General features: G+C 40.8%; 2 protein-coding genes and 2 non-coding genes across 10 annotated transcripts; 1 reads left to right on the top strand and 3 right to left on the bottom strand.

Annotated features, from left to right (window-relative positions):
• Positions 1-12,683: 12,683 nt before the first annotated feature.
• On the bottom strand, positions 12,684-12,755 carry trnaa-cgc (transfer RNA alanine (anticodon CGC)). The gene has a single exon. It is a non-coding gene; the product is annotated as a tRNA-Ala (tRNA).
• Positions 12,756-14,581: 1,826 nt separating this feature from the next.
• LOC134867486 (frizzled-7-A-like) lies at positions 14,582-19,233 on the bottom strand. Its single transcript, XM_063888088.1, is given in 2 exon segments — positions 14,582-17,998; positions 18,001-19,233. Coding segments are annotated over 2 exon segments (1,698 nt in total). The 5' UTR covers positions 18,743-19,233; the 3' UTR covers positions 14,582-17,042.
• Positions 19,234-32,992: 13,759 nt separating this feature from the next.
• LOC134867261 (alsin-like) lies at positions 32,993-59,271 on the top strand. 7 transcript variants are annotated; one of them, XM_063887691.1, is made up of 41 exons: positions 32,993-33,147; positions 33,834-33,943; positions 34,417-34,577; positions 34,829-35,053; positions 35,217-35,407; positions 35,536-35,568; positions 35,667-35,861; positions 37,709-37,833; positions 37,952-38,160; positions 38,468-38,555; positions 38,898-39,082; positions 40,672-40,840; positions 41,275-41,371; positions 41,619-41,696; positions 42,270-42,497; positions 42,852-43,023; positions 43,306-43,501; positions 43,954-44,019; positions 44,215-44,371; positions 44,855-44,986; positions 45,300-45,428; positions 46,100-46,123; positions 47,046-47,116; positions 47,379-47,445; positions 47,860-48,038; positions 49,364-49,429; positions 49,718-49,816; positions 50,241-50,405; positions 50,577-50,688; positions 51,188-51,265; positions 51,506-51,642; positions 51,993-52,148; positions 52,317-52,431; positions 52,769-52,926; positions 53,772-53,870; positions 54,041-54,223; positions 54,331-54,376; positions 54,519-54,580; positions 55,089-55,238; positions 55,450-55,546; positions 56,370-59,271. In XM_063887691.1, the coding sequence occupies exons 2-41, from the start codon at positions 33,924-33,926 to the stop codon at positions 56,406-56,408; spliced, it is 4,959 nt and encodes a 1,652-aa protein (XP_063743761.1). In that variant the 5' UTR covers positions 32,993-33,147; positions 33,834-33,923; the 3' UTR covers positions 56,409-59,271. The 7 variants fall into 7 exon arrangements, with proteins under 7 accessions (XP_063743761.1, XP_063743764.1, XP_063743767.1 ...); XM_063887694.1 differs by having other exon boundaries at positions 33,815-33,943; positions 35,223-35,407; XM_063887697.1 differs by having other exon boundaries at positions 33,815-33,943; positions 38,898-39,073; positions 54,044-54,223.
• Positions 59,272-59,935: 664 nt separating this feature from the next.
• trnaa-ugc (transfer RNA alanine (anticodon UGC)) lies at positions 59,936-60,007 on the bottom strand. Its single transcript has one exon. It is a non-coding gene; the product is annotated as a tRNA-Ala (tRNA).
• Positions 60,008-72,089: the final 12,082 nt, after the last annotated feature.

The raw sequence follows: 72,089 nt of genomic DNA, 5'->3' as shown, positions 1-72,089 counted from the left end.
ATGCAGTCACATTTAACAGGGTTGGATCGACGGTCAGGGGAGTGACCGGGAAGGACAATGTGTTTTTTTCCTCTCTGAACTCACAGAATCGTTTCCCAAACGATGCTTGCATTGTGGTGATTGCAGACTGCAAATACTCAGAATTTATCACCTTGTGAGCTTGTCTGAACTCTCTTAAAGAGGGGAAGTGAAGCAGTGTGCCTCTCTGTAAATCTCTGGCAAACACTGTCAGCTTGCGCTCAAACGCCAACACCTCTTCCAGCATGTGTAGCGCTGTGCCTCCTCTCCCCTGAAGAGTTGTATTTAGCTTGTTCAGGTTAGCTGTCATGTCCACCATGAAGTGCAGCTTTTCCAGCCACTCTGGCTGTTCCAGTTCAGGAAAGGTGAGCCCTTTGCTGCTCATGAAAGTTTTCACCTCTCCCAGACATGCAGCAAATCGTTTTAGCACCTCTCCTCTGGACAGCCATCGGACACTATTATGCAGCAGGAGATCAGAGTACGTGCTTTCCACCTCATCCAGTAATGATCGGAATTGACGGTGATTTAAACCTTTTGCCATTATTTTATTGACAATCTGAATGACAACATTCATGACCTCTGTGCATTCTGGAGGAAAGGTTTGGGCACACAATGCCTCTTGGTGCAGGATGCAGTGAAATGTCAGCAGCTTTCTGTCCAGTGACTTCTGCAGTAAGGCCACAAAGCCCCTGTGTGCTCCGGTCATACTCGGCGCACCATCAGTAGCCGCTGACACCAGGTGGGTTGTTTTTATTTCTTTGGCTCTTAAACAGTCAAGCACAGCCTCACAGATGTCCTCCCCCCGTGTCTGGCCTTTTAGTGGTATCAACTCAACCATTTCTTCCTGTGGTCCATCGGTGTTCATATATCGACAGAACAGCGCTATTTGTTCAATGTCACTTTTGTCTTTGGACGCATCACAGGCGATTGAGTACGCTGCAGCTGAATTGATGTCTTTAATTTGCTGTTTTGTGATATTTTCTGCCATTTTTATGGTCCTGTCTTTGACAGTCTTCGCAGAGAGAGGCATCTCTCTGATTTTCTGCATAATTTGACTCTTGTTTCCAAAGTCCGCAAATAGGTGATCTGAAATCTTAATGAAAGACTCTTTCATATATTCGCCATCTGTGAATGGCTTCCCACGCCTGACTATTTCCTGAGCGGCCACAAAACTTGCATAGGTAGTTGAATTTGTAGACTTCATCCATTTCTTGAATTGATTTTTCCTCAGATCAGCTTTCCGCTTCAGTTCCAAAACAGCTTGTTTTCTCTCTTCTCCCTCTGGATATTTTTCAGCAAAGGCACTGTGTTTAATTTGGAAATGTCTTGCGACATTTGATCTTTTATTGTTGGCAAGTTTCTCACCACAAATTAGGCATACTGGTAAGCCACTCTCGTCTGAGGTAAATGCAAATGAATCTGCCCAGGCATCATTAAATATTCTATTTTCTTCAGATATTTTTCCCTTCTTAGATTTCTCCATAGCCTACCTGGGGTTGAAAGTCTCGATAGATGCACAGCGTTTGGGCGGGCTAATAGGCTTCCGACTTCCGTGCGTGACGCATATTTTGAGCGACGAAAACTAAAAATAATAATAATAGTGTAGTGAATGTAATATACATAATTCACCTCCTTCTTAAGTGTGGTTCTACACACTGTTGTTTCATGCCTGTAAGTATGACCGTTGGTTTATGCTTGAAAGTACAACTGTAAAAAGGGATCGTGGTCCCTTTAATTAATCTGTGTTTACGATGACGTGGAGCCCCATGCTTGTTGGTTTACAGGACAGCGCCATCTTGTTTTTGTTCATTTTTACTGTGGGATTAAACGAGACACGCATTCGTGTGCTCAACTGTAATGAACGTCTCCTGCGTTTCAATACGATCTCCACAATAACATATTAATACAATAAAATCATTTTATTTTAATATTTCACGATCACAATAATGTTCAAATTTAGAACTACAATAAAAACGGACTAACAAAAATAAAATGCACTTCAAGCCGCACAGAGCCGCAGCATAAGGATGAAAGAGCCGCATGCGGCTCGGGAGCCGCGGGTTGCCGACCCCTGCCCTAGAGGATGTGAAGTCCACCCCACTCAAACTTCAAAACCTAACTATGCCCCTGGAGCACACAGAAAGGGTGAGAGCCAAAGAGAAAGGGCAAGAGAGAAGTGGGGGGACATACATCCACGATGTGTGTATGATGTGGCTCTTTGCAGTAACACAGTCAGATCATTTTCTTTTCGTCTCTGACTGGTTGGCCTCCCCTGGTATAGAGCAATATATCTGTGAATTCATGATGCCATCAATGAAACCCAGCTCCCCGACACCAGCAGCACTCATGCAACCCCACATAAGGACGGACACTGGAGCAAAAAGTGGGTATGCACTATATGCGATACATAGGGGCGCCACACCAGGGGGGGGCGCCAAAGCGATGGTAAAAAAATATATATAGATATAATAAAATAAAATTGCTATTTTCTTTATGTTTCTTCTTAATGTTTGTAACTGTTTGTTTAAAATAAACCCTTATTATTTAAAGCCCATACATGATGATGTCCGGCAGATTTATTTATTTATTATTACTATTCTTTTTTTGGGGGGCGGGGGGCTGCATGCTGCAAATTGTTGCTGCTTAACCCCTTGACACTGGGTAGCTGCGCCCCTGCTGCCACCACCATGTTTCACTGTAGGCACCATGCATTTTTCTTTGTATTCTTCACCTTTGCGACACCATACAATCTTGAAGCCATCAGTTCCAAAAACCTTTATCTTGGCCTCGTCACGGCCCGGGGCCAAATGCGGCCTGCAGGCCATCTTGAATCAGCCCTCAGCAAGTTCTAAAAGTATAATGGAATATGGTCCACAAATTAAACTCTTGCTTGTCTTATATTGTACTTCTCAAATATATATGTTAACGTATATTAATGAGCCCAATTTTCAAATAAATTCAGTCATTTAAAATTTAAAACATTTTCTCACAAATCTTAGTTGATAAAAGAAAGCCCAATAACTTATTTCTATAACAAGCTTGAAATGTAACCTTCATATTTCCTGTTATTATCAGCAATCTGAGGCTTCTGTTTTAAGGAATGAGCTGCCAACAAAATTAATGAAACCCTAAAGAGAGATGTGATGTAGGCTGTTTTTTCCATTTGAAAGTATCGCACATTATTCACCTACATAGCTTATAACTTAACTTATGAGGCAATATTCACCTCTATAAAAGGCCCAGATCTCCGTATATGTTTCTGTATGTGGCCCCTCTGAAAAAAGTTTGGACACCCCTGCTCCAGAGTATAGAGTCCCAGTAATCTTCATCTTTGTCAGCATGGGCCCTGGTAAACTCTAGGCGGGCTTTTTTGTCCCTGGGCTTTAGGAGAGGCTTCCTTCGTGGATCGCACCCATGCATGCCATTCCTCTGCAGTGTACGCAGTATTGTGTCACGGGAAATAGTCACCCCAGTTTTGCTTTCTACTTACTTAGATAACTGCAGTGGACTTGCATGCCGATTTTCTTCCACCCTTCTCATCAGAAGACGCTCCTGTCGAGGTGTTAACTTCCGTGGACGACCTGCACGTCTCTGTGAGATGGTTGCAGTTCCATCTTTTTAAAGTTTTTGTACCACTTTTGCTACGGTATTCTGACTGATAAGTAAAGCTTTGCTGATCTTCTTGTAGCCTTCACCTTTGCGGTGTAAAGGAATTATTTTCTTTCTCTTCCATGTTGTGCCATTGCTAACAACATGAAATGGGAAGGGGTTTTCTTTAAGTAACACCCTTTTATAGTCAACTTTCTGCTGGACACCTGTGTAATGAATAACTAGACTCACCTGTGGTTGATTATTGTTAAATTGGACATTTGTAGTCTAAAATTTAGCTTTGCTCCAGGGACTTTCAGTGGGGTGTACTCATTTTGCATCGCCCTTGTTTGAGTAAAACTGAAAAATGTGTAATCTAAGTTATATCATTGACCTTACGTTCATGTTAAACAGATGTTATATAAAACTTAGTCCTGTCAACATTTTGGAAAATGTTTTTGTGTTCATTGAGATATTGTTTACAATGTTACTTTTCAAAGGGGGTGTACTCATTTACGCCGAGCACTGTAGTTTGTTTCTATTCATTCTTAGGATTCTTGCCGTTGATCACATTTTTGTCAGATATTTTGCAATTTCATGATTCTTCTAAATTGACAGAGCACAGTTTTTTTTTCTGGGCCTTCTATCAGTGTATAGGGAGTTCGCACACAGTTGCATGTTTATTATGCATGGAGACTAATGATCCCAGTGCATGACATGAACAATAAATTGATGTCCTGAGGGTACAGAGATGTATTGGACTAATGACCCTGAGGCTTAATCATCATGTTTACTCTGTGTCCTTGTGAGGTTGCATCAAAACAGATGGGAGTTACATCAGAAGATCTTTATTGTGTTATCGATAACATGGTAATCTCATGTGAGTCGACTGAACGCATCAAGTTGTCTGAAATATTTTTGGCTGATGTCCTCAGGGCCTCCGGCTTCTGTTTAGCCATGGTTAACTTCCATTAAAAGTGTTTGTGTGTCATATTAACACTTAAAGAAAAGAAGTTAAGAAAAAACATGAATTTTTTCATAAGATTCATTTCCAGAATTCCAAATTCTGACATTGTGATCGGACATCGTTAAAGAAAAAAAAGAAGTGGAAAAACGCAAAATATATTCATGCCTAATGGGGAAAAAAACTAAAATCCTGGTGTGTCCTACTCGTGCAGTTTAGCATTATAATCCTGCTATGATTTGGAGTGACTTGATCGGAAAAAACAAGACTATTCTGGATTGCCAATAAAATTGAACACTCAAACTAAAATTACAAAGGGATGTGTCCTACTCATTCAGTGTTGTGATTCAGTGCTATATTTTATTTAGGGTCACTATTGAAATGTTTAACTTTTTATTAGAAAAAAATGCAGAGTTTTCAATCAAATATTTGTATTTGATAAAAATAACTTTTAAATCGGAATGATTGAATGTTATAAATTTAAAATCTGCTTTATCTTACACATTACATGTTACATTAAAAGGTTTCTCGAGTTTCTTCTGATTGAGATACTGGGGATTGATCCCAGGAACTTGTAGGATAACAGATCAGCTAATGAACTTGTTGATGAAACTTGGATGAAGAGCACTACTTGATGGTTTGAGATAAAGAAGAAGCTATCAGTCTCAAAAGTGATGGAGATGCTGGGGATTGAACACAGGACCATGTACATGCAAAGCACACACTCTACAACTGAGCTACATCCACTTTCCTTTGTTACTATTTTCTAGCAGCATGTTTCACCTACTTAGAACTGACCTATCAGTGTTTCAATTGCAATGCTTTATCCTTTTAATCACCCAAAACATTTCTACAAACACAGCAAATTAATATATGTATTTACTTGTAAAGATAAAAAAATAGCATAGGACAAAGCATCGATTAAAAAGGCCCACTGAGGCAAACTTGGAATTTGGAATATAGTGCTTTATAAATAAAATGGTCTTGACTTGAAAAGTGTGGAGGATTTGGGTTTTATGAAGTGCATATTAAACTGAATAATATAAAGTCCATATGCTCTGGGTTACCAGCAGATACACAGACTATTCTATGCATTTTTTCTTTCGTTAGTCTGGGCTTTCCTTTGTGCTCTTTGTCGCGTCGTCATCGTTGTTTGTCGTTTGTCTGTTCCCTGAACCCTTTTGGATCTCCCTTTTTCTTTTACACTAGTTTGTCCGTGTTTTAATTTGATACTTTTCCTTCGTTGTCCTTTTTGTCTGCCTTGCTACTGTTAACAGCTTTTTTTTTATAAATAAAAGCTCACCCTTTGTTACGTTGGAACCCCGGCCTCCTCTATTGCTTCTGCACCTGGGTCCTTTCCCCAATCCTAACAGTACAACGCGACCGAAAAATGGACCCAGCAGAATAATTCGAGGATGCCTTTCCAAGACAAGAGGTCATGATATCCCACCAGGCAACCTCAACCCAGATACATGCGCTGGCTGACTCAACGTCCTGATGCAGCGGCTGGACACCATGGTACAACAGCTGGTCCCCATAGACGCTATTGTACCTCCGCCTGCAGCTCTGGCACCTGTTCCAGCTCCTGGCCTGACTGGAGACGCTCCGGAGGCTTGTGTGGGAACGGTGGAACGCTACGCTGCCCTTGCCCCGGCCTCCCTGACGTTTCCAGGCCTTCCCCTGGCCCACAATACCTTTCTAGGCCCATGCCTGGCCGCCAGCTTCCGGCTGCAGTCCGGCCCACTCCCGCTACTCCTGTCCTGTACTCGGCCTGGCCCACTCCATCCCCTCCTGCCCTGTAGGCGGCCCTGTCGACTCCGGCCTGGCCTGTCCTGTCAACTCTGGCCTGGCCTGTCCTGTCGACTCCGGCCTGGCCTGTCCTGTCGACTCCTGCGTCACCTGTCCAGTCGACTCCGGCCTCGCCTGTCCTGTCGACTCCGGCTTGTACTGTTGACTCCAGCCTCTCCGGTCCAGTCGACTCCAGCCTCGCCTGCCCTGTCGGCGGCCCTGTCGACTCCGGCCTTGCCTCCGGTCTCGCCTGTCCAGTCGCCTCAAGTCTCGCCTGTTCCTGCTCCGTTGAGGGTCCCGCCTTCACCTGTTCCGATGGGAATCCCGCCAACACCTGTTCCTGATCCGTTGGGGGTCCTGCCAACACCTGCTCGCGTCCCCTTTGAGGTCCCGTGGAGACCTGTTCTGCCGGGGGTCCAGCCAACATCATCTCCTGCTCCGTTGGGGGTCCTGCCGTCACCAATTCCGATGGGGGTCCCGCCAACACCTACTACTGCTCCGTTGGGGGTCCTGCCGTCACCTGTTCCTGCTCCGTTGGGGGTCCTGCTGTCATCTGTTCCGATGGGGGTCCCGCCAAAACCTGCTCATGTTCCCTTAGGGGTCCCTCCGTCACCCGTTCTGATGGGGGTCCCATCAACACCTGCTCCGTTCGGGGTCCTGCCAAAACCTGTTCCGATGGGGGTCCCGCCAACACCCGCACCTGCTCTGTTGGGGGTCCCGCCGTCCCCTTTTCTGATGGGGGTCCCGCCAACACCTGCTCTTGTTCCGTTGGGGGTCCCGCCAAAACCGTTCCGATGGGGGTCCCGCCAAAACCTGCTCCGTTTGAGGTCCAGCCGTCACATGTTCTGTCGGGGGTCCCGCCAACAGCTGCTTCTGTTCCGATGGGGGTCCCACCATCCCCAGTTCCGCCGGGGTCCCGCTAGCACCTGTTCCCTCTCTGTTGGGGGCTCCACCGTCACCTGCTCTCTCAGGGTCCCGCCGACGCCAGTACATGTCCCGCCGACTCAAGCTCATGTCCCGCCGACTCTAATTCATGTCCCGTCGGTGGTGCTGCCGGCCCATGCACCTGCCTCTTCGGGGGTCCCGCCGACGCCAGTACCACCTGGGTTCTTGCCGAAGCCATCTCCTGTCTCTTCGGGGTCCTGAAGACGCCAGTACCAACTAGTGTCCCGCCGACAACAGCTCATGTCCCGTCGGGGGTCCTGCCGACTGGTGCTCCTGTCTCCTCGGTGGCCTAGTCTAGGTCCTCCAGAGCGGTCCCGCAGCCCTCCAGGCCGCCCTCCAGAGGGGTCTTTTCCTTCGTTATACTTTTTGTATGCATTTTGGTTAACAGTTTTTTTTTTATAAATAAAAGCTCGCCCTTTGTTATTTTGGAACCCCTGCCTCCTCTATTGCTTCTGCACCTGGGTCCTTTCCCCAACCCTGACACAAAGTGATGTCAAAACCTTGCTTCTGCCACCAGTAGCCTACATGTTTGCATGAATGGGTTAACGCTGACTTCAGTTGAAAAGTGTTTTGAATGGTTGTAAATACAATAAAGCCATTTACCATCTTTTCATACTGTTTTCTTTTCGGATATTTTTGATCATGCTCCGAATAAGAATGAGAAGCGATCGGTTCCTTCTGCATCTGTTCATTCAATGGAACTATGCAGAGGTAGCGAATGATTGTGTCTATGGACAATTTGAAGTTGCTTGTAAGAAAACACATCAAGTTTATAAATAAGAATCAGATTAGTCCCACAAAGCTTTTCTGTCGTGTGTCAGGGTGGGTATTATTATTGCCATGATCGGAGTAAAAATCATATATTGTTGTAAATCATTTTGTGTATCAATAATGTGGGAAAATTGATTGAAAGTGGAGAAAACAATGTGATATAAAGTTAAGGTAACAGGATAATTGATGTATAGTTTATATTGACCTACCGTAGCTTTTAGCTTTGGCCACCAGAGGTCAGTATCAGACCAGAGTGTGAGAACTGTCCAGGGCAGAGGTGTCCAAACTTTTTTCACCGAGGGTCGCATATAGAAAAATATACGGAGATCTGGGCCACTTATAGAGGTGAATATTGCCTCATAAGTTAAGTGATAGTTAGCAAAACAAATCAAATGTAGGTGAATAATGTGTGATACTTTCAAATGGTTTAAGGAAAAAACAGCCTACATCCCATCTCTCTTTAGGGTTTCATTAATTGTGTTGGTTATGAATTATGAAGGTTAAATTTCAAGCTTATTATAGAAATAAACTATCAACTAAGATTTGTGAGAAAATGTTTTCTAAATTCTAAATGAATGAATTTATTTGAACATTGGGCTCATTAATATATGTTAACATATAATGGAATATGGTCCACAAATTAAACTCTTGCTTATCTTATATTGTACTTCTCAAATATTATTTGAGAAGTACAATATAAGACAAGCAAGAGTTTAATTTGTGGACCATATTCCATTATACTTTTAGAACTGGCTGAGGGCCGATTCAAAATTAAGATGTGTTATCTCATTATTACAACTTACTTTTTATTATTCTAGTGGTGTTATCAGTTCTAAATACAGGAAATGTCGGCGTAAAAGGTAGGGAGACCGGGGCTTGTTGTCACACGGGTAAGTTGTCACACTGCAATTATCTTCTTCACCAAAGGGGGGAGCTAAAAAGTGGAATACTAGTTTTCCTCCTCTATGGTCAGGTCTCATGTCCTGTGTGAGAAGACACCAACACATTGTAAATTGAGATGAGTGCCAATTAACCATTTTCCACAACCCGAAGTAAAAAATATTATCTTTATATATTTAAAATTAAGCTTCTTTCAGATAAAAACTCTAGCAGTGATACATGTGGACTTGTTAGAGAAGAGATTAAGGTAAGCCTGTCATACCTCAGTCATTGCTCTGTGTTAAGCTAACTTTGAGCTAGAGCTAGCATCAGCAAACATGGTAGTTTGGGGCCACTTGTCTCAGTCATCTGGGGGTTAGTTGTCACATGTGACAACTAACCCCAGACTACTAACAACTTTCAAAAATGATTTGAATAAACAAAGATAGTCTGCTTATCAGCAGTTGTCATAATGACATTTTTACAGAAAAAAAAGTGAATTAAAGGTGAGGAGAAAGTGAGAAGACATCGTCAGGAATTACAAAAGAAAAACAGAACATGGCAGTGCAGCGCCTGACGTGCAGTCAGACAGGTGACCCTAGCTAAAAAGTCAATCAGGAGTACAGCAAAGTATTTTAATGTCCACTACCGTACCTTGGCTCGGTACTGCAAGACGTTCACCCCAGCTGAAATACATAGTCAGACAGCTGTCCCAACTACAGTGGTTGGGTACAAATCACCACGGCAGGTTTTTTTAGTACAGAGATGGAACTACAGCTTGAGAAATATATTAAAAGATCATCTGACATCTATTTTGGTTTGTCCCCATCTGAGGTGAGAAAGCTGGCATATGAATTTGCAGTGGCACAGGGCCTGAAATTTCCTCAAGCTTGGTCTGACAAAGAAAAAGACAGCGCTGAATGGTTTAAAGCGGCACCCTTCACTCTCACTCAGAAAACCAGAAGCAACTAGCCTTGCCAGAGCAAGTGCCTTTAACAAGGAGAATGTTAAGTCTTTTTTGACAATCTGGGGAAAGTGTTAACCAGAGATTCCCTGGGACCAGGAGATATCTGGAACATGGATGAAACTGGCGTGACAACGGTACAGAAACCAGACCGATTGGTAGCCAGGCGTGGGTTCAAGCACACTTCATCAACAATGGGCCACCTGGCAGCAAAGGTAGAGCAAATCCGACAGGGTGGATGAAAGAGCAACACTTTGTCGATTTCCTCTATCATTTTGTGGAGCATGCCAAGTGTTCAAAGGAGAGGCCCTGCTTGCTCCTCCTCGACAACCACTGCTCACACCTCTCCATTGATGGGCTGAATTTTGCCAAAGAAAATGGCATAATCATGTTGTCCTTCCCACCCCACTGCTCGCACAGGCTGCAGCCTTTGGACAGAAGTGTTTATGGGCCGCTTAAAAAGCATGTGAACTCTGTTTCAGATTCCTGGATGAGGAACAACCCAGGTAAAACACTCAGCATCTATGACATCCCTGGGATTATAGCCACTGCTTATCCTCTGGCTGCAACCCCTCTTAATATCCAGGCTGGCTTTCGGGCGACAGGGATTCAGCCTTACAACAGAGATGTGTTCTTGGAGACAGAATTTGTTCCTTCCTATGTCTCAGATCGCCCTCTACCAAGCCCAAGCACTAACCCAGCCATTCCAGTCTCCGAAACTGAGCCATCTTTTCCAGGCCCCAGCACTAACCCATCCAGCACCAGACCAACCATTTCAGGACCCAGCACTGACCCAGCTGCTCCAGGCCCAAGCAAGCCAGCCACCTCCACCAACACATTAACTCCAGAGGATATTAGGCCTTACCCAAAAGCTGGTCCAAGAAAACAAGTTAACCAGCAGAGAAAAAAGAGAAAAACTGCTATTCTCACCGACACACCCGTGAAGGAGGCACTTGAAGCTGAAAGGCAGGTAAAAGGGAAAAAAAGACTAATCAAAAATAAAGGCAAGGCAACCAAATCCAAAATACCAAAGAAGCAAAGCAAAGGGAAGAAGCAGAGGGCAGGTAAAAAAAGAAAAACTCCAGATGACTCCTCATCGGAAAAAGATGAGAACCTGTGTCTGGTCTGTGTAGAGCCATTTGGAAACTGCTGCCCAGGAGAAACTTGGGTGCAGTGCATAATATGCAAAGGATGGGCCCATGAAGAATGCACCCCTGGCCAATCTGTGTACATATGTCACAACTTACCCGTTGGCGGGGCAACTTGTCACATGTTCACAATCTCTATTTGATTGCTTATAACTCTGCACTGACACAAGATATGAACATGATATGAATACAAAAATATATACCTGAGACTTTTGTCTTTCATCTGGTACACATTTGTTTTATATATGATGTATTGATTCCAAGAAATATATAAGAGAGACAACAAGCCCCGGTCTCCCCTATATGTTCAGCCACAGATTGATCCCTTCTCGGCACAGCACTAAGCGCCTCAGACAATCCTTTGTGTCTGTAGCCATCAGGCTGCACAATAACCCTATAAACCGTTAATAGTAACCAGGACTGTACATACATAAAACCTGCACTGTTTGTACAAGCCTTTGACCTGCAGTCACATCTGCATACTTGTGAAAATATATTTAAAATCCAAATATGTATATATGTTCAATTAAAAGATCAACGTTGTACCGTGATATCTTTTTTTACCAGTTACTATATCGTTTTATTTTGAATGTTTGTATTATTATTTTTTATTATTTACCTTTTGTGAATCTGTACTTTCCTATTTTTCACTCTGATCCAGTTGCTGCTTTAAACTCCGGAATTTTCCCACGGGGATAAACATAAAGTTCCATCTTATCTTATCTTATATGTAAGTGTGTCAGTGTCATCCATAACATCCCAATTAATTGAATGTGGAGCCTGCCCGACATTGTACTGCATGACATCACAGATTTGAGTTTAAGCGCTCTAGAGATTTAATTTAGTAGAGAGTTTTTATTATTGGAAGGTCTTAGAAGAATTACTTTTAAAAATGTCTGCAGTCTTCCTTTAAAGGGGCACTTACACATAAAAGTCTGTTTGAAGGTCTGAGGTGGTACAACTACATACAGTAAGTGAAGAAGTTGCATTGAGTTTCTTGTCGCTCTAGAGGAGCATTAAGTCATGAAGTCTGATAAATGTGTCAGCTCGGCCTGTGAACTACCAGTTTGATAAGGAAAAACATGTTTCAATGTTAGAAAGAAATTTAGTCTACCAACCAGACCTCAGTAGAATATTCTGTGCCGGGAGCTGCATTGTGGGTAATGTAGTCTGCATGTTTTGACAATGTTTGGAATGTGAAAGAAGGCGATACATCTGGTTCTGGTGCATCAATTGTTATGCTTTTCAACTGTCCATTATGAGTTTATGCTAGGCATTCAATGTTCAGTTTTCTGACAGTACTCAATAACATCACCATGTGGTGCTGTTGCAGTTTGTCTGAACAAAACTGGATCATTCATATATATGTAGTGGAGCAGAGCAACAGCATGAGCAATTAATGTTTTATTTATAAGTCATGTAAAAATCACATGATCACCAATTTGAAGAGTCTTGGTTTGGCGTGTGTTCAACATCATTTCTACACTTTAAATTCTATACATACTTTTGATAATGTCAGTTCTCCTTTGAATGGTAAATATGTACAATCTGCTTTATCTTACATATTGCACACAGGGCGAGTGAACACTCTTTGGACTACAGGTGTTTTCAGTTCTGTTGGAGATGCTGGGGATTGAACCCAGGACCTTGCACATGCGAAGCACACGCTCTACCACTGAGCTACATCCCCTTATTACTGAATTTTCTAATCATACGTTTTCAATTGCACACCGGTTTTAAACTACTTACCAGATCAGGTCTATTGCAATGCTTTGACACTTTTAATGCCCCTACAAAAATGCCTACGACCATAGACCTGTCAAATTAATATTTTAAATTGTATTTCATTATCACTCTCCATCAGCTGTCTCCAGAGCCCAGCTCATTTTCTACATTTAGTAAGTCAATTGAAGCTCAGTGCAGTACTCAATAACATCACCGTGCGGTGCTGTTGCATTTTGATTGTAGAAACCTGGATCATTCACATCTGATAAGTAGTGGATCAGAGCATTAGCAAGTCATGTAAAAATCACAGCTCCTATAGAAAGAATGGTAATGAAACTGTATGTATTGTGTATACTTTGTTTTAATCAGGCTCTGTTCCCTCATTAAATCCTTAACATCTCATCAACATTGAGAAAAATGTAAAAAAAACGCCATCAAGAAATAACCATTTATGTGCTTTATTTGTCAGTCTGTGGAGGATGCTGCAGTATCACAAACTTAAACAATATGATCAAAAATGTAATAAGGGAAATCCAAATAAAAAATGTATGGCAGAATAAAAGTGGAAAACAACTCCTATTTCAATGCAGATTTATTTATTTGTCCATGTATAACCTGTTGGTTAGGGCGTAGAAAGTGACACAGTGATCACAAATGAAATTGAATTGAATACTACTCAACAGTTGAACCTCTTTACATCCTGTTGATTATGTCAGTTCTTGACAAACAATAAATGAAGCATACAGTGCAGTTACACAGCCAACAGAATCACTGAGAACCCTTTACTCGGATTCTGAAAAAGGTTTTTAAGTTTTACTGGAGAAGCTGGGCATTGAACCCAGGACCATGTACATGCAAAGCACACACTCTACCAATGAGTTAGACCCCCTTACATTATCGACAACTTCAAGCCATATCTTTTACATTGCACACCTGTTTAACACTTACTTACCAGAATATGTCTATTGCAATGCTTTGTCAAATGTAATGCACCTACAAAAAGCCTATGACCAGATAACTGTCAAATATATATATATATATATATATATTTGACACAGTACCCTTTTTAATTGTATTTCATTGTCACTGTCCATCAGCGGTCTCCAGAGCCCAGCTAACTTTTTTACATTTCTACCTAAGTACATTTAAACTCAGTGCAGTACTCAATTACATCATCATGTGGTGCTCTTGCATTTCTAATTTTAAAAGATGGACCATTCATATTTGATATGTAGTGGAGCAGAGCATCAGTATTAGCGATGAATGTTATTCACTTCATTTATAATGAAGTTGTGGTTAGATAAATGATTATACACTACTGGGGTACACGCTAAAGGTTGACACCTACATGCAGAAGAACATTACCCTTTGTTAATGTTCGAGCAGCCCTTACATTTTTAATGTGGCAAAATAAAGATCCTTCTGAAAAAGAGCAAACAATGGTGAGCATAAAAATATTCTCAATAACTTTTAGGATGTAGGACTTGGGTCACTTATTGGCTGAATATCCTGCTAAGCAGGATCACAATGTTGCCTGTGTGTCATTGACATTGACACTGGCCTGCCATAAAGTTAAGGTGGTTGGTAAGAGCAAAAAGGGCAGAACTTGGACTGGATGATTTATTATTTAACAATAAGTACCATGCATAAATTGACAAAACAATCTGAAGTCAAGGTCTACATATCTGAGATTGAATTCGTTTTGTCAACAGCTTTTTCCAAGGTCAATAATTTACAGTGAAGCCCAACTTGCACGCCGGTTCACCTCAGAACACAAAACACAGGGACCGATCAATTACAAACTGTTTCGATTTTATTCAAACTGTACACGTACAACAGGCTTATCTCATTAAAAAAAAGTAAAAAAAGACAAAAATGAGTATCCCGATAAATACAATATGCGTTTACAAAACAGAGACTGTGTTTACTTGGTAGGTTGCATATGATCCATAAAACCCCCCCCCCACACACACACACACACACACACAGACTCATATTCCTTCTGAAAACTCAGTACATGACAAACACTGCGTGGACAGATTGCAATGTCTGAAGGCAACAACAGATTACTTTTGCCTTGTTAGGTTAAAACATGGACAAGAGAATAACTTGTTTAGAGTTGGGACCTGTTTACTAAATACATACTAACTTTAGCCAGGATTAGAAGTATGTAGAACATTCATACTTCTGTATACAGTTTACTTTTTTATTTAGTGTATATGTTATAGTACAAGTGTTGATTCAGCATACAGCTTTAGGGATAAAAAAATAACTAGAATACCAGGTAAACACTTTCATTATGTTGTAGGTTTACCCTCATTGCTGCAAGGTGTTGCCATTCAACATGTGCATGTGAAGTATGTAAAGACACTCTGCTGTATGACAGGAAACAAGCCTTCAAGCAAACATGCTGCATTGCAGCTAACTCAGTCACATGACTTTCTGCTCAGGTTTTCCCACAAAATCTCATGCTGAGTTTGTGATTATATCAAAGAAATACAATGGGGTTTCCTGAATCAGTTGAAATATTACCAATGGGACTAAATCGGTTTCCCTTTACCTTAATGCTATTGATACCACAAATGTATTTAGCACTTTTAGGTGAGGAAATTCTTAGAGTAAATGTAGTGTTTTTTCTCAGTTGAATTAAGAGTTGATTCACCACTGAAATTTCAAAAAACTACTAAGAGCTTCAGAAAATAAAGAACAGCGCTGATAACATTTTTAGGCTGTGTTGTTTTTGTCAAAGAGGCATTTAGTATAAGAATATTATCATAAACAGGTCACTAGGCAATGTTGGTGTCGAACTTAGTTGTAATAATTTCCCGTCCCAGATAAAACGCTCCACCTTGGCTGAAAAGTACTCAATCTCTGACTTCTCTCTCTTTAAAAAACACATATTCCCACAAGATTATGGCCTTTGACCTCCTTCCTGGTGTTTATATCCATGATTCAGAACATTAAAAAAGATTTCAAATGCAGTATTTGCTGTGTGTTGATGCCTAGAAACTAGTAATCATTTTTTTTAAACTCAAAACGTTTCAGTCTGCTTGTGAAAACAACGCAAGACTTCCAAGTGAAATTATGAGGGATAACTAGGTAGAATTCAGGCGTGAGTGTGTACGGTCATCTTTATCCAGGATAAAACAACATCAAAAATCCTGAGCAACCATTTCCACTTGGATTAAATCTGGATTCTTGAAACGGTGCTTTGGATGTCTTAAAAGCTTAAATGGTCTTTTAGATGGGGGGGATCGGCAGTGTTGAGAGACCACACACAGAGACAAACAATGAGCTGTTGTGTCTTCATCGCAGAGTTGAGGCTGTGTGTGTGTGTGTGTGTGTGTGTGTGTGTGTGTGTGTGTGTGTGTGTGTGTGTGTGTGGTCTCTTTAACTGTTTGATTCAAGTCATCCTGTGTCATTTTAAACATTTTTAACCCTCAGGATAGCTGTGCAAACCAATACATAACTTCATCCACCGTCGGAGTGAACATTCAATATAGTAGCAAATACTCAACAGTATGGAAACATTTGAAAAATAAAGACAAAAATGAAATAAAAGTCTTTGATTTCTGGGCAGCCACATAATGGCTTGGTCAAGTCAAAAGTCGATTGACATATTCTCAGATTTGAACAGGCTAGATTGTACTCTGCAATATCTAACACAAGTACCAATGCATTTCAGTCTTTAGCTAAAAGCAGAGTAACTTAAAACGTACATGTATAATTAATCCAGGCATACCGTATCAATGAATTCACAGTCAGAGGGTGTAGAGATCAAACCTTTGACCTTTCCACTGCAGCACGGACAGGAGGCCACACTGCTCGAGGCCATCAGTCTTTGCTGTTATGGTGTTTTCCACTGAGAGGCCTTCACCATGGTAGACAGGACATACATTCAAATTGTAATATTAAGGATATAATCAATAATATGTATGGAGTTTCATATGAAAAGTAACCTCACTGGTCTGGCATTACAGTCCCAGGACCAGTATGGCCATTCACACCAGTTCATAATCCAAAAATGCAAAAGACAGAAGTGTGGGTGGTCTGATAATGAGAAAAAATAAGAGAATAAGAAAAATGTAGAAAGTTCATCAAACTTCTATCGAATGTAGATTAAAGTTTCATTGTGTGTCCAAAAGCCTGAAAACACATTTTTAAAATAGTCCAAAAAGTATTAAAAATGAAAGCTATTTGACCTCATTTACATGGTTGTTATATCCCCGGTGCTTTGTGCCTGCTCGGAACTTCACACCGTTGTCTCGCCATGGTTACCGTTGCTAAGGCGCTTGTAGAACCTCCTCCATGATTGGAGCGTCTTCCCAGACCAGACCCAGAAACCCGAAGTGATCCCGACTATCATGGTCATCAGGTACTTGATCATGAACACGGTGAAATCTGGGGTCATGGGGGCGAAGTTGTGAATCGGGCACTGCACGGCGAACCGCTTGCAGGTCTGCATGTGCCAGGTCCGCTGCCAGTGCTCCCTGAAGGCCTGCTCGTAGAAGTAACAGGCGATCACTATGGTGGCTGGTACCGTGTAGAGCACGCTGAACACACCGATACGAACCATCAGCTTCTCCAGCTTCTCCGTCTTGGTGCCGTCGTGCTTCATGATAGTGCGGATCCGAAAGAGGGACACGAAGCCGGCCAGGAGGAAGGACGTGCCGATGAACAGGTAGACAAACAGCGGAGCCAGGACGAAGCCGCGGAGGGCGTCCACGTTGAAGATCCCAACGAAACACACCCCTGTCAGCACGTCGCCATCCACCTGGCCCATGGCGAGGATGGTGATGGTTTTAATGGCAGGGACAGCCCAGGCAGCCAGGTGGAAGTATTGCGAGTTGGCTTCAATTGCCTCATGGCCCCATTTCATCCCGGCAGAGAGGAACCAAGTCAGGGACAAAATCACCCACCAGATGGAGCTGGCCATACCAAAAAAGTACAAGACCATGAAGAGGATGGTGCAGCCCTCCTTTTTGGTCCCTTGAGCCACTGTCCTGAAGCCGTCATCCTTGAATTTATCCACACAAACAACTTTATCCTCCAGGAAGAACCCAGCAGCGTAGGCTACTGCCACCATGAAATAACAGCCAGATAAGAAGATGATGGGCCTCTCTGGGTATCTGAACCGCCTCATGTCCACTAAATATGTGAGCACAGTGAATAAGGTACTCACACAGCACAGGATAGACCAGATTCCACCCACAGTCGGCCGAACTTCACTTCATCCTCACGGAAATACATGATGCCGGTTGGTTTAGTGGGCTCACACGGCGCCCCACAGTCGTTGACCCCCATAAATTTGTAGCCCAGGTAAGTTGGCACCTGCAGCTGCAGAGGACAGGAGAATTGGTACTGGTTGTGCTGGGGCGGGCGTACATTTGTACGCCCCTTGTTTGGGGGAAGGGTCACCAGCTCGCGTTCGAAGGGGGGAGACAAGGCCGGACTGCTGGGTTCGGATGTGTTCTGTCCCACGCAGATTTCACCCGCTCCGTGGACCGGGAAAGCCTCGCAGCGTAACCGCTCCGGCCACTGGAAACCGAATTTATTCATGAGGGCTTCACATCCCTGCCGTGCACGCTCACACAGGGACCGACAAGGGGGGATGGCCTGCTCCAGCACCGTGCAAACTGGTGCATACATGGAGCAAAGGAAGAACTTCAGGTCTGCAGAACACTGGACCTTCACCAGGGGGTAGAACTGGTGAACTTCTAGGCCGGCGTCCTCCTGGTTCGTGTGGCCCAGCAGGTTTGGCATGATGGTCTGGTTGTAGGCGATGTCGGTACAAAGCGGGATGGAGATGGGCTGGCAAAACCCGTGTTCTGGGATAGATATCCCGCTCTCACTGTTGTAATGTTGGGCAGAAGTGGGTGAGAAGCACAGTCCGCACAGCAGCCACATGATCCGCAGCAACACGGAGCCAGTGGTGGACCTGGCCGCCGCCATAGTTGAGGAGGAGGGGGGAGGGAAGGAAAAAAAACTTTGATCCAAGTAGGGCGACTTGAAAACGGTTGAAAAGCGTAGAAAAACTACATTAATTGGAGCAGCACTTATCTTTTAGTCCGTGTACTTCGAGTTGAAGTGTCCGTAATCGTCTTTTCCTCGTGTTTTATGAAGATAAATCCAAGTGAAACGTTCGTCGTGTCATGACTTCTTGATGGTCTTTGTAAGTGACTCCAAGCAGCCCACTCTCACTCCAGTCCCGGGGAAAATAACACTTAAAGTCCCATCTTCTCCAAGAATTGCAACCTCAAGTAATTCCAGCGCGTCTACACAAAAGCGTCGCTAATATACCGCGAAAAAGATACGGTTAAAACACAAAAAAGCTCATATTTCCATAGTTTTTTTACTTGACTTCACACGGAACGGCGTTTCACATGCTGAGCAGTTGGAAGTCCAGAGGCTCGCTCTCCTCACTCCGTACAGATTCCACCGGTTTCCAGGCGCCCCCTCCATTCACAAGACCCCACGACAGAACGCGGGTGCCTTGAAACCGATGCGGCGTCTCAGCCAATCCTAGCATTTGTTTTCCTACAGGACTCGTTCTTGATTGGCCTTCACTCGCTGTACAAGAAGTGTTTAACAAATTGAGTTACAGTAGTTACATTACACCAGAATTTAACATAAAATAAACACATTTTTCGGTTAGTGATTCTTAAATCGTATGGATCATTTATAAAAAGTAATAAACCGCTTTTGTTGTGTTATGTTATTCCCAAACAGCAGTTTAAGGTCACCATATCTTTTGTAATATTCCATACTTTTACTGAATGCTATATGCTGATGCAATTCTCAAAAACTACCTAATATGGAATGAATATTCTCAAAGAGAAAAGTACTTATGTTACTTTTGTTGAGATGACAGAAATCCGATAGATTCTTGAAACACTGAACATTGTGCTTAAACACAGTACCTCTGATTTGCTGCCCTTATATTTGTTCAAAATAAATTATGTAATGGGTTATAACAATGGCAGATAAGTCTGATTATTAAACTGACAAGCAATTCAGTTCTTTGCAGAACAACTATTCAGTTTGTAATGCCTGTACAAAAGCTGCATGTTGTATTGGAGCAGCAGGATACAGCACTTTATTCGATAACTTGATTTTTCTTTCCTATTCATCATGCTTTATCTCCTACATAAGCAATCCCACCCTGTAGCACATGAGCAATTCTCTATTCATTACAGAACGTTTACATCTGTTTAAGTTTAAACCTTTTTTCCCATCTACACTGTTAGTGTGCAGCTGTGAAGTTGAGCTCTCTACATTTCTTAACACACACAGTCACTCACTGTGTGCAGGACATGTAAACACATTGCAGCGCAGTGAGCAAACGAAAAGTATTCCAGCATCTTAACCACCCTACCACAGCAAGCACCGCAAGTACCTGTTGCTGTTTACTGCTAAAGGGTTTCATTGCAAACAATCAGATGCGACTCGTGAGCTGATCTGTATCTTTGGAGGAATTAACAACAGTCCTGGAAGCGGTAAATTGGATTGACAGCATGATTGATCTGCCCACAGGCAACCAAGTGTTGGAGGTGGTATGAGTTTCCTGGTGGCCTTTCTACATTTGGTGTGTTTCTACCCTGAGTGGGATAAAAGAGGGTGGGGGTAGGTTGGAGTGGGGGAAGGGACAGGAAGAAGAGAGAAGGTCGAAGAGGGCAGGGGGAGAAAGAGAAGGAGAGAGCAGGAAGACAAGCTGAACCAAAAGGAAACTTCAGTAGAGTTCCCCACTGTAAACTGGTCTATGAAAAAAAGACATGTTGGATTGAAATAGGCTGGATGCCAATTTCTTGAGCCACTGCAGAGTGATATTTATTTAAAATCTGATTCAGGTGAAAAATAAATTCTTAATCCTAAAGAATAGTTGTGCTGCATATTGATCATAATGCAACTAAAAGATTGGAAACATGCATGGACATTCCAAGATGGTCCTCCGAACAGAGACTACTTTGTCTCATTCCGCAACTACAGTTTCATGAAGATCTTGTTCCCAGGCAGGACAGCCAAACAATGTGCCTAAACTTACAATAAAGCAAGTAAAGCAGAGTGGAACTGCGTTTTCATATGATAAATCTCTGTTGGCAGCTGCAGGTGACCTCTTTCTATGTACACATTGTTTTCACATGTTCATTTAATCCACTGGTTTTATACATACATTTAGCCTCTTTAATTGACTTTAAAACCTTAATCAAACATTTATGTTCTTCAGTGCATTTCACTGAATATCATTTACTAACCATTACATAACATTGTGCATACATTAATTCAATTATTTCCTCAACTCTTTTCTACTTTAAACATTCTTATATTCTTTTACATGAGCATTGTAAAGGAAATGTGTTGTTGAAAGGTATTCTATGATACAGGATAAAGTAACCTAAAGTAGTTAAAAATAGCTGACAGTTACAGGATTTTTTTTCCTGGGTGGTTTTGTAGATCCGTCATAATGTTTTTTGGCAACTGTGTCAGTCTAAACAAACTGCGTTTCTGCTATGAACACTGACCTCAATCTCATCAGAACCAGCAATAACTTCATTACTGAAAAAGCTGTTCGTATTGATTAGCTAGGAAGCTGGTCAACCAGAAAACATCATCCATGTGCTGTCTGGATGCTGTCTCATTTTGGGTTAAATCTGAGACCACTGTTAAAGTATGCTAAGGAACATATTGTGATACATGCATATCTGAATGACAGAGATTATAGCTGTTAGCCTCGTAGCTCAATTATGAATCTGAGAGACATGTTGTATTTACTGGCAACTGCTTCTGATAAGAGGATTGCTTTCACTGGTTGTGCTAAGCGTCAGTATACAGAGCTGATGTGTCGCTATGTGGTAATTAAAGACCTCAGCTATTAAAGCTATTGATTAATAATGTTGTTAGCACACTGATTTCCCAGGAGGGTATTGGATAAATCACCATCTGAATGTTACAGCCCTCAGAAACAGTGTTGTTAGACACTCAGATGAATGGAAGAAAGGCTTAACGTATGGGTGGAATGATCGTTTTTTGGTGGCTGCCAGGGCTTCGATATATGAGGAGCCTAGTGAACATAGTAAAGAGTCGGAAAATATGTAGGGCTTATACCATTGTTTGAAAATGTTCCCCAACATTTTGCAATTTTATGTATGGCATACGAGATATGATTCAAAGCATCTAATTGCATGTTTTTATACATGCTGAACCTGATTCCAAAACCTAATCATGGCTTGGTTCTTGTGTAGTCATGATGAATCAGGTACATTCCTACAACATAACTATCCTTCCTAATGACAAAGAGGATGGTTTCTAATAAATAATACTGCAGTGTTATATTATGATACTCATGGTGTCAAAGTAGGTCTAACTCATGTGGAAACACCATAAACCTGCAAACTATACTTCATTAATAAGGATTTTTTCCTAAAATCTCGATATATATCACAACAAGGTCAATGTGTGATTGATATTATTTATGTTGTAGATTGGAACAACATATTCATGAAAAAATCCAAAACGTTTAGCTGTGATTAAGGAATTTGAAGACTGCTGGCCACAAATTGGTGGACAATAATTTGTTTGATAATTGATGATATTATATGAGAATGCAATTCATTTCTACAGTATACACCGAGACACACACATGTAAACACATACACTTTCTTTAAATGTGATGTTATTAATGTAGGCAAGTCATGGTGTTTTAAATGGGCTTGATTGAGAGATTACTTTGATATGTCTGACACACACACACACACACACACACACACACACACACACACACACACACACACACACACACACACACACACACACACACACACACACACACACACACACACATACCCACACTCTCACACTTGTTTCTCCACATGCTGTAAAGCTGGGTAGTTAGCAGCCACACTAGGTCAAATGGACGCACTTCATCGTGTTTAACTGTAGCCGTTTGTTTGTGTGTGTGTTTTTGTAGATGTCTGCAGTGGTCAAGCAGATGTGGGCAGTCCAGCAGCTTTTCAGACAGTCAGTCCCTGTTTGGACTGTGGTCTGATGCAGCTGGACATCTGCTGGAAGTGTTACACAAACAAAAACTAGATTTACTGTAGACCAAGGTGAAATAAACAAAACAAAAAGGATTTTTGATGGTTTGGGCTGCGCTTGCTCAGTTTATGCTTAGCCAGAAGCGTGACCACCATGCAAAGTATGTGAGCTACCGTGTGAAACCCAATCCTGAACAACTATTTAGATGTGGAGTCAGGGTGGAAAAACACAAGCCTTTCTGTTTGGCCTGACGAGGTTTTCAATTTGAGCACGGCTTACGGGACATGTTGGTTGACCATGTTGGTCTAACCAGCATTAAGTGTTTTTGAGTTGTGAGAAAAAAATTATGCACTGTATATGTTCATATTTCAATCCATATATGAGATATTATGAGTGACGTTGATGTCAATTATCTGAAAATGTTATCCTAGTTGTTTGACTTTTTTGCAGTTCAATTTGAAAAATGTAGAGAGATGTTAGGCTGAGTGTCCTCATGCTACTATAAAACCACTGCTCCTCATACAGTTAAATGTTTTATTCTAATATGTATACAGCTGCATACTGTTCTACCAAGTACAAGGGTTTGGGGATGGACATTTTAAGTGCATACTTTGACCTCTTCTGCTTTAAGTCTGGTTCTGTGAGATTAAAGTAGCTATGATAGATATTTTGATATCAGCAGTAAATCTACAGCTAAAATGTTTCTCCCATTACAGCTTCTCTCTTATTGATGTTTCTGTTCAATGACTTTTGGCTAATAGTTTAGCCCCAAGCCCACAACTTGTCTTATTGGTTCACTCCAAACACTCTCTAGTCTTTGTTTTCAGCTGCAGCCAGCAACTATTTTCAGTCATAAAGGTGTATTATTGTATGCTTAGTGTCCTGCACCAAACAGCAGACAGACAGATTTAGAAACTATCCGGTGAACATAGTAGATCATTTAGCGCTAAAATCAGAGTGAATTACTCGGTTTTGAATTCATGTCTTGACACAAACACAACTGCAGATGAATGTTGGTCCATATCTGCTGGATCTTTAACTCCCCAAAACTCAAAAGTAATATTAACTGTACTATTAAGGTGAGCCTATCACCCATAGAGCTGGTAGTCATGGCAACAACAATGGAGGAAGCAGAAATAGACCAAACAACTGAAGCTAACATGCTGAAACATAGCGGAGAAGGCCTCTGATTGGCTGAGGAGGATTCTGTTTTGTCAGTGTTCAGACTCAAGCGATGTCAAGATGAGTAACGGGTGTCGAATACGGCAGTTTTAAGGCCAGACGTAAAAGGTTTAACATGCAAAAAAGACAAATTCTGCTCTATAACTAAGTGTTTCATCATTAGGCATGCCTCCTGCCTGGTTTACTTGTCTGTGTGTATATGTCTGAGTTATGGGTTGGTGTATATATATATATATATATAGCATTATAGAAGTATGTGTGGGACACTCGTCTGAGTGGGGGGAGGGGATATCGACCTTAAGAAGTCAGCAGAGAGAGAGAGAGGAATGCAGGCAGCTGGTTTGTGTCTGTCAGTGCAACACAGAGAGCCTACAGTACTGGACTACTCATACACACACACTGTGATGAAAGAACGATTTATTTGGACCAACAGAGTGTGTGTTCGGTCCAGTGGCAGGCAGCAGGAAGCTCACTGGCTGACATCTCAACTACTTGGACAAAAACTCTATATGAGAGTGTGTGGCCAGAAAAGTCCAAGCAGTAAATTACACACAAAAATGTTGGTTGCAATAATAAAGTATAATCATATCAAATACAGTCAAAGTATGCACGCTCTGTAGGTGTAGGTCAGAATTGTATTTATGCTCCTGGCACAGATCAATGGGCGGCTCAGCACTCGGATCACCTTACTAAAGCTGCAGACGATTGGCTGGGAACTAACATTTACAGTGCAGTCAAAAAGTAAAAAACCATGACAGTGTTTTCACATTGTTTGGCTTTGTACCAAAGAATGTTACACTGTAACTGTAAAATTGACTTTAAAGTTTGATTTTCAGCTTCAAAGTAAGTTTTATGAGATCAACATCTGTTGCAGTTTTTGTTCGGTAATTTCATGTAACTTATCAGCAAAGATGAACAACAATATTATCCGTGATACACCAACACTTGTGCAATAAAGGAAACAGTACAGAAGGAATTATCTCAAAATAAAATGTCTGAGTGTCTACATCCATGCTAGCACCACTGTAAGGCCTGGCTTTGTCCTAAATGCTAATGTCAGACTGCTAACATACTCACAATGACAATTCTAACATGCTGATGCTAAGCAGACAGAGCCATTACGAAACAATAGATACAAATTTACATGATAAAATGTATAAAAATACAGGAAAGCAATAGGTATAGGAATTTAATAGTCAAATGACTGATGACAGATCTGTGGTTGCCATCAATAAAACATGTTATACTAACTTTCATCCAAATGGTTGTTGACATAATGGCACATGGTGAATGAGTAGCATGGCATGAAAGCACTCAATTATCAGAATAGTCCTGAGTGAGCTGTAGGTCTTCATGTTATAGAGCCTTTAGACCTGAGGGTCTTCCAGCACGCAGGTCCGTGCTCTGATACTGATACTGTCTGCCAGATGGCAGCAGGGTAAACAGTTTGTGCACTGGGGTGGCAAGAGACCAAGATTATCATTTGGCCGTCCACACAGACAACGTGTGTGGTAAGTGTCCTGAATGGCAGGAAGCTCACTACCAGTGGTCTGCTCCACTGTTCTTTCTAATCTCTGGAGAGCCTTGTGGTTGTGAAACTGCTGACCCTCTCACCAGGGATGTGGTCTCTTCCAGCAGCTTCCTGTGGTCCAGTATCTTTTTTTAAGTATTGCTGTTGTTTTGAAATGAAGAACAATTCATGCTTTACACATGGACGTCCACTGCAGCCCTCGAAAAGTGAGCAATTAGACTTCATGCTTGTATTCTAACTTCTAGCTGTCATCGATGAGGCCTCTGATGATTGTCACGTACATACATTTTCTTTAGAAGCATTAGCAGTGTGTGTACATGTAGTTGTGCATAAACAGGTCAGACAGTAGAGGGCTGAGGATGCAGCCCTGGTGGATAATAGTGCTTAGTGAGGAGTAAGGTTGGCAGTTCTTCCCACCAAGGACATCAAGGACTCAGCTGCAGAGTGAGGTGTCAAGTCCCAGCTCCATGTGACCATAACTATAAGCAGTGGGTCACATGGACATTAAAACAGACTTTAAATGTTATACATGTTTAATGCATGTTGACGTTTTTTTGTTTGGGGATGATCTGTACATTTATTCTGGTAGAGTACTCATGCACTTTGTGATAAATATCTATGACAGAGTAACTGTTGCATACTAATGTTGCCATCAGAGGAGTCAGTCTGTAGTCTCAAACTGTCATAGGGAGTGACAACTGTGTGGTCACTCAACACTGGACAGTTAGTGAGAACAGGTTTGTCCTGTTTCAGTCTTTTCTTGTCTGTTGGAGCCAGAGAATGGAGATATGATCTGCTTTCCCAAAGGCAGGGCGGGGGGAAGTTTATACAGCAGTGCTCCATGTGCATTAACCTCTGGTAGGTATGTTAACATGCTTGTAATATTTTAAGATGAAACGTTTTCATGTTGGCGCTGTAGAAACTGAATGCTGCCTCTGCATGGGCATTCTCCAAAGCAATGATAATATCGTTCAGTTCATCCATGGCGTCAGCTTTTTCCGCTTGTTGTGGAATGTAAACTATAGTTAGAGTAATTGAGCTGACCTCTCGGGGGAGGGTGAAGAGTCTTACATCTCAAGTTATGAACTACATAAGTGATACTTGTGTAAGTATGTATGGTGGGCTATACAGTAGCTTCATTAAAGCCCCCTCTACAGAGTTGTTTCACAGTGGAACACACATAATCAGATTCTTAAAGAGTTTGTTGTTATATAGGGAATACGCATTAGCTAGAAGTATACATTGAAATGGGGTTTAAATGACCTATTCTTTGTTTTGCAAAGGACTAACACAACACATTTAGGGTTGGTACTGGTTGGTAGTCTGTTGTGAAATTTTTCTTTAGGGTCGGTTACTTAACGCTTGGCAAGTGACAGACTTTTTATACAAAAACTGTTAGGATGTACTCTAGGATGTACAAGGTGATCATTAGCAGGACTACCATTTCTAAATACACTTGAAGATAAAGAACACATTACAACCTTTCAAAACAAAAGTTACACACAGTTGGCTCTAATGTTAGAGAAAATGCTTTGACTGGGTGGTAATATCCTTGATTTGTGTAGGTAAGGCAGACAAAGGAACCACATCTAAGTATAATGCAAGTTCTCAAAAAGCGGGATGGTTTGCATACTTTCCAGTTCATCAAGATTATTCTCTCTGCAGAGAGGCATCCCGGGACGAAGAGATAGTTTGTAGGATATGAGCCAACTGCATTTCATTTCTGGGCCAGTCCAACTAAATAAAGGACACATTTGTAGGCAGGTTAATTTCATTTCATTTGTATGGGTAGTGCTGTTGCAGTTAAAGTCCGCAAACACTAATGTGCCAAATTATTCAAATCTTTGATAATGACAGCATTTTCACAGCTGGAAGGTAGAACTTGCTTTGAGTTATATGCAACATAATAGCGACATTTTAACATGTTTTCCCTTGTCTTGTCTTATTTGCATATTTGGTGTTGACCTCATTTAAAAGTAAAGTTACCTGTATTTAATATTGTTGCTTGGATTAAGTTATCATCAGCAATTGTTTTGGAATATTTTAAAGCATCAAAACCCTGCATGTGTAAAATACATAAGAGCAAAACAAAAAACTAATAGTTTCAAAAAGTTTATTCAGAGCATTCAGTTTAGGATGCAAAGAAAGCAGAGGATCAAATGGTCACGTAAACGTCAGGGGAACCTAGACTGTTATTAACTGTAGCAACAAACTGAAGCTGCATATGACCTCTCATAGACTGGCTTTAACAGACTGAGTGAGGCAACTTAGTAATTTTCTTGACTTAACGCAATAGTCTCTACTTCCCCTCCCCCACAGCACACACACACACACACACACACACACACACACACACACACACACACACACACACACACACACACACACACACACACACACACACACACACACACACACACACACACACACACACACACACACACACAGCAGTCTTTGAGGTGATGTGCTAATTGATGCAAAGTAATGGAGGAGGTGAAGCCACAATGGCTACCCTGCTAAGCTATACACAGACCTTTTTTTGCTTGCATGGCTTGTATTCAGTAAACCTTAAAGTTTCTGAGGGTGTGTTTTTGATTGAGAATCAATAAAGAAAATGGAATGAAGACAGCTGAGAAGCAGAGGAAGAGGAAGATAAAGAATAGGAGCAACGGGAGGAAAAAAGAAACATGAAGAAGGAAGAGGATTAGGAAGGGGGGAGGCCTCCTGCAGTTTTGAGGTCAAACACACAGCTGTGGTCATCACCTTTCACTGCAGGGGACTCACACACACACACACACACACACACACACACACACACACACACACACACACACACACACACACACACACACCACTGTGATCATCACCCTCTGCGGGAGGTTGACCTAGGCCAGATGGTCACCGCTCTCTCTTTTTATGACTCCCTTTTTTCTGTCATGTCCACACTAAACCAATGTTTTTCACACCTAAATAACAGAACTTTTCGAATACGCTGGGGTACGTTTCAAAACACCAGTCTAGCATTATAGTGTGAATCAGACAAACAATGCCAAATCAATGATGTATCAATAACATGCTTTCACAGGGAGTTGTATACTGAGAACACAAATTTCTCTCGCCTCAAACTCACTGGCACATTTGGAAAGCCAATGGAGATCACAGACAACTACACAAACATTAAAAAAATTAGATTTTTTTTTGTTGCTAAAACAAGTAGGGCATCAAACAACTTCTCTTTTGTTCTGTTTGATCTTTTACCAGCCTTTTAAAATCATTTTTACAAAAACAATTTTACAAGTATTTTAAAAGAATGTTAAAACGTTTAGTCCAGATCCTCCTTCATCAGGCTATGTTGAGGCTTGTTTATCAGGATGATGCAGAGGTGGTTGATGTTGTCTCCATTATCCCCTGTCCAGATAAACTGCGCTATGCAATCTTTATCTTGCTCTTGATCCAAATTCCAAAACTCTGCAGTGCACCATTTGACTTAAGCCTTACCTTTGGACTGTAATTTGCAAACAATTGCATTATTTTAATGAAAGTATGTGAAACAAAAAAAACAGCTATTAAACTCTTTCCAGTTAATGTTACAATGTGTTTTATACATCCAAAATACATGAACAAATGTAATTTATTTTAACGTTAGAGTTATCTTCCAATGCTGCCCCTATCTAACCTGTCTAAGTTTAAGTTGTGTGCATACTCACACCATGCATCCTATGCAGGACATAGTGGTGGTTCTATGTTCATAATGGAAACTGCTTGTTATTATGGAAACATTTTTAAAACAAATTAAAATAAATGAACCTGGTTTAAGTTATCTAACTGTTGTTTTTCAAGAAGGTGAAACTTCCTCTATCCAAAGAAGCATACTTGTGCATGTGTGTGTGTGTGTGTTTGTGTGTGTGTGTGTGTGTGTGTGTGTGTGTGTGTGTGTGTGTGTGTGTGTGTGTGTGTGTGTGTGTGTGTGTGTGTGTGTGTGTGTGTGTGTGTGTGTGTGAGAGAGAAGATCATGCCAAATTACCCTGTGCCTAAAATGTTTTTATCAGGCTCCAGACATGTGTTTCCAATGTTCTTTAAATACGTTGCCTACACACACGCACAGTACTTTCATTGCCAGATAGTTAAAATCAAACCCCTCCCTTGTTGTCTGAGACCAAGTTAATTTTTTTCTTCTTTTGGGATCAGACTACAAACTGATAAAGACAGAAATGTAGAGCTCACAGTGGGCGTGTATATGTACGTGGGAACATTAAATTGGATCTTACACATGCTGCTAGACACAAGTTACTTTGGAAGATTCACCTGTTGAGAACACACCAGTTACAACTGGTGAATTTAAAATAAGAGAAGAGCCAACATTTGTTCTAGGCTTGTGTTTGTATCTGTAGGTAACCACTTATAAGGTAATTTAAAAAACAAAGTAAATCACATGATCTCAAAAATCATAATCAATGCAGGATGTTTAGTAATAGGCTTTTAAAGACAAAAAACAAGTGAATGAGTGACAGATAGTGCGTGTGTGTGTGTGTGTGTGTGTGTGTGTGTGTGTGTGTGTGTGTGTGTGTGTGTGTGTGTGTGTGTGTTTGTTTGTTACCTACTCTGCTCCTACTCACGACATTGTGGTCAATCAAACCACTTTCTCAGACTTGCTGTGTCTCCGTGGCCTGGCTGCAACCCTGTATGGTTTTACAGACACACACACACACACACACACACACACACACACACACACACACACACACACACACACACACACACACACACACACACACACACACACACACACACACACACACACACACATTGCAGTCTTGTGAATCCAGGCTGTGTTGTTTCCAGCAGCAGTAGACGTTTATGAGGATTTGGACGGGGGAATACAGGCTGTTCAGGTCACGACATGGGTTTACTCCGAATGTGTGTGTGTATTTTTGTGTGTGCATGCATAGAGGTTAAAAAGGGGTACGGGAAGATTGGGGGCTCTTGGCCCCCTTTGTTCTGACCAAGCTCATGTTCGTACTCAAGCTTTCTACAGACAGACAGACAGACAGACAGACAGACAGACAGACAGACAGACAGACAGACAGACAGACAGACAGACAGACAGACAGACAGACAGACAGACAGACAGAATCAGTTATATCAGGGTTGTTGTAGCTGGTTGGTATAAATGTACATGATTTTGCATAAACTATAAACTGCAACAAACATGATGATTGCAAGTACAACTTGTAGTTTGTTGCATGATAATGCAGCCCCAATCTTAATAAAATAACTAAACCAAGGTTGTTCAATTAACTACAAATTCTAAATAAGGACTTCAAGCAACAAAAAGTTTGATTGTTGCCAAATTTATTGTTGCATAGACATACAACAGAAAACACAATCAAGTCAACTGAGGTGGTGAGTTCAAGTTATGGTGAGATTTTTAACGGGGAGTGGTGAATTTACAGTAATCCAATATGATGCTGATGGTTTGAAAATAGAACGAGAACAACAGTGACGTGTCTCTTAGGGGGATAGAGCTGAAGTTCTCAACACTGGGATGTGTGTGTGGTGAAAACTGAATATTAGATTAGGAAGAAAAAGGAGCACATGCCACATTTAGGAGCCCAAAAGCTACTGCCAGCAGCTCTATTCTTTAATGTGTTGTATTCAGCTCCAAAAAGCTAAAATATTAAACCACTCTTTCTCTGGATTTCCTGGCCTTTTTCCCTTTTTAGTGTACTTTTTTTCATTTTCCCCCCTTGTTTTACAACAGGCAGTTAAATTCAGAGCCAAAACCTGCTGGACACTTTTAAATAGAAAGCACTAAAACGGCAAACAAGAGCTGATCACGAACATGGGTGACAGGGAGGGAAAGGAAATGAAAGGGGAAAGAATAATCTAGCATTATATACATACACACCCGTTTCGTTAATGTATATTATTATTAGAGAGGAGACGGGTAGTAAATTGTATAAAACAAGCCTAAAAAACTGTTGGTCTTCTTCTGAGTCAAACAAAAGTTGTTGATGCCCAAAGGGTAAGGAACCACAAGATGATTTAATAGGATGAGGACTGTGTTCGGACATTTGTGAGAATCTGGTCCTTCAAACGGGCCTCTTGCAACAGAGATCAGCAACTCATATTTGAGGTTAATACATTTTATAATTGGTAATATATCAAAGCCTTTCTTAGTCAAACATACCCATGGTCCGTTTTATTTCTTTTTTGCATCAGTGGTGTGTGAGTCAGGAGCAATAAAATAACACTAAAATGTTGAGGAGCAAATGAGCAGATGTTGCATTTAGCTTTAGGTATTTCTCCAGAGGCTGACTCACTGAACTTCCAGACACCAGATCCATGGAAAAACTGCGTAGGGCTTCTATGTCATGGACTACAAACCCTTTCTACACAATAGAGGGATGATTCAAATATAAACAGAGAATATAATACTGCCAGAGGGACTTGGTAAAGCCACTAAACATTATGACAGATATGACTGGTGTAAAACATGATCCTATGTCATCTTGTGTTGTATCCAAGAACTCAAAGTTTTATTTTGTATCTACTTTTCAAAAAATTGTAAATGTAAATGTTTCAGTGGTTTATGAGTACTGGTACTGCTGCTCAACATCTGGGCGGCAATCAGAGCCATAAAAGGGAAGGTGTGGTGTAGCCATTGCTGCTTGTGAAGCTCAGAGGAGGGAGACCTCTGCTGTTACAACACACAGTTGAGGAACCCATCGGCATCCTAGGTCCTTAATAATATACTTACAGCAGCAAAAGTAAAGGTACTTATTATGGTGACTGACTTCAAAATAATTTACATGACAGGATATTATTGGATTATAATTATTGATTCTCTAATGTGTTCACCACTTTTGTCTAATGTTGGAGACAGCATTACATGATTATTTGTTTGTTAATTATATTTTGTATAATGAATTTGTGGAGTCGATCTAAATGTATCAAATACCTTTAGTGGAAAACACTAGTAAGTGAATATGCTGTGTTACAATCCATCACTGCAATTACAGTTACTGCTTACATTGATAATTTTCCATATTTGACAATTGATTGAGGAAGTAAACCTGATATGTTACACATTTTGATTTTATATGTCTATATTTACAGTAAATATAGTTTTGTTTTTTATGGGCTATTATAGCGAGAAAAAAAACTGCCAATAATAACCTGCATTTACTTTAAAACTGCATAAGCATGTGGGGGAATCACTCATTTATTCGCATATGCGGTCCCGATTGGCCTAAGCAAAGAAGGTTAGAACAACTGTTATCTGGTAAAGGTCGTACTGGCAGCCAGACCCCAGCACTGGAAATGCCTACAGAGTGGCCACTCCTAATTTATCTAGCCCATCTTTGACAGACTGCAGCAGCCACATGTGTGGCACGGCCTGCAATGTTTGTCCCTGCCCGGCTACCATCAGAGAGGTTGTTCTATACACACAACTGTCAGATACAACTCTGCTTTCACTGCGCTGCACTGATTTGAATAAAAAGTACATTTAGTAGCTCGGTGTTTCTGCCGTTACAGCAGCACACAGCTATCCGGATGATCAAAGCTGCAGTCTCACAAAGTCGCAGCGACGACTTCAAACCGAGAGTTGGTAAGTTTAGTTAGCTTTAGCTGCGGTAGCATTAAGCTAACCAGCTTCAGTCTATTAGCTTTACCCACACTTATTACACACATCAAGGGGGTAATGGGAGAGTTAATATCGCTGTATGCTGAACAGTTCACACAAGTAATGCTGGCAAGATAGCAACAACGGTCTCTATTTTCACTCGGTGACAGAACATGTCTGCTATTTTTAAGCTAATCTCTGTGTAATTTACTAACAGGCTTTAACGGTAGACCTACCACAAACTGATCAACAATGACAAAGCTCTCACATAGTTTTACTGAGTGTTGAGCTGTGGGGACATGTCAGCATTATCCAGTAAAGATTAAATAAACCACTCCTACTCCTCCCGGGGACTGACATTACAATCTCAAACCTCCATTCCTGAAGTTAAATTCTTAGTTTCTCACTATAATCGTACTTTTGAGGTTTTTCAAACTGATGAGAACTGTAAGTGTATTCATAATAAGGTCTCTAAATGTTCTGGGTCAATTCAGATTTCATTTTTTATTTTAAAAGTTAAATTCAAGCTTATTGTTATGGGACCGTTGCATATCAACAGAACATTAAAAAGTGCATTCCTATTTGAAAACATGATAAAGAAAATAATTCTCGTCTGTCTTCATATTGATGTTTGCTTTCCTGTTATCAACAGTTGTTCTACAAATATTAAGAGCTTGAAGCCAGGCAAGAAAACACAAGAGCTTTGGAAACATGTTTACAAAGAGGCCTTCACTGTCCTCTGGAATGGATAGTTTGAAGTAATGGAGAACAGAGAGGAGAGGTAAATGCATGAACACACACACACACACACACACACACACACACACACACACACACACACACACACACACACACACACCCTGTCCTGATTATATCTCCTTAGCAACCTCAACTGGAAAAATGTAAATACCAAAACAAGATGCCAAATCTTGTTTCCCTTATGTGTGAATAGACGTGTGAATGGACCACTTATCTCTGCATGTCATGGCCTGCAGGTGCTGAATTACCAAATTGAGGTTTACGGATAAATGTGTTAGAATTTAATCCAACTTTGAGAGAACTTATGTGAATGTCAATAAACCACATTACATTCAAAATGAGATATTACAGGTGGTTTGATGACCTGGATAGTGGTTGACAGGTTCATTTTGTACTTCACATGTGTTTAGGCTGAACCATAGTCTGGTTATGTCTATTTGAGGCTGGTTTCAGGCTTATTTTTTGTGATGCATTTGCATGTACATAATATTGCAGCCCTGCCGATGAACAGGCCCCTACACCTCCAGAGCGAGGACTGCTCCACACATGGCAGTCAGCGGGCCCCCCTGCGCAGCTCTGTCCGGGGAGAGTGCCCTTGTCCAGGCCTGTCCTGCAGGTGGCCCTTGGAGAACACCATGGACTCCTGCTAACTCAGGGTGGGTGTGTCAATATTACATGATATTATAATGATAAGAAAACATTTGTATTGTTAAGGGAGACTTTTCTTTTATCTACAGTATATCTGTAGGCGGGATTGTATTAAAGTTACTGCTGTATGAACGCAGCTGTGGTTGCTTTACATCTTTAACAATATAATTCTCCTATACTTTAAAATCAACTAAATATTTCTACCCTAAGATAGACCTTTAAAATAAATACATCTATTTCCACTGTTGCTGTCTTCTAGGTGGACAGGTGTATTCTTTTGGAGAGTTGTCGTGGAGGGATCTGAGCATCCCGGTGTCTGCTCCCGTGCTGGAGGCCTCTCTGATTGGGAGGATGGTGATCCGTGTGGCTGCAGGTGGCTTTCACTGCGGAGCATTGAGCGAGCAGGGCAATGTCTTCATGTGGGGGGAGAACACTGCAGGACAGTGTGGGCTGACTGAGAGGGGCCCAGTCACAAACATCACAGGTTGGTCAACGTTCTTCCTTTCTTCTTTTCTTCCCACTTTGACCTATCTGTCCTATCTGTCGATCTGTCCATTATACCTCTGCTTGAAAAGTGCACTATCATTTTTTTTGTTTTTATCAATTACTACAGTTTGGGAGAAACTATGTGGAACATTCTGTGTAAGTTTCAGAGCCTTGCCCAGTCACAGTAGTGGACAGTGAGGCCGTTCCTCCAGCAGGGGTTCGGGTTGTGGATCTGGCTCTTGGACGGGAACACAGCCTGGCTTTGTCAGCCCAGAACGAGCTGTGGGCGTGGGGCAGCGGCTGCCAATTGGGCCTGGTCACCAGTACCTTCCCTGTATGGAGACCTAAGAAGGTAATTTGTGCAACGCTAAATGAATTTCAGCATTCAAAATTCCACCACTGGTAGATCAATAGTGCTTTTGAATGTTTGTACATGTGAGACATTTCAAAACTCTGTTTATTTTATGTATACTCGTACAGGTGGAGCATCTGGCAGGCAGACATGTTATTCAGGTAGTTTCTCTTCCTGATATCTTCTTTGCCAGGTTTAGATTACAAAAAAATACTCTTAGTCTGTTTCCAGGAATATCCTCTTTATTTATTTTCAACAGGTGGCTTGTGGTGCCTACCACAGCCTGGCTATGGTTCGCAGTTTACCTCCACAGAAGACCCAGAATCCTTCTGAAAAGAGGGAGCGGGGGCAGTCACCTCATTATTCAGTGACTGAAAGGGAGGAGCAGTTTGCAGTTGATGCCGGTCAATACTGTCCGCTGGGTGTGGAGCTGACTGAAGTCATGACAGGCGAGGTAACTATACACCATGAAGAAGAAACTAAAGAAATATACAGTGGGGCAAAAAAGTATTTAGTCAGCCACCAATTGTGCAAGTTCTCCCATTTAAAAAGATGAGAGAGGCCTGTAATTGTTATCATAGGTACACTTCAACTATGAGAGACAAAATGAGAAAAAAAATCCAGAAAATCACATTGTAGGATTTTTAAAGAATTTATTTTCAAATTATTGTGGAAAATAAGTATTTGGTCAATAACAAAAGTTCATCTCAATACTTTGTTATATACCCTTTGTTGGCAATGACAGAGGTCAAACGTTTTCTGTAAGTCTTCACAAGGTTTTCACACACTGTTGCTGGTATTTTGGCCCATTCCTCCATGCAGATCTCCTCTAAAGCAGTGATGTTTTTGGGGCTGTCGCTGGGCAACACAGACTTTCAACTCCCTCCAAAGATTTTCTATGGGGTTGAGATCTGAGACTGGCTAGGCCACTCCCAGGACCTTGAAATGCTTCTTACGAAGCCACTCCTTCGTTGCCCTGGCGGTGTGTTGGGATCATGGTCATGCTGAAAGACCCAGCCACGCTTCATCTTCAGTGCCCTTGCTGATGGAAGGAGGTTTTCACTCAAAATTCTCACGATACATGACCCCATTCATTCTTTCCTTTACACGGATCAGTCGTCCTGGTCCCTTTGCAGAAAAACAGCCCCAAAGCATGATGTTTCCACCCCCATGCTTCACAGTAGGTATGGTGTCTTGGATGCAACTCTGCATTCTTTCTCCTAAAACACAGATTTAGGAGTTTTTTTTATAACCAAAAAGTTTTTATGCTTGGTTGTTACATCTGTAACCATATAATTCTCCTACTTTAATCAACTCTTGATCTACCAAAGTAGCCTCTAAAATTACATTTTTCCCTGGCATGTATTTTAGGTGGACAGGTGATTCTTTGGAAGTGCGAGGGATTGAGTCCCTGTCTGCTGCGTGTGGGGGTTTGATTGGAGATGGTGACTCGTGTTAGTTTGGTCCTGCACTGACGACAGGGCATGTCCAGTGGGGAGGCCCAGCAGTGTGGGTACTGGGGATTTTTGTCAACCGTTCTCTTTGTTCTTTTCTTCCCACTGTTGACTATCTGCTGTCGTCGATCTGATGAATACATGCTTGAAGTGCCTATCCATTTTTATTTTTGTTCACATTATTCTTTGGAACACTAAGTGGCTTACTTGAATTCAGTTTTGCCCAGTCACAGTGTGGACAGTGAGGCGTCCAAGGTTGGTTGTGGATCTGGTCTCCTTTGACAGGGCTCATGCTGGCTTTGTAGCAGAGGTTTGGGTGGAGTGGCTGAATTGGGCTGTCCCCGGGTATTCCTTATAGATAAGAGTTTTCAAAAAGATTTCACATTAAATCACAGGTAGATCATGTGGAGGTACAGTGAGATTAAACCTTTAATGAAGAAGGTACAGTCTGGGAGCCAGACAGTTTCGGTTGTTTGTGTCCTAATACTTTTTACCAGGAGATTTAAATAAATCTTAGTCTGTTTAGGAAATCCTTTAATGTATTTCACGTGGTTGTGGTGTTCCCACTGCTATGTTCTTTCTCCAAGTTGACGGGAACCTATCTGAAAAATTAGGCCTCTCTCATTATTTTAATGGGAGGAGCAGTTTGCACTTGATGCGGGATCAAATACTTTTTGGACTGTATGTAGTTCATACAGGGAGGAACTATAACATGAGTTACAAATAAAGCAAATTATTGTTAGGATGTAATATGACAATGAAAATGCTCTTTGTTAATATCTATGCTAATTTAAAAAGTTTAGATTTTCAGCCTTCGTTGATTCCCCTCTATGATTTGCCTCCCCAGTGCTCTCCCAGAAGAAGAGGCCCCAGACGAAGGGTGCATCCTGGGGGAAGGTCAGCTGGCAGCAGCCCTGGCTCTGCAACCGGTTTATGTCCATATTTTGAAGATGACAAATCTTACACTAAACAGTACGGTATTTTATAATCATGAGGTTGTTTTATCCCTACATTTTAACATATATGCATATAGTCTTTTTTTGTTTTTCAAACCTTCTCTTTTTTTCTTTCCTCCATTGCAAAACTTCAGGACTAATCTTGCAGTTGGGCACCCTCTCAGTGAGACAGACAGCAGCCCCAAGTCTCACCCACCGTCAGGCTGGAGAGCCAATAAGAACTCTGCGTTCTCTGATGAAACGCAGATTAGTAACCTCCTCCAGAAACTCTCCAGTCAGCCCTTGGAGATGCACCAGAGCACCGGACCAGGAGACACTGACTCACTGAGCAGTTACACTTCAGGTTGGTGAATCAGTTTTCTTTCTCCTGTCTTTATTTATAAGTTTGTTTATTTGTTCTTTTGTATTTAACCTCATTTATATCTTCATCCCTGTGTTTTTTTTTTTCAATATTTTCTTTATCTGTGTTCAACTCATTAATTGGGTTATTCATTGCTTTGCTTGACCCGTTGTGTGTTCGCTTTTGAGTCTTCCTTTTTACGTTCCTCTGTTTCTAACCATTGTTTGTTGCTTTGTCCTTTAGCATTTAATCTATTTTATGTCCTCTAAAATGTTTATATTCACTTCCTCCTTGCCATTGATCTTCCCAGATGACAGCTGTGTTTCCTCGACTCCTTCCACGGACCTGTTGACCTCCAGTTACAAAGAAGACTCACCAACTAAGAGTCAAACCAACAAGTAAGGCCAATTTTAATGAAGTACAGGCAGTGAATTACATTTTCAAATAATATTGTGTTGAGACGTTGACAGTAAAATAGCAGAAACATTTTTTGAATTGCAATTTTCGTAGATCTGTAAATTATTTAACACTTTACCTATGTTTCATTTATGTAAAAATAAGGCAAACCTGACTCAAGAATATTATATCATTTTAATACAGGGATTTTGTAATGCAGGTAACCACCATAAACGCAGTTATTGTGCAGTATCCACCTACCAGGATGGTTCTCAGCATATATACACATGTATGATACAGTGTACTTGCTGCCTAATATTTGATCTGCTTTCCTACTGTAACAGTGGAGGGGCCGTGCCGTATTCCTCCTCCCCAGTGTGTTTGGAAGAAGTTCGGCTTTGTCTGGAGGCGGAGAAACATGCACTAAAGGGGCAGAAAAGCACCAGTCTCACAAATATAAACCAGAAGGGGAACGCAGCAGCCAACAGGAGACGCTCCCTGCCTGGAACACCCACCCGTGGTAGGAATGGTAGGGTGTGGACTGCATTTGGGAAATATTTACTTTGTTGCAACGAGTCAGATAGGAAGATTTATACCTGACCCATAAGCATGAAACAAGGAGGCTATTAGCTTAGCTTAGCGTAAAGACTGAAGAAGATGTCCACAAAGAAACATTAAGCCATGTGCTAATTAACATTATATTCCTGGTAGGGTACGTTTTGAACTTTGATTTTGACAGAGCATGGATTGCTTTTTTCAATCTCTCAAATTTGAAACATCTTTGTTAATCCCCCAAGGGGCTATTAGTCAAATGCAGAAACAGTTACAGCACATACATAAACAAACACACCAAGGAGCTAAAATGTGGGATAAAATCTATAAATAAATACGGGTGAAGGATACACCTACAGCATTTGAAAGTGGGATTGCAGTGGCCATGAAATATTTTAAGTGGCAAGTAGCGTCACAAATAGGTAAAACATAACAACGCCCTGACTGCAACACTTGCATGAAAATGACTGGGAAACATTCTTCTCATAGAAGTTGCAGCCTGGCTAACAAGGAAGAGAGATACAAATGTTATTGCCGTGTTTGCCTTTCACTTTGACGCACTGGACGATAATAGGTCTCCTGAAAAAGCCACGGTCACAGCATACACTTGCTCACTTGTTACAATTAAAAACGATATCTTAAGATAACATTATTTGCTTCTTTTGAGATATGATTAACTACTTCTCTGGAGAAAATCAAAACTTGCACATGACAAATCAGAAAACGTATTGGTGACATTAAAGGGTCTACTCATAACGTGAATTATTACGCAAATTAAGGTATGAATATCTATAGTATAATAAATGTCTGTTCAAAATCCAGTAATGTTTTTATGGTTAGACTAAAAATTCTGATTAGCAGACGCAGCAGACTATCTTCTTGTTTTCCAGTTTGACCAGAGTTTACAAAGTGTCAAAGTGATATCCCTCATTAGTAACGCACATCATAAAACAATCCAGTATATAGACCTTTTTCAATGTACTGTAAGTACTCGCTAACATCTTTATGTATTAATTACATATTGAATAGCAGTAAATAATGTATAACCTGTGTTAACCGGTGTGGCTGATCATAAGTTTAGTACTTTAGGATGTTCCACACAGCACTTCCCATGATATTTATTTATTTCCTTTCTATTCCTGTGATTTCCTAATATTATGTAATATAAAAAAATGCACACAGTTCATTGCTGGCCACTTTAACGACAAAAGGTTTTAAAAGTGTGTGCAAGAGGATCTCACAAACCCATTAGGGTGTGTGCATTCCAAACCAGTTTAGTGCTGTTTGCCCTGGTTTTACCATTCATCCAGGCTGGTAAAAAAAACAGTTTGTTAACTGTGGGGCAGTTTATTTGTGGAAGAAAGGCAACATAGACATGCTACAGAGTCATGTTACACTTTTTATATGTTAACCTATGTGTGGAAATGTGACTCTGGTCATGTTTCCTTTACCCTGCAGTATAAAACAAATCATCCACCTCCTCTGTTTGAAGTGGCTGTTGTTACATACTAAAGACGAACTGCATTTGCTGCGTTGACAGATGCTCATATGTATATTTTCCTCCAGGGTCTCCACGGCGAGGGAGGCCTTGTGTCTGCAGGCCGTCCTCTGCCGGTCGGACCACTGCCGCAGCCCTGGAGGAGGCTGGAGCCGGGCTGCCGTCTCTGGAGACAGAAGTGTGGAGCTGGGGCCGTGGGTCGGAGGGGCAACTGGGCCACGGAGATCAGCTCGCCAGGTGTGGACACACAGACACTCGCATGCAATCTCAGTAATAATAAAAAATCATAATTTCACATTAAGCCATCTCTGTCAGTTTTTCCTCCAGCAGATTTGGATATTCAATGTTTAGTTGCTGCATGTGAAGACATCATGCAGTTCGTCATGTAAACAATTCCTTATAATAGACAGTCCAACTAATAAGTTTGATTTCGTACATTTCACATTTGATTTACTAATGGTAAATGTACTTTGGCTATACTGTGTGTGTGTGTGTGTGTGTGTGTGTGTGTGTGTGTGTGTGTGTGTGTGTGTGTGTGTGTGTGTGTGTGTGTGTGTGTGTGTGTGTGTGTGTGTGTGTGTGTGTGTGTGTGTGTGTGTGTGTGTGTGTGTGTGTGTGTGTGTGTGTGTGTGTGTGTGTGTGTGTGTGTGTGTGTGTGTGTGTGTTTCCAGACTCCAACCTCTGTGTATCAAGTCTTTGACCGGCGAGGAGGTGATCAAAGTTGCTGCAGGGTCACACCATTCACTCGCCCTCACCGCCCACTGCCAGGTAAAAGACACACAGCAGACACACACACCTTCTATTGTATGAGTAGTGTATTTGACACAACTGACACTATTCGTTAGTCATCACAACTGCTGGCCATAACTTAACCAGAATGTAACTTTAGGCTAAAAAGTAAGCATAATACAAGGCTTTAAAGAAGTGACGACCAAAGTAAAATGGTTTCCCACTAACATAGATGCACAGTTGTACAAAAACATGGACACCGACTCACTGATCTCCTGTTTTTCAGGTGTACTCCTGGGGCAGTAACATGTGTGGACAGCTCGGACACGTCAACAGTCCTGTCACTGTACCTCAACAAACAAAGGTACATCAATCTGTCTGACTGACAGTCATGTCTGTTCTACCATTCATCCGGGACTCAACTATTTACAGTTTTTTTTTTAATCATATATTGATATATTTCTTGAAATGCTTAGACTTTACAGTTTATAAATCAAATAATTCCTCCCGACACAGAAATGTACGAGTACATATGAATACAAATGAGCAGAAATAACAAAGAGAGAAACAGGAAAAGAGATACTGTATGTCAATGTGCCGTAATTCTTCTGCATGGTATGGAAACTCCCATGACATCATCTTCTGCACTCACTGAATCCTTTCATTGACGATGAAACAAGTCCACAGATTTCAATTGTACATTGTGTAAAGTGTAGTCCTTGGGGCTGCCGGATTAAAAATTGGGGGATAAGTGACAGTTGCTACTTACAGCAGAGTGACTCTTTAAAAATATGCGAGATTTCCAGGCTGTGCCAAATCAGGCAGTGTAGGTGCTGCATAACAAGTAATCTGGGTTTTGTTATGCTAACAAATCTACAACAAAGCAGGAAATAACCCTAATAGAAGTTTGTGTTTTGTCCCTCGCTGGCCACTGTAGCTGTCTGATGGTCTTCGGGTTTGGGACGTGTCAGCGGGTCAGAGCCACTCCCTCCTCCTGGCTGATGGAGACTGTGTGCAGCCGGTCCTGTTGTACTGCGGCCAGCAGCAAGAACACACGTCAGCACAGAGTCAGAAGTCACAGCAGAGTCAAAGGTCATGCCAGACGTCACCCAACAGAGCAGAGAGTTACACAGTCAGACCCAACCTGCTGCCCTTCTGCATGGAGGTTTGTATTTCCAAAACACAACTGCTGTGGTTCCTCTTAACAGCGCTAACAACAAGAAAGATAATCGAGGAGCACTTTCCAACTGTAACACTGGAGTGTATTTATTTTAACATATTTCTCATACTATCCTTCAGAACGGGTTAAAGGACAAAAGGTTACGCATATATAGTGATATTTGCAGAAAACTGCCATTCACAGCTGCAATTTAGAAATCTGGTAAAAATACATCACACAAAGTCAAGAGATGCTGCGAAACAATATTAAAAGCAACGAAGAGGAGGCCCTTGAATCAAAGAAAACAAAACAATCATGCTGTGAATGTATGGCTAAGATTTATTTCCCCTCTGTGTGTAGATGGGTTACATCAGCAGTGTGTGCAGCGGAGGCCAGCGCTGTGCGGTGCTGGCCGACCAGAATGTCATGGGTTTCATCTCGGCCATCCATGAGCTAGCCTCCAGAGAGAGACACTTCTACTGCTGGCTGAGCAGCGCCACGAAGCTCCTCCTCACACCGCTGCGTAACAAAGGTGAGAGGGACTCTCTACTGGCTCCATCTTTGATGAGAAGCGCCTAATGCTATGCTGTATCACTCTGTATTTGCACCACTCAACCCTTACTATTGGGGCTTTTTAAATATGAGAAATGTAATGTTCCTCTTAAATGTCAATTCAAGCAAATAAAATTGTGGCACATGGAAAAAGAACATTGTAAAATACACCAAATCATCTGTGAAATTGTAGATGCTTGATTTGAGAATCTACTCTTAGGAAATGGTGTCTACATCAACCTTATATGTGTGTATTCCACAGAGAGTGTGTGTCCGTCATTAGGTGAGCCATGCACGCACCTGTTCTTCTCTCTGTGTGAGAGTTTTGTTCGTCTCAGCGTTCTGATTGGTCGACACTCCACGTCACTCAGCTACTTCCTGCATGACGTGCAGAGCTCGGACGTCACAGCCCTTCCCCTGTTGACCCACACCGAGCATTTTAAGGACATTTATAAAGAGTAAGGATCTCCTTTTCGTCTCAGCACCCAAAGTCTCTCTTTCATGTTTGTTTCCTTGCAAATATATATATATATATATATATATATATATATTTAATTGTTTTTGTCCAGACTGTGGCCAATCTGTAAGCGTATTTACCTAATATTTAGTATAATGTTCTTTGGTGTTTGCACGAATGTGGAATATCAGGTACATGGGTTTAACACAAACCAGGAAGGTGTCACTATCTTTCTATAGCAAATAAAAGTAAAGCTTACAGAGTTTATATTGACAGTAGATGGAACAATAGTTATGAGATAGGTACAATGAATTCAGCTATGACTTACAGAAGTAGTTAATTTTACATTGTATATTGAATCTGGTGTGTGAAATTAAATGAAAACACACATTGACATCTCTCTTTCTCTCTCTCTCTCTCTCTCTCTCTCTCTCTCTCTCTCTCTCTCTGTAGGTATTGTTCTTCAGTAGGTAACTTTGAGGTGATGGGTGGATTCCGATCACTCCATAAACTCTCACAGTAAGATCCTTTGTTTTTTTCTTTACATTTTATTATTTTGCTGATGATCACGAGAAGGTTAAATAACCAAACAAATTGTACGTTTTGAACTGGATGTGGTCATATGCATCAAGAATAGAAAAGCTCCCATCAACCTAACAGACAAATGTTATGTACTGTAAATAATTTGAGTCTTTGTTTTGTGCCTCTGTCCAGTGAGTGTTTAGGGTCCCAGCAGACAGTGCTGGCTCAGCTGTGTGCAGACCAGTCCGTCAGTGGTGACGTTGATCTGGTGTCCGTGTTTTACCGGCCGCTGCAGCAGCTGCACCAGTACAGCCACGTCCTGCTCAAACTGGCAGCCTGTTTCGATGTGGTGAGAAAGGAAACCCTCCGCTCTCTATTCTCCTTTCTATCTGCACTTTTGCTCTTTCCATCTTCCTTTTATTATTTCTCTCTTCCCTTTTCTCCAAATGTCTTTCTTTCCCATAAATTAAAAACTGATGTATGGACTTCGTTACTTTCATTGCATTGGCTCAAATATAACGTGTTTTAAAAAAAAGATTTTTCATCACCTATTCCTAGATAAATGCTTCATGAAGATATTTACAGTTGTAATGTATTGTTATTAAGCAGTAAATTAAGTACATGGAAAAAAAGGACCTTTTGAGCCAGTATTATAATAATAGATTTCAATAACACTGCAGTTTATCATATTCTGTATTTACATATGAACTACAGTCTAGATGTGTTAATGGAGCTATAGCTTTGAAAGAGCTGGCCGTGTGGGCTTTTCTCTATGTCCTAAGAAGAAAAAACGTATTTAAAAGTCTCTCACTTTTTTATTTTCCTCCCCCAGTTAACTGCAGAGTATCAGTCCCTCCATCAGGGCTGCAATCAGTTTGACTCCCTGTCATTGTCCCTGTTGAGGAAGAAGAAGGAGGCTGAGACCACCTTCCTCTTCTGGAAGAACCACTCTGGAAAAACTACAGTGAGCACAACTCTTTGTTAAGTTATTTAAAGCTGATTGATCTGTTTGGGTAAGAAAAGAGTTCTTACCTTCCCAAACAAACTATGATACACAGAAGATAAAGAAAGTATTCATCTCTGAGATTTCAAACCACTACCACAACCACCAACTTTTTGAGTTTTCTTAAGTGGTATAGTTATACAGTTAGTCTCTAGGTTGTCATTCACATATGCAGCATGTTCTTTACTGCATATCTACTGTAAAGTGTAATACACATCTCTCAACAGTTTGTGAGATGTTAACCAGAAAACATACCTGTGTGTGTGTTCATCAGGAGGTCCTGCGCCTCCCGCAGCGCCGTGTGGTGTGCGAGAGCAGCAACAGATCTCTGACTCTGCAGAACGCCGGGCGGTTCTCCAACCACTGGTTCATCCTGTTCAATGACACACTGGTGCACACACAGGTACACACACATGCAAACACAGAAAATCTATTATAAAAAATAGCCAGATTTTTCCATGGTGACCCATCTGTTGAAAACCTTAAAAATAAACTTGTTCACTTTTACATTTTCTAACCGTAAGCAATAACTTCCACTTTCCACACATTAGATAAACTCCACAATATGTTTGGATTTCGGTAGTTTTTTACTTATTGAACTCAAATACACTTAAATAAAATAGTAAATTATCAATAATAAGTAATGTAGATATATATTCACAAACATTCCCAAACAATAAAATACTATAAACACGAGTGTTCATACCTCAGTTTCATATAAATATATTTTGTATTTTAAATGTATATCTTCAAATAAAATAATCTTACATTTGTGAAGTGTTTTGCAGATGTTCATTTCCTTTTAATCTATTCCACAAATGATCTTTTTTTATTCTTCCAATCTTTGTTTAAACAAAAATCTAATCCCTCTTAGTTCATACTAACTCGCTCAACTTTTTTTTAACTTTATGCATAAATTGTAGAGTTTGAAAGTCACCCAAAATATCAACATTTCAAAGAATCTGAGATTGGACAATGCTTCCTCTGGATCCATCTTCCTGGTGTTTCTGGACATCCACTTCTGTGTTCTTCCATTAAATTTTATCCTTCACATTGTATCTTTCATTCACTCAGGGTGCCATTCCCTCTCAGAGCCTTGTGAGTATATCTGACACCAGTTCCCCAAACTCTCCCACCCTGAGCTTTGTGCTGCAGCAGCATGGGTGGCTGGCCTCAGTTCAGTGCTTACACTCTGACAGGTTCACATGGAATTAGTAAATCAATAAGAAAATGATAATGCAGGAATATATGCAATGTTAAAGGGACTGTTTACGCAAAAACAATTACATTTTTTCGATTGGATCTCATGTCTTTCAGTCCGAGAGACGGAATAACTCTTACTTTCATGAAGGATTATAATATTTTTGGGCAATTATTTGTTGAAAATATTGTGTTATCTGGTCATTTCTATCCACGCCAATCAGTGTAGACTAGCTAAATACATATTGGGCATTGTAATTTTGCACTCCTTAGCATTGCAGAAATCCTGTGTTTACATTTATTTTGTACACGTTTTCCTGAGGGCTGATTCTAAACTGTGCTGCTGTGTGTGTGATTTTGTGTTTAGAAGCAACAGTGACGTTCGTCAGCTAGTGGTCAAAAGGTCATTGTTACAGTAGCTCGTGCTAGTGTAAGGATGCATCTCACCGCTCAATTCTAGCTTTCACAAAACTCTGATTCTAGAGACAAGTACACCAGCTTCAAGGGGCATCTTGGAGGATTCAAATATATTTACTGTTGACCTTTCCTGTGTGTTTTCCCCTTGTACTTCACTATAGAACAGTTTACCAGTGAACCCTGACGAAAAGTTTGCCTTCCTCCCTGTTTGGTGTGGGGTGGTGTGTTAATAGACAGCAGATAGTGGTGAAACCTGTCCTGTTTCTCTCTCTGTTTTGGCTTCATATCATGTGTTCTGTTATTATAACTTGAAGACACACAGACAAACTTAAATGATCATCATCCACATTTTCATAATTTCTGAAAACATACAAACACCTGAACCTCTGCTCGGTCTCTGCAGTTCTCCACGCATCACATCTACCCTCTGAGCTGTCTGTGGGTGAAACCAGTTACTGAAGACAGCAGCGGACTGTGAGTTTATTGCATTTGAAACCATCAATGTGTAAGATGATGAAAAGGGAATACATCTCACAAAGACATCTCACTGACCCCCACCTGTACAGTAATACTGTATCCTCTGCCATAGACTCAGAGTGGGGTCATCCAGGTCTGAAGTTTAATAAAGCTTGTAAAAGTGGATCATGAAAACATCTTCCATCGTTAAGCTGTCTGTCTTATCCCTGATTGATTTGAAACAGTTGAAAACTTATTTTTTTATTCATTTCCTCACCAGTTATGCCATCAAGATTACATGCCCGGAGGAGAGTTTCACCCTGGTGGCTTCGACCCCACAAGAGAAGGTACATTTATGGTTTAGACACTTACTACCCATTTATTTTGTCATTAGAAAGTGTTATACAACATTTTGTTCGCAAGCTTTGTTTCATGTCTCGATATAAAAGCAGTATTGTGAGCAATTCAAGCCTGCTTGCTGTAGAATGTTTTTCATCATTAAGAAGTATAAAGAGTTGAAGTGATCAGTAATGAAGGGATGTTAACTAAAATATGACCTTGGACTGCTTTATTGCTCAGTTGTTGAGTTTCCATATTCTGTCATAGAGAAGATAAAATGTCTTCTCCTCAGCAGATGGAGGCACTCCAGTTATGTAACTCTGATATGTTCTTTTGATCTTTAATTCAGAATTCACCGCTCTGGTTTTGCGTCTTTCTTAAACGGCTCTTCTTTCTCTCTTGCTTTCTGTCCATCCCTCCAGAATAAGTGGCTACGGTCTCTTAACCAGGCGGTGGATCAGGTGCTGGGTGGAGCAGGTCAGGGGTCGTCGCCCGGGTTGACAGCGATGTCCCGCACGGCCTCCTACACGTTCAATGGAGAGGGGCGCTTTAAAGACGCCCAGTACACCGGGGCCTGGCTGGCAGGGCGAGTTCATGGCAGGTTAGAGAGCTGCTTCGTGTTTGTGAGCCTATCTCATCTCCATCTCTGCAGCCACAGCATCTAAAAGGATGTTGTGTTTGCATACTGTATTGGTGTGTTCCTGAAATGTATGCACATTGTTTTCCAACAGACTACTACAAACTGTTGGACATAAAGAAAGAATATTGAGAATGCTCCTGACTGTGGGGTGTGATAAGATGGTTTTAGGGTGACCACAGGGACAATAGTTCAGCTCCATTTCATTCAATTATTAGTCAAATGTTAGATACAAGTAGGGCTGTCAGTTTACGTTCGAGAATCGATTGTACAATCGATTGGAGCGACCAACACACGTTTCGAAAGAGGGAATCGATTTTTACCAAATAACTTATTTTTTTTTACAAATTAAACAAATAAAAAACATTTTATTTCATTGTGATTATTATTAACATAACTCACAAACAAGCAGAAAAGAAAAGAATTCCGAAAGTGCAGTAGGCATTGCGAGGGCTAAAAAGTAAATTCCCACCAATTTTACGCACCGGAAACAGCCTGATAGTGTCAGTCGGCTGCCGCGGGTTGGTGTTTTGCCAAAAAATGGAAGGCAACGGTGATCAACCTGCGCGACATGAGAGACGAGTGATAACCCATAATCGCATGAGGAGTTTGATATGGAAGCACTTCGGATTTTGGGCAGAAGGCAAAACTATGCGGAAGGACAAAGTGGTATGCAAACTGTGTGATCGTGAGTTCCCATATCACAGCAGCACTACAACTATGAGGGGGCATATGCAGACTCAGTATGTTCTAGTCCACTGTCTGTTGTGGGGAATGTAGCGATCCTGCGTGTTGGCTAAGTGAAATATTTTCAACCTATTTTTATGTTAGCTAGTCCTCAAGTGAATTAGTTTTATTTTCAAGCTATTTAACAATCGCCTGCCTATGTGAAATGTGTTTCATATTTATAATGGTAAACAGCCAGAAGCCTGCAGTAATGTTTTTCGTCATTGATGTTACGGCAGTCCATACTGCTTATTGTTTTTCGAGAATGCTCCTGTTTGTTATACACGAACTTCACGCAATAAATAATCAGACATGCTGACCTGTACGTCTCTTGCGCCCTCTTTACGTTCGTCCTAATTGCAGTGTGTTGGCCTTTATTTTGAAAATTGAAACATAGACGTGGATAATCGATTCTACAATCGATTCATTGAAAATGTAAGCCTAAAAAAATCGATTGTGATTTTTTCAAAAAGTGACAGCCCTAGATACAAGTTGATTCTAGACCTTTGTAATAATGGGCTCTGTGCAGATAGTTGAATGTTTAAATGAATTTGTCTTTACAGAGGCACCATGAAGTGGCCAGATGGACGCACCTACAGAGGGAACTTTAAGAATGGACAGGAGGAAGGGTAAGCACCCTAACGTGGTGAAAGAATATTACAATATTTGATGTGTTTATTTCTTCCCAAAATGACCCTCTACCTTTTACAGAGGCCTGTGATCAGAGGTTATATTGTTTCAATACTTTCAGCAACACAACATAGTGGTGGTAACCGGCTTTGATTTTTAATTCTGTTGGGTTTAAACCATTCAGTATCTCCTTAAACCAGCTAGTGGCAATTTATATCTGTGTGATTACCAGCAAAAACAAAACTCATTTCTGTATATTACGCTGCAATTGTTCTTTCGATTTTCAGCTACGGAGAGTGTCTGATACCCAACAAAGTGCTGAATAAGCCAGAAAGCTTCCAAGGACAGTGGAGATGTGGCAAGATCCATGGTTTCGGCAAGTACAAGTCAGTACATGTTTTTTAACATTCTTTTTTTGTATGCTCTACCAAAACAAAGGGTTCATGTCTTTATCAGCATTGTTATTGCTTAGGCACAAACGCCAGGGCTGATGTTAAGGGAGACACTACAAGTGAACAGAGTAACACATTTAAATTCAAATCACAATAACACACATTTGATTACTTACATTAAGAACATTATTACATGTATTACAAAAGTCATGTGTTAATACGTCAAATGAGCCTTTATCTAATCGAATGTAGGCTAATTTGCATACATTTCCAAAACAGAACAGCAGGAAGCTCTTGTTTCATTTTGTTGACAAAGGTTTTTACAGAGGGAAGTTTTCTTTCTAATACTCCATTAAAAAACCACAAAACGATATCATCCGTCTGTGTGTGTGTTCATTTCTCTGCGGGTTCTGCGCAGGTATGCGAGTGGCCAGGTGTACGAGGGCTGTTTCTGTGATGATCAGCGGCACGGTTACGGCATGCTGAGCTCCGGTAAACTAGCCAAGAACTCCTCCAGCGTTTTCATTGGCCAGTGGGTCAATGACAGGAAGTCAGGATACGGAGTCTACGACGACATGACCAGGTCTGATTTACTGTGCAAATTATAAAATGACAAGTCATAAAAAGGACATTTCAGGAGAGCACCGTGTTCTTTATATGACCTCAAAATGTTATTAGTCTGCAAATGAATCATATGAAATGATCCACTTCAGTTTTAGTTTGGCAAATTCTCACTGTTTCGTGATTTTCCCAGAGGTGAGAAATACATGGGTCTGTGGCTGGACGAGCAGCGCCACGGCAACGCTGTGGTTGTCACTCAGTGCGGTGTGTATTATGAAGGGACGTTCAAAGACAACAAGATGTGTGTAAGTTCCCTCTAAAGCTGGGGTATCAAAGACAAATTCAAAGACATCGAAAGTGGATATGTGTATAGAACAACAACCTGGCAGTCCGTCATGGTGTGATGCCCGCCTTAAATGATGCACTTCATCATTCTGGCATACATAGTAAACTGAATGTTTTAGTGTCCGCCACAGATTGAGGAAGTGCCAGCATCAGTTTAAAAAGTTAGTCTGCGTGAGTTAGTGCTATATGTGCTATAAGTGTGCATTTTAAACCTGGAGTAACCAGTATAATTTGGGCATATAAATATTGCTAATAATCACACAACATTATATATTATATTATACATTTTTATCTTACAAATATACTAAAGATATAAGAGATGGAAGTTGGGGATAACAGCAACTTGTATGAGGATGCTTGATGATCTGAGCTTTGATTTTGTCATAACAACCTTAACCTAACCTTAGCTAAAATGGATTAAATCATATGTTTGGTTTATATATTTACTGTTTTCTTCAGGGTCCAGGTCTGTTGGTGTCTGAGGACGACACAGCTTTATATGGGGAGTTTTCTGATGACTGGATTGTCAACGGGAAGGTAAACTGTTTTGATCGGTGTACTCTGGATGTGTGTTTGTCATGTTATGGGTCTCCGTGTTACATAAGTAAGGATTTAAAATAGTGACTTGTCCTTTTGTAATTAATTCCAACTTAACATCTCACCGTTGTTAATGCAGAAGGTTTACAACTAGCAAGAAGCTTAGTCAGAAACACAAGAACATCTGACGTTTAATGTGATATCATACACACTCATCTCTCCCCCTCCCTTCTTCTTCAGGGGGTTTTATCCATGGCTAACGGGGACTGCCTGGAGGGCCAGTTCAGTGGAGAGTGGACGTCCGGGCTGAAAGTGGTGGGAACGTACACCAAACCGTCCGTAGAAGAACCGGAAAACAGAGAGAGGAGCATCCTGCTGTGAGTATTACTCTGCACTCTTTTTATCATGGAATTACCCTGAACGTTTTTAGGACCGTACCACCTATATTTAATTTGAAGCCTTAATTGATGTTCTTGAATAAAGCATCCTCTTTTATGATGACTGTCCCCAATAAAACTAAATAAAAGATGGAAAAATATACAAATGCCATGTGAATGCACTAGTCCTGAAGTGTTCGAGCGGTTAGTGTATATTCATTCCTGAGCCTTTTTGATGGTTGTTTGATTTGTTTTTCTATTGTACGGCCGATGCATGTGACCAAGAAGTTTTGTTTAACTCTTCCTCATGTTGTGTTATTTTAAAACTGTTCAAATGTGTGTGTGTTCAGCAAAGTGGGCCAGCTGGTGGTGCCTGCATCTCAGAGGTGGCTCTCTGTGTTCGATGAGTGCTGGAGTCGCCTGGGCTGTGACGCTCCCGGGAGAGGAGAGAGGGCCGCAGCCTGGGACAACATCGCTGTTACCATAACAACTGCACGACGACAAAGGTACATACAGCAACACACACACACAGGAGGAAATTAAAATAGTGAATACCTTACTTGGCTTTACAGCTCTATATTTGTGAGTGACTGTGTGTGTGTGTGTGTGTGTGTGTGTCTGTGTCTGTGTCTGTGTGTCTGTGTGTCTGTGTGTCTGTGTGTGTGTTTCTGTAGCATAAATCTCAGTAGGTCTCAGAGTAAAGTGTTGGAGTGTTTGGAGTTCATTCCCCAGCACGGAGAACCAGTGACCACCACTAACTACGACAACATACGAAGGTACCTCAGCAAGGTGGGTGGATGTGCGACAGTGTTTTTAATAATCTTTGCTTGTGGAGAAGAAAGCATTTAAAGCAATATAGACACAACAGTCCAGCAATAAATGAGTTAAAACAAATGGTACTTTTTTCCCACTCTTCTATTATTTTGATAGATAAATTATTAGAAATACTTCTTAGTAAAACGTACTATAAGTCAGCAGCACCACAAACTAAATGAGTAAGCATCTCTGAAATAAAAGCCAATCATTTAAACTTTAATTAAGGTTGGATTTATAGCAGGTCGTGGTATCACAATGGTATAATTGGTATAGTAATGAATTGTGTGTGTGTGTGTGTGTGGTGTATCAGGCTTGTGAGACCCCTCACCACCCTCTGGGCTGGCTGGTGGAGACGTTGGTGACGGTCTACAGGATGACTTACGTCGGTGTGGGGTCGAACCGCAGGCTGCTCCGTCAGGCGGTGCAGGAGGTTCTGGCCTTCCTCACACATTTCTACAGTATCGTCAGGTAGATCAAGTCTGGACGCCTCTCACCTCTTTACTGCTCAGACCACAGCCTTCTGCAGACCTGCAGTCAGTTCACTTGTTTAGAACTGTACCGAATAGAGTGGTGCCGGAACAAGTCTAAAACCTGGAAGTGAGCTAGCAATTTACCTCTTCCGGTTCCCTCGTCTCAGAGCCGGTGGGATTTCTCCATAGAATTTTGGAAAATAGCTCGAAATAAGGTCTGTTGGTTGACACTCATTTAAGAGACCGATCATGCTTTGTTCTGCGACATTAAATATCAGCAGTGACCCCCCCCTCGAAACTTCATCCATCCAACAGTGACATTCAAATCCTAAATTAACATTTGAATGTCAATCAAGCATCACTAATATTAAAGGTATGGATTAGGAATCAAGTGATGGCTGGCGAGGATTGTTCCCGACTCAAATCCAAACATTTCAAATTATTTCACAGAGTTGTAAAGTCATGACATGATTTCAAACTAAATATTCTGTCTAAATTAACATTTGTGATCGATACGCTTTAATAAAACATTTCACTGTGGTCCAAAAACAGTTTGCTCTCCCACTGCCGAACAAAAAGGGCAGCACGCAGCTACATGAATTATGCGCTGTTGCAGCAATTCAGCAGCACCTCGTATCACATTTCACAGGAGCACAATAACAAAACATTTAATTGAAATAAATATGTTTCTGATGCTTCATGTACAATTATAACAGGTGCAGAAAACTGCATACGAAACTATCCAAAAAAAACTCTGAAAGTAGACAAATGATATTTGGAACAGTCTAAATACTTTGCATGGTGTATTTACAAACACTTCATAACCAAAACTGTTGCCTGCAGGTTTCTGTTCCCAGGGTTACCAGAGGATGGCGGCATCATCCCAGACCCTCCTTCCGCTGCATCTAAAGGCAAACACAACGCTGACATCGCAGACCAAGTGTGAGTGTCAACACAAACACATAAATAAAAATACACACAGAGACAATGATGGATATTTAATCAGATATGTTTAACTTGAATATGATTTTGTCACCTTGTTCATCTCAATGCTTTTAAAATACTTGGGTTGTATTGCACGTTAGACATTAATCTCCCTCCTCCTCCTCCAGCAGTGTTATGGTGTTGAGTTGCTCCTCGCTGCTCCTCCCTCAGCTGCTCCCCCGTCTCTACCCACCTCTCTTCACCCTGTACTGCCTGCAGGAGGAGCAGGAGGACGCCCTGTACTGGGAGCGCATCCTCCATCTCAACAAACAGCCCGACCAATCGCTGCTCAGCTTCCTGGGAGTGCAGCAGTGAGTGTGTGCATCCAAAACACTCACACAGGCCTTTGATTTAAAATGCCTTAAAAAATGACGATCACCTCTAAAACCTACATCTGTTCTTTTTGTTTCACTGTTAGGAAGTTTTGGCCAGTGTGGATGTCGATCCTTGGAGATAAAAAGCAGGTTAGATTCTAAATATTACTTTTTTCCTCCTTCTACTTGTTCTGTCCTTTCTGCATTTCCTCCACCAACGTTGCTCCTCTCATCTTTCAAAGTGTGCTTTTGAATGGTCCTCTAAAACGGCTTTTCTTTACTTTTACCACAGATTGTATCCAGCAGTAAAGATGCCTGTTTTGTTTCTGCTGTTGAGACACTTCAACTAATCAGGTAGCTGCCATCCCACCTGACATCATCAAACTCATTCATGTGATGAGCAGATAAACAAAGAAAGAATCCCATCTAGGCCCATGGGGTTTGAGTTTGTGCCCCCATCTCAGTCGATGTATTTTGTGATACAAAGCCAGGGATACATCGTGCTCTTTGGGCAGAAAGTATTTGTTATCAAGGGTTGAGACAGATTTTGTGGATCATAAATGGCATGAAATCAGACAGTTTTGGATTGCAAAGACCTGAAAATAATACTTTGATTTGTTGATTTTTCCATACATTTCTTGTGATCACAGGGTGGCAAACTGATGCATGAATCAAGTGTCCCATTTTAATAGATTTACTACAAATAAAAAACCAACACCCCCTCAACTCTTGGGCCTGATGCAGCAAACTTTGGCAAAATACTTCAGCAACAGTCTTTATTTGTATAACAACTCAGAACCATTACCAACGTTCAAAGTTATTATTATGCGTATTAATAAAACATGTCCCCCTACACACGCAGCACCACCTTCACCCCGTCAGACAAACTCCTCGTCATCCAGAGGACGTTTGAGGAAATGACCCAGGAAGTGAAACCCATGCTGGATGGAAACTTCCTGTGGTGCATGGACGACCTGCTGCCTCTCTTCCTCTATGTGGTGCTCAGGGCGAGGTGTGTGACTAAACACACGCACAAACTCACACAAAGATTTTGTTTATTTATTGGATAATGTCTTTCAGTTATCACTCGGACTTAGAGCTGATGTAGCCAGTTTGTATTTTATAAGGGTCCAGGTCTACTTTGAATGAGAGGCTTTGGTTTTATGGTTGGATTGTTATGATCGGAGGCTGCAGGCAGGTGTCTGAACTTGTTTGCTCTGCAGGATCAGGAGCCTGGGAGCTGAGGTCAGTCTGATTGAAGACTTGATGGACCCCAATGTTCAGCACGGGGAGATGGGACTAATGTTCACCACGCTGAAGGTAGGACGCACAACACACACACACACACACACACACACACACACACACCCACACCCATATATATACTTATGGTGGAAATACACCTTGGACTGGAATGTAATTCATTCCTTTTAGGAGGAGATGTACAAGCAAAAATAAAGAGTATAATTGACGTTAAGATTCTGTCTAAGATTGATGTACTATACCTAGGCCAGTTTTTGGCAGCAAGTAGGAAAACTGTTTTTAAATGATGTATTTCAGAGTAGAACCTTTTCCTTAGAGCTGTTAGTCAGCAGATTTCGGAAATATTGTGTTATAATATTTGGTTGCTGAAAACACTTAGGTGCTATCGGACCTATTTATAAGGCTCAGAATTAACTTCATCTGCACTACTTGTGGAGCGGGTTGCAACATAACCCACACTGTTTTATTGTAATTGATCCTACTCTGTTTCATTTTGCACTATTTTTATTTATTTATTTTGTCTTATGTCCTATATATATATATATATATATATATATATATATAATATGTTGCATTGTTGGAAGAGTTCAAGACCTAAGATTTTCATCGCCATAACTACGCATATAATAATAAAACCATTGAATCTTGAATTTACCACTATTTATTTTTGTAGTACTTTTGTATAGTATTTTACAGTTTTTCGCTTATGGTTGAGCAAAAATGTGGTGATGATTGGTCTGCTGTGAAAACAGAATGAGAGTTAAAATACTATATCAGAATAAAGAAAACTCATTGGAGATGTTAAAGAATGCTTTTCATATTTTATAGCTAAAATTGTCATTATACCTTTGTCACCTAATCATCGATTGATGTGCTGCAGGCGTGCTACATTCAGATCCAGCAGGAGTCGGCTATGTAAGAGCAAAGAGGCCACACCGTCAAACAGCACAGAGAGAACAGCCAGCAGCGGTGCTTCGCACAGGAGCTTCCAGAAGAGGGGGGATAACCTCAGACAGCTCCCTCACTGTGGGTCCTTTCAGTAGGTTTCAGCAGCCAAAGCTCTTTCTTGTTTATGAAAGACACATGTTCAAAGGAGAGTAAACATCGCCCTCTTCTGCTCATTTTAGAACGCTGCACTTTAGTCTTCACATTTGATAAGATGCACTTTTTGTTAATACATCGTTTCCATTTCTGAGTTTATTCAATGAAAACAAATGCAGACAGTTGTCTCACAAAGGTGTATCAACAGTGCAGTTCTCATTACTCCACAGTGTTTCACTTTAAATGTCGTTCAGTAGATGTCACAGTGTGCTGTGTACGACTCAAAGGGGACTGACAGACCACGTCACTCATGAAGGCTGAAATATGATCAGATTTTAAGGGGAACCTACTGTAAGAGGCTCGTAACTACAAATCTGAGTAAAAAAAATATGATGTAGATATTATTTTAATGACCAAGCACTCCTCAAAGGGAACTTGTGATTTCTGTCTTCCCACGTGTCTAATTTAACAGTAAATGCGATTAAATGAAGCCTACAGCGAATAACTGCCTACAGTAAACTGAATATGGTAACTGCAGTTTGTTAAGCATGGACATTTGAGACAAACAAACGGAAAATACTTGCTTTGGGGTTTGTAAAAAAGGTTCTTGCGCCTGAGAATACTATACCAATTGTAGAATTTCAGTAGTGTGACGATTTAATAACTTTTCTGTAAGCAGCGACAGGAGACACAGTTACAGCCGGGTCAGTCAGAGAGCAGCTGGAGGGCAGACTGGAAGAAGGTTTTCACTTTTTAAACAAAAAACAACTCAATTCGATCAAAGTTGGTGAGTCTAATGTCTGTGTGAACTGGTCTGTGTAGACTGTTTGTCTACAAACCTGGGGTTTGATTGATCTAACTCTCAACAATAGTGCCTGGGTCAGAAAGCTTCACTTCCAGTCGGTTTCTGCAAACGTTAATTAGATGCCAATTAACCTTATTTGTTCTCATACAAACACTCCATTTCAGTAGCATCCCTTCTGCCTGCTTAAAGTAACTTAACACATTTAATTGCAGCAGAAGGATTTCCAAACATCACATTATAAAATCTTTCAGTTTCCTGTCCCAGTGTTTTAGTCATTTCATTTTGAGCACTACAACCCAAACGGCACTCTGCTGCTTCATGTTGAAAGTCACCATGAAGCCGTTCTCAGGTCTGACCAGCTACTACACCGTGCCATGTCACTACAGAGGGAACCGATTCTCCTCTTTACCATATTTAATTAATGAGGGAACACTGATTAGCTGAGCATTAGGAAAATGCTCAATCCTCAGTTTGTAATTCTATGGAGTGAGTGTGTGTGTGTATGGTGTGTGTAAACAAGCAAATATGAACAAGTCTGATGAGGAACGCCTAAAATGTTGCACTGACACCTTATTAGTTGAATCAGTAAACCGCTAGGAAAGTGTGTCACATTTTCTTAAATTTGTTACCTTAAAAAATATAGATAAGGACATTTCTGTAGATTTCAGTGAAAAACTACTTGATATGCATCTAATCTCTCTTAAGGGTTTATTCACATTGCTGCATAGCACATTTTAAGCATTGTCACTATTTTCTTAAGAACTACTGCACTGAGTTATACGGAAAAGTAATTTACATCTATGCCATGATTCTCGATCACTGTGTGCTTTAATGCAGCCAATTAGCTACAGAAAACCCCAGGTTACACTTATCTTCTCTCTATCAGATTTAATATTTTAATCCATTTGTAAGTGTTTGATAAAGTATCACATTTTTAAATCTCATCAAAACATAAAAGTAATAGCTTCCAGTTCTCTTTTAAATAGCTTACTCTGGCTAAACGTTTATGGTCACAATCAAAAAGCTTTTTCGTCTCTCAGAATGGTCACAGCACCAGCATTTGTTCTTTAAAAACCCCAGACGGCTTCAGATTTACTATTAAAGTAATGTTACTTCAATAAAAGAAAACAATGTCAATTATTTACTAGATATATTAGAATCACAAATTCTATATTAAAGACATTTTATAAAACACTATGACGTGATAAAGACTCGACCCGTTCACTGCCTCATGTTACTGAGTATTAACAGAGCTCGTTTTTATGTTAACTGGAATAAATCAGACCTATTGAGTCAGAATTTACATTTTAAAAGAGGGTAGCAGCTGTTGGATTCTTCCGGCGTTACTGAAATATGTTTGTACTGTATTTATTGTTACTCAAGGTTTTTAAGAGTTAAGAGATGTATGTGTTGGGACAGTTTTCTTCTTTAACTATTTAATCCACTGCAGTGTGATGTACATACATGTGATGTAGCAACTCAAGATGAATGAGAGAACAATTCATCTCTGTGGTTAAAGCGCTCTGCAGATGTTTCGCATGTTTAAGACCAACATCAACAATTTTCCTGCAGATGTTCTACTTGAATTTAATGAAAACGAATGACTTAAAAAACATAGTTCTGATTTCTAAAATCTTACTAAGTAATGCAAAGCTCGCATAGCTTATTGTGTTTGGGCTCAAACGTGTAAAACATGTCTGTGGTAAGAACCTACATTCCTCAGAGGTTTCACACTATGAGGCTATAACCTGACTGAAGTTATGACTTGTGTTTACTATTTTTCTAACTAATTCTATATTTTTGCAACTTCATACATTTGTAGAAAGAGATGATCAAAGGAATCGATTGCAGTTCATTTTGATGGATAAATGCTAAATGAGAAATACAAATGTTTTTACTCCGAAAAAAGGCAATAAATTTGGTTTACTTCTGGAAATGTGTCCTGATCAATTATTTGAAAGGCAGCGCTGATCCACAAATATGTTTGAATATCTCACAGTGTTGTGTTAGAATTTATAGAATGCTTTGTATTTATATTATACTCATATGTGATGGATATTATGGGGATTGATCCCAGGACCTTGTACATGCAAAGCACACACTCTACCACTGAGCTGTATGTGCTCATCACAACTTCTCGACTAACTATTTACAATAATTACATTTTCTTTGGGATTGTTTGTCAAAAGCTTTACAGATTAACTAATGGCCTGCTTTTCAAGAAACTTGGATAAAGGTCACTTCTTAATGGTTTGAGTATGACTGTCCATTTAGTGTATAGGAAGTAATCTGTTTAATTAGCAATGGAGATGCTGGGGATTGATCCCAGGAGCTACAAAGCACATGCTCTACCACTGAGCTACACCCCCCTTTTTTATTTTTCTGCTTTTAAAAAGAGTCTTCCAAACTGTTGCTGTTGACGATGACAATATCCAAAGAACAGCCCATATTCTTCTGTTGCTGCAGATCTGTAGGAACAGTTTCTTTCTACAAACCTTCTGTTACACCACACCCTAAAGATTCTCTATCGGTTTGAAATCTGATGACTGGGGGATTTTGTAAATTGAGAGCTAGTTTTGTATTAAGTAAATTAACCATGATGGCGATGCTGGGGATTGATCCCAGGGCCTTGTACATGCAAAGCACACGCTCTACCACTGAGATACATCCCCTTCATGGTGTCACATCAATCCATACATGTACTTGTTTGTTTATTATTATATCAATCCTTTTGCTTTATTATTTAGAAAAAAATGCTTTCAAGAACTCTTGTCACAAAATGTCCATTGGTCAAGACTTTAAGAGACCACTGCAACGATGGAGATGCTGGGGATTGATCCCAGGACCTTAAACATGCAAAGCACACACTCTACCACTATACCACCGATGAATTAACGGGGTGATTTTCAAGAACCTTTAATATAAGACACTACTTAATGGCTTGAGTATGACTGTCAATTGAATTTAGAAGAAACAATCTGTTGAAATTGTGATGGAGATGCTGGGGATTGATCCCAGGACCTTGTACAGGCTCTACCACTGAGCTACATCCCCCTTTTTTTCACCCTCTTCAAAATAATCCAAACTGTTGCTAATGACGGTGACAATATCCACAGAGCAGCCTAAATGATTCTATTGCTGCAGATTTGTGCTCTTATTTGTTTAAGATTTGATGACTGTGGTTGGGTTACTATTAAAATAGATAAAGAAAATATCAGCTATGATGGAGATACAGGGGATTGATCCCAGGACCTTGTACGTGCTCTAACATGACCTACATCCCCTTCACACCTAATGTTAGAGCAGTGACATAAACAACCTGAAGAAACACATCCTCAACTCCTTTACGAAGAAAGTTAAGGGCAAGGGGTTTGATGATTACAAAAAAGGAAAACTTTACATTTATAATAAACAGTACAGTACTACATCGTGTTACATTTTGACTTTGAAATCCTGAAACTGTTAAAATGCACATTGAGCAAAACAGCAGTTTCAGAAGGCTGCTGTTGATTGGCTAATGACACACAATGCACACAAGAGGGAACCATTTGCTTTGACTGTGAAGTGGAAGAACTCGATGCTATCCAAAGGCATTCAGAGTGGGGAGAGTTCATACCTCATACATAATTAAGGAAATGCCATAAAAACAAAAGGCTAAAAAACTATGACAAAGCTGATATTTCTCCAGAGTGTCCAATGTTAATATAAAATAAATGCAAGTTATTTAAAGTTGTTGTGTAAATGTACCACTGAATATGTTCCTGAAGATGTTCTATGATAGCCTGCTATAAATAACACTGATGATATAGATATAAGAATAGTCTCTTTTTTTTTGTAGACTCACTTTTGACCTGCAGGATGACGTCTCACATATTGTCCTTTTTAGAATGATGCTTGATTACTTCAATACATGCATCATGAAATAATAGCTTTGCACAATAATAACAACCTTGGTAAAGGACAACCATCAGGAGTATGTGAGATGTTCTGGTCATAGATAAGTGTGTTTGATGCAACCAACGTGTGTTAACATTTACTCCACTTACAGCAGATGTTGTCGGTGCAACTGGAGCCTCTTAAATGTCATGCCTGCCTGTGGAGTTTGATCATGGATCAGCACCTGAGCTGAAATGGGAGACACTACCTTTTTCATTAATATTTTATGCTATAGTTACTCACTTGATATCAGTGATTGCATTGTGGGTGTGCGTGTTTGTCCTCATTTCAAGCCTTGACCTGTAATGACACCAACACCTATACAGGTCAGTCAGTCCAGCCTCTGCACATTTTAACTTCAGGTCCATTTAACTGGCCAGTGAAGGAACATTGAGTTAGATGCTGACGCAGTAATTTTTTTCTAAAATCTCAAGTCAACAGTCGCTGCACAGAGAACATATTGATTATATGGAGAGAAACATTTTTAATTTGTGTGAATCTGCTGAGTCTAAGTGAAGGACGCTTTTCTCCTGAGAGAAAACAAAACAACTGCAACCCTTGTGTTTTAGCACATTGCTTTATTTGCCGTCCAGTGATGGTTCATGTATTAAAACAGCACGTATATAGAAATGTTCTTCATTATTTACACATATGGTGTAAATAAATGTCTGATTTGGATCTTAAAACAATGTTTTCTTTGAGAAACCCCACACAAGACACCTGCTTTCAAAATACAAGACAAAGCAGTTTGTTCATGCAAACTTACTTTGACCGCTATTACAGACTCCAGTATCACTGAGGAGAGCTGTGACTCCATATTTAGCCCAGCTGCAGATGAAAATTGTTTCTTCCGTGTACCTGAATGTTGATGCAGGATGTGTTGTTTGCTCACTCGTTTGACCTTTCCACTGTCAGCGGCCTGTAACCAGGTGTCAAAGCCAGAGGTAATTCAGGGAAACACAGGAACTGCAGAGTGTTTAAAAAATACCAAACCTGCTGGTCTGTGTTTTGGGAAGCCATAAGCCAGAGACAGTGAGGAAGCTGTTTTTAGTCGTATAATGTGGGAGCAGTGACCTTTAGGAGCTGCAGCAGAAAGACAGTTTCATCTGTGTCATAATATTAATAATACATTTATTTTACAAGCACTTTTACAGGTGCTCAAAGTCGCTTTACAGAATAAAAATAAAGACAACAAATAAATAAAGTAAAAGTCACATTAAAATCGAGCAATGTAGCAACAATCATTAAAAGTCAGCTTGAAGAGGCGAGTTTTTATGAGTTTCTTGAAGGTCGTGGGGTCAGTGCAGTCTCTGATGGGTTGTAGGAGTGAGTTCCAGAGGGAGGGGGCAGCGACGGAGAAGGCTCTGTCCCCCCAGGTTCAGTGCTTGGTGCAGGTGGGGATTGATAGGAGGTTGGCTTCTGATGAGCGGAGGCAGTGGGAAGGGGTGTGGTGGTGCAGCAGGTATGTGAGGTAGGAGGGGGCCTGGTTGTTGAGGGCTTTATAAAGGGATATATTTACACTGCTACTATTCAAGCTGCAGCATTCAGTACTGTACACATCACTGATAACCACATGGAGGTATTTTTGTCTTCAAAGGACGTAATACAGTTAGTTATCACCTAGATTGCATGGTGTGAGTCGGTTATATGCTCAGTTTTCTCAGATGAGCTGATTGAGATCTGATTTGATTAGTAGGGATAATGAAATCTCTAAAATGTTGTTGACCAATTAATGTGCTGCAGTAGAACACTTCCTTAAATCCAGGTTTAATCAGTGAAGTCAAACATGCATAGACTTCCAAAATCAAATAAGGTGTGAAAATATAACGAGTTTGTGTTTCTGGCTCCATCACACAGAGAGTGCTGATGTCCAACTCACCTGCAGAGAGAGCTGAGGTCTGTCAGAGCTGCAGTTCAGAGGGTTCAGGCTGGCACAGTTTCTCCCACGCATACAGACAGACACACAGACACACAGACACACACACACACACACACACACACACACACACACACACACACACACACACACACACACACACACACACACACACACACACACACACACACACACACACACACACACACACATTTTGGGGGGTTGCCCGTAATTCAGCTCTGTTTTATTCCGCAGAGAGGATGACAGAAAGTATTGCGGAAGAGAGACAGACAGGGAGAGAACAGGAGGGAATACAAAGCAGGTGGAGAAGGAAGAAAGAAACCCTTTTGTTCTCTTGCTGAAAATCCCCTTTGCAGAATATGGCTCCAGAGGGGATTTTTTATTTGATTGAATAATTAGAAAAAATGTGTAACATTCGTCCTGAAAACCTGGTAACTCACTTTGTCACATAAATGGAGCTCAAAATGGCAACGCAGGTTAAAATGTTAGAAAATGTAAATGTATTCTAAAGTCGGGTTTTAGTCTCTTCTGAGTGTCCATCTGTCCTTCCTCTTGGTCAAAGGAGGACACAGAGGATTAAATGCTGGCATGCCCGTTACACCGGCCCAGGCCAAGCCATCCAGCCTTCAGGACAACTCTGTCATCGCCCGTCATTGACCAGAGAACACTGAAATAAGTGGACATTAATGACATGCCGGGGACTTAAAGTAACTGAATTAAAAATATGATTTCATCCCACTAAACCATAGAGTATATGCACCTGAAAGAAAATCACTTTTTGTTCTTAAAAAGTCACCAATTTTGTAAAGAAATACCTGGTTATTTAAAAGACTTTGCATCTTTTATAAAGACAACTAGACTAACATAACCAGATATGCATAGCTACATCATCTAAAGAGTACTAAATGCTCACCAGATATTTGTCCTCATACCTGCAGTGCTTCTGATCAATGATCAATGATGGAACATTAAAACCTAATGCATGCATATGACACATATCATTTTGAAATATACATACACATGGTGAAAATAAAAACAAATGTATCACCTATTCTTAAAATGCAAACACTGCATCCATGCTGTTGTTGTGCTTATCTGCTCAAAATCTCTATGTTGTGGGCACCTTGACATCAAGGGCCAAACTAATTTGATTTCAAGGAAAATCTGATATTGTTACTGTTGTCTAGATGAAAACATTGCATTAAAGTATATTAAATTAAAGTAGTTAAATTAAAGTTCCCTAAAATATGTAATCTCAGTTTAATGCTAACATGCTCAAAATGGCAAAGCTAAAATTCAGATTTTAAGTGCGAGAAATGCTTTTCATGGTGTCCATCATCATTTAGCATGTTAGCATGCTAACACTTGCTAATTAGCATCAATCATACCAGAGGATAAAAGGGTTTGTTTCACGCGTAGACTATATGATTATTAACCAAAGTGTTGGACTAATTATGATTCTGATCTGATGATGGGGAAGGATAGAGTGCAATCCATCCTTACTCCTGCGTGCAGCCAAAATCAGATTTTTTGTGAAAAAACCTAAACCACTAAAATCTTTGACTAAGGTTAGGGCCAGGATGAGGGTCCTGGTCAAAGACTCTTATTTGAATCATAAGAAGGAAAAGAATACAGGCACTCTCAATACCAGACTGTCCTGACTGTGACTCCTCGCTGTACGTCATGTTTCTTACAGCAGGGGAACAACATGTTGCCACAAAATATAAATCAAGTTTAGATGTGTGACAGGAATTTATTTACAGTAATGTTATTGACTTTTACCTTGTGTAACCTACACACTGCTAGTCCATGGCAAAGAGCATGTGGAAGACAAACTAAATAAATACAAAATATAATAATATATATACAATTTATTTGAGGCCTATGATTTGTGGGAAATGAAGTAGAAATGTGGATATTCTCGATGTTTAAACCTTATTTTCAAAATATTAAGGAATCTTTCTACCTTGTTCCTTTTTCCCTGATAAAGTCATTTTGATTGATGTCAGTGTCGGCTCCAATTGTAATTTTGTCACTTGTTTAGAGACACAAAAAGAAAGAAATGAAAGACAAAGAAGACGTTGGTCAGCTGGTCAATGTGCATTAATTAGCTGTTCCCACGCCATGTGCTCATCAATGCTACCTTCTGTGATGGGTGTTGTGTATCATTCCCAGCGGACACACACACACACACACACACACACACACACACACACACACACACACACACACACACACACACACACACACACACACACTACAGCGATGTTTGTGAGCGGTGTCATCTTCCAACTGTCTGCAGCCACAATAGCTCTATGTCTACCCAAGTGAAACCAAAGCACGTAAGCATCAGTCTTCTCTTGAGATGCCGCCTCACCTCCCAGTGTGTCAGAGTGTACATCTACAGGTGTTGTTAGTGTAGACGTAGAGACATAAATCTACACAACGACAGTGTTCTTTTTCAAACAGATACCATCAGAATTCTTACAAACACATTTTTTTAAAGAACAGTCCTGTTTCCACAAAGCACATCATAAATAAACCAGATGAAGTGTGAAGGCAACATTTTTGTACTAAGAATATTTGCTTCCACCATTAATGGATTTGCATTGTTCTAATCAATGGCATTGTTCAATTTGAATGGCGTGAAAATCAACTGTACGAAAACAAATTGATAACACTACACGGATCGCTGTCGACTACATTTTTTGTACAAGTTACTCTATTATTGTGTGTTAATGCAGATGAAGCTGATGATGATTTCAACTCTCTTTGTAGATAACTGTACAGCCAATATGTTTTACATTACCTTAACACACCTCGGGGAAGAGTTTCCAAAACAGTTTGCTTACATATGCATAACCACACAATAATTTAAAAAAGTGATTCTCTTCTACTGTAAATCTCAAACAAGCTCAATGTCGGTGCAGGTACAGCTGATTTCATTTAAGTGCAACAACGGGGCAAAGGTGATGCTGCAGTTTACTGCGACAACATGGTGTGCTATCACAGTAAACTGTGAGTTTGTGTGCATTCATGCAACTTCTGACTTTCTCTTTTCCACTCTTTCCGTCTCAATGCACCATTAAACATTTCATCACTTCCTGTACATGTGTACCTACATCACATATGTAGTGCTGCTTAGGAGGTACTTCAAATGTACAAAAAAAGTGTCTAACAAATAACATGTAATAAATGTAGTGATGCACCATACAGTAGGTTGAAATTCAGGCTCAGCTAAATTCATCAAATGTTGACATTTTTGGGAGGATAAGAATGTAACATAACAAGACAATATTGGCTCAAAAGAAAAACTAAAATATTAAAGTTTTCCTAACCCAATGTTTTTCCTAAGTGACTACAGGAGTGACTGCTATGAGGTTCCCACTGCAAGCTTCCTTTGTCCACATTATTATTATTGTTAAATATGCAGTGGTTTTCCAAATATAGTTCCTGAAGTCAATACTACACAACCTGGAAAAATAAGAACATAAGAAATGATTGGATAATGAAAGCAATTGACAAGTGACAAGACACCATTTTCAATCTGTGTGGTAATGTTGGTGGTTGGACACGTTATTCGTTATTAGAGTCAGATAAAGATTCTAAGGTGCAATGTGCAATGTCTGTATGAAAGAAAAAAGCCCCCTGCTCTACGGTTTTCTTCCTCTCATCCTTATTGGCACATTCCTGGATCCAGCCAGTGGATTTCTGCAGCGTGACTCCTTTCACTTCCATGAAAAGTGTCAAACAAGCATTTTCCACAGATGCGCATCAATTAATCAAACACGTCTCTTTCTGTTTTTCGGAGGCCTGATAAGGAGCTGGTGGTATTAAATACATCTGTAGGAAAAAAAAACACTGTGAGAGGAGATTCACATTTACACACACACTTCCACACACACACACACACACACACACACACACACACACACACACACACACACACACACACACACACACACGCGCGCACACACACACACACGTCATTACTTACGTAATTCTTTTTCACATCCGTATGAGGAATGTCTGATTCACACACACAAATAGCCTAGCTAAATATTACCTCAGAGGTGCAACTGCTATTGGTGTGCTGCTGCGAATGACAGAAAGAATGTAATAACAAATCTTTGTTTCGTTGGGGCCTCATGCCGAAAGTAAATGTCATTATATCTAACATGTTTTCATTAAGACAGCACCTAAAACACTGCTAATATTGCATGACATCAATATAAAGCTACCTCTTACTCTGGTTTCAGCATCTGGAGCCCTGCTGGTATGCTCCTCACATCAGGGTGAGAGGTAGAGGAGTTGAGTTTGATTGTCCAAAGCACCAGTACAGGAGATGTTGTGAGGAAAAAACTGAGGATTCTCACCACACACACACATGCACACACACATGGTCTGAGGTCATCATCATCCGGGAAAGGAAGGCCATTTTATAAACACCATTAATCCAGAGTAAAATGCTCTTGTTTGCCTAAGTGAGTGTTAGTCAGAGGAGAAACACTAACACCGGTGGGATTTCTGTGGGATTATGACCATCCTGGTCTAAAGTTACAGGGGAGGTGCCAAATCCAACAGCCATAACACCAGCTCTGCCAGATTTAGAAGCTGCTCAGAGTAAATAGCTTTTGTTTGGTCAATGCCAATAATTGATTGTGTTACCAAAAGAAATAATGATTTGAGGAATTACAAAAGGTCCTCTGCTCTGGTGCTCCAGCCCTAATAATGACTTAAAGGATAGAAATGTTTCCTCTCAGTGGCGGAAATAGGCTGCCATTAAATAATAATAATAATAATAATAATAATAATAATAATAATAATAATAATAATAATAATAATAATAATAATAATATTAAACGTTTAATTGTTAATAAGAAGATGGTTGTTGGGCCAAAAGACAACTTTGTTCACAGTAAAGCATCACTGAGCTACAGGAAACAGTCTGCACATTCATACAGACAATTTTTTAAACAGATTCAGAGAAGACATCGCAAAAACTGACAAAAAGATTTTGATGAAAATCACTGTGAATTTTTGTTCACAATTCATATTTTAAAGGGGTAGTTTACCAAAGTTTCAAGAAGACATTACCAGTAGCAGCAGTTAAAATGTCCACAGGTTCAAAGAGTTTATCAGTATTTATGATTTCTGCAGCTCACGGGAGAAAGCATTTTTATCATGTGGGTGAACTGATCCATAAATTACCCCAAATGTTTGTTTTCTCTCTCTCTCGTGCACCACACCCAGGCCAAACCCCCGCCATGTTTTTCACATCATGCATCACTGTTGGGTTGTGGGGGTACAAGCGGGGCTTTAAGCCGTGCTCTTTTTGTTTGTTTGTTCTAAATACTTTTTTGAGCTTATACCTGGTCTGGTTCTGGTCCAATAACACCTGCCTAAAAGCTTGAAATCATATAATTCACAATGGCTTCCGAGAGCAATCACAGCCTGTTACTGTTGGTCTAGAAATAAATATACACTGCCTGGCCAAAAAAAAGGCCACACACTCTAATATTCGTGGGACCGCATTTAGCTTTGATTACGGCACGCATTCGCTGTGGCATCGTTTCCACAAGCTTCTGCAATGTCACAACATTTATTTCTGTCTTGCATACATTTTTCGTCAAGGTCTTGTATTGATGAAGGAAGATTCGGACCACTGCGCAAAGTCTTCTCCAGCACATCCCAAATATTCTCAATCGGGTTCAGGTCTGGACTCTGCGGTGGCCAATCCATGTGTGAAAATGATGTCTCATGCTCCCTGAACCACTCTTTCACAATTTGAGCTCGATGGATCCTGGCATTGTCATCTTGGAACATGCCCGTTCCATTGATGGAATAACCTCGTCAATCAGTACATTCAGGTAGACAGCTGACCTCATTCTTTGGGCACATAACGTTGCTGAACCTAGACCAGACCAACTGCAGCAACCCCAGATCATAGCACTGCCCCCACAGGCCCCACAGAAAGTGAGAACATTTTGGTTGGTCCTCTTCAAACTTATTTGTACCTGGAGCTTCTTGCACAGAAGCAATAGGCCAACCAGACGTTTCATTTTCTGCAACAGTTTAAAAAGTTTGGTGTGAGTGTCCCTACAGCTGACCTCTTATTCATATTAAAATTCCAGGGTGCCGTTTGAGCCTGGCCACGCAGCAGAGACTTCCAAAACGCCCAAAATCATCCAAAATCAACATGTGTTGCTCAATGAAAGCGTACTAATGCTTTGTAACTCTGTGTGTGTGTGTGTGTGTGTGTGTGTGTGTGTGTGTATGTGTGTGTGTGTGTGTGTGTGTGTGTGTGTGTGTGTGTGTGTGTGTGTGTGTGTGTGTGTGTCTGTGTGTCTGTGTGTCTGTGTGTGTGTCTGTGTGTGTTGACATTGGCTGTCTGAAAGAGAGACTGAGCACTCATCAAACAGTTATGGACTATCCTGGGGAATGCCTGGGTCTCTAGCTAGTTTCCAGCATATTTATCCAAAACACACACACACACACACACACACACACACACACACACACACACACACACACACACACACACACACACACACACACACACACACACACACACACACACACACACACACACACACACACACACACACACACACACACACAGTGGGTTTATATGTTTGCCAAGCATTCAAATATTTGTGGAAGAATTATTCAAATGATGCAGGAAGATTTTATTCCAATAAAAATGCAAAGTGAGGCTTGCACTTTCCAAAGAAAACTCTCAATAACAGCCTAAGTTGCCGTGGAATCCATAGTAAAGCCTACAAACTACACCATGGATAAGTTAAAAAACATACAGGACTTGAATTGGAAAAAAAAGTGGTAATGCTCCCTTTGATCACATCTTTGTGTGTGTGGCAATCTTTGACAATGAGCCAGTTGTTCTGTAAGCAAAAACACTGCATTTGATCCTTCGCTTTGACTCACACTGTTATGTTACTGTCAATGTTGGCTGAGGTCGCAGTGGGGGAAGCAGCCGGCCCTTTGCATGGTGCTAGCATTAGCTTGCTGGTATCAGCCCTGGTAACGAAGGGATTTTACTTCTGAAGCTTGTTGTGTCACTTCCTGACTCTGTTAGGTGAAAAACTTAGATGAAATGTGTCTGATGCAGCATTATTTAAAAACAAGTTAGGATTTTCAAACTCCCAGTCGGACCTTGGCTTAAGTTCATACTGTATGCAAGTCTGCATTCCAGCATCATGAAGTGCATCAGTCTGTCCACCTGTGTGAAGGTCAACATGTGAATGACACACACATGCTGCATAAATTGTCTGTGTGTGTGTACCTGTCTGGGGTGAAGACATGACCAAATATGACTTTGATAGCAATGTTTGCGTGTCTTGTCGCAGCGATTATACACTTTAAAACTAAATAACATGCAGTAAAACGTAGACTTTAGAGACTTCTGTGACTGTGAAGAATGATGAAGTACAGAATAAAAAATGTGAAAACCAGAAACAGGTGGATGTTTACTCCCGCAGTTATGTAACACTGACTTAGATAGGCATAGCAAAGGGCAGAAAAGTAATGAACAGAAAGGTGAATTCTCCCCAATTGTCAATGTGTCACGTTGTAGAAACTGAATAGTGCAGGTTTCAGTGTGTGGTCTGAAAAAGGCAGCCGTTCCCTAGCACCAGAGTAGAGTCCCCCCAGCTGAAGCAGGAAAAGTCTGCATAATTTTCATCGGATTCAACATATGGCTGGTCTGTTATAGATTAACAAATACACCATTGCCTGTCCACTGGGTTTTGAGGACTGAAACAGCTCAATAACACTTTAGATGAGCAATCCAGAACACATTCTTTAAAATATTTTTTTGTGGGCGCTGTCACGTGAGTAGACGCGTCTACCGCAGCTCCTGCAAAATCTATTATACAATTCATATTTTGTGGACCTTAAATCACCCGGACTCTTAATATTTTGTCCATTGACCATGAACTAAGTGAGAGGATGCCAAATAAGACAGTTAACTCCGACAAGGACGGCAGAGAAAGCCGGTCAACTTCGAGAAACACCACAACCTCGGAAGATGCTAATACCAAATCCATCGATAAATTAGCAAAAGCGGTTGGTGATATACAAGCGTCCATCGAGTCCTTTCGAGAAGAAAACTGGGCGTCTATTCGCCTTATTCACCTGGCGGCCATTTTGAAACTCGAACGAGGCTGAGGGGTACACAAACCCGGAAGTTTGACTCCGACGCATACGATCTATGGAAGATTCAGCAGCACCAGCAATGGAAACTCCAGTGTGGACCACCAACCTTTCTTGTTTGCCAGAATTAACAATTCAAAATGTGGAGCAGTGGGCCAGTACCGACTGCAACATCCCCCGGGCGGTGTTAATTAAAGGATACAGTAACTGGATCGAAGGTTTTATCCACGACATTGAAGGTAAGAATGGACGCTAATTTACCTCAGTTTCTGCTAGCGTGTAGCAGCTAGGGGTAGTAAGCTTAGCTGTGATATGGAGTTGTTGACTGTACTATGTTTGATTTTATTTCAAACTTAACATGTATTTAATCGACAGTTAATAGGAGCCCAACACACATATTTGTGAGGGCTAGGTCTTTTCCCTCGGTGCGGAAAAATGAGTCACCGTACAACATACAGGTATCATAGTGCTAAGTGGGCAAACTGCTCAGTTCGCAGAGCAGTGCCACAGTTTAAACCAGCTTGCTAAATGTTCATTATGAGTTTTATCAACGATGTACCTTTCCCTGTCTGACTGAAAATAACATGTTGATTTTATCTCATACATGTTATCTCTAGTTGATGTAATATCACATAAGCCTCATTGATATCTACTCAAATACAGTATTATCTTGTTTCAAATTAGCAAAGCCAGACAGCGCTAGGTGCATGTTGCTATTGCTTGTTGACAATGATAGTATAATGACAGTA

The sequence above is a fragment of the Eleginops maclovinus genome, chromosome 7 (assembly GCF_036324505.1).
Source record: "Eleginops maclovinus isolate JMC-PN-2008 ecotype Puerto Natales chromosome 7, JC_Emac_rtc_rv5, whole genome shotgun sequence".
In the NCBI taxonomy this organism is placed as follows: domain Eukaryota; kingdom Metazoa; phylum Chordata; class Actinopteri; order Perciformes; family Eleginopidae; genus Eleginops; species Eleginops maclovinus.
This window is presented reverse-complemented; position numbering and strand designations above follow the sequence as displayed.

Coding starts and splice junctions, on each gene's coding strand:
- LOC134867261 (XM_063887691.1), top strand. CDS start 33,924: ATGGAGAACAGAGAGGAGAG. Junction 42,498..42,851: donor TGCTGCCCTTCTGCATGGAG/GTTTGTATTTCC, acceptor CTCTGTGTGTAG/ATGGGTTACATCAGCAGTGT. Junction 49,430..49,717: donor AAGAATGGACAGGAGGAAGG/GTAAGCACCCTA, acceptor TTCGATTTTCAG/CTACGGAGAGTGTCTGATAC.